The following is a 72,089-nucleotide window of genomic DNA, read 5'->3' as shown; positions in this document are numbered from 1 at the left end:
TTCTCATTCTCAACAACAAGAACCTTAGCATGCCATTCTCCATTGCAAGTGCTCGTAAGTCTTCATGTTGCTTGTTTATGATCTCTTCTAAATATAGCAAGTATGTCATAATTATGGTTTTTGATATTATTGGTTGAGTGGTTGTATTGCTATCTTCATACTTAGAAGATTTTGGATCATTTTCTACAATGGTTGTGGACCTTGTTAAAGAAGAAGAACCCTTGTGAGTGCCAAGAGACATTGTATGTGTAAAATAAGAGATGAGAGTCAACTTCTCCAAACCTATTCATTTCAAAATGATGCTACAAAAAAGGCTTCCTTACTCAATTTTTTGTTATTTTTTCATCAGTGCATAAAAGGGAATCTTTCTCTTTGATTGAGGCTATCAATCACCCAAATTGTGGATTTTCAATGAAGAAATTACAATCAAAAGAGTGAAGTACTATCTACAAGCTCCAAAACGGTTGCACTAGGGTTGAGAAGATGAGAGAGAGAGAGACACAGAGAGAGAGTGATAAAAGAGAGATATTTTTTTTATGTTTCCAATCCTACCCTCTATCTCTCTCTCTCTCTCTCCCCCTTGCCCTCTCCTCATCTCTCTTTAACTCTAAGGTGTGTGACTTTTGCCCAACCAATGATGCATCCTCTGTCGCAAGATCCATCTCTTATGTGTGCATCTTTCCACGCTCTTGCATGTCTCTAAGGCACGGGGCTTGCAAATCCAAAATAGACGGCAATTTGGTGGTGAAATCCTTGTTATCCTTAAATATCGTAACTATTTGGCCCATCTGGCTACACAGCAAAGCCAATGCCCCTGTGTCTCCTCCATACTTCACTATAACATCCTGCCATTTTTTGGGTATTGTTCAAGCAACTACCAAATAAAGAAATGCCCATGTACCATACATCTTGCAAAACCAAACAAAGTAAAACAAAGTTTTTTACATGTTGTTCTAATCATAACTCTCAAAGAATACCTCACAATGGAGTGTTGTCTTCTTCTTTTGTCCAATCATTTTCCTCAAGCGAGTCAAACCAAGTAGTGGTAGCTCTATGGCTTCTGCTAGTGAAGCAAGCTCTTTCCTCATTATAGAGACTAACAATGAGCACATAGTCTTGCTTTATTTCTTGCAAAATGATGTCTTGCAGACTACTACATATGTGTGGTCCTCATGCCATCCAGTAGCACTTGAGATGTCACGTACCATGGCATAATTGTTAGCCTGGCAGACAACCACAAACACCCCTTTGTCTTTGTCAGTTGCATACGTGAGTCGAGTGAGTTGATCAAACCGGCATACTTCCATTTTTTTTTACTATAGCACTTCAAATCTGGCAGCCCATGCACAGTAGTATTGGATGACAAAAATAAGATCAACACGTTCATTGCAGACTCAATGACCGACCCATTACAAAACAAAATAAGACATTTCTCTACAATGTGTGGCTTTACAATGCTCAACAATGCATCCTTCTTTACCTCTTCTGTCTTGTCAAAACTGAAATGTGAAATTTGAGTATGACCGCCTTTACTATCTGCAACAATACACAACACACTAGGTAGTTAGTCCATCAACCCTCACCCTGTGCCACACGATAGCCAAAAAACACTTTTCAGGTCCTCCATACTGCCTGATGAATAGGTAGCTATTGGCAAGTCCAACACATCCAATATTTATGTTTCAAGACTTGTTGCTAAGAAGATTATTTCCTTTGCAAACAATTTAAACCTCTTTTCTGAACAAAGTTACAAATGAGACAATCAAAAATTGAATATTCCTAAACTTTTTTTTTGAATGTGAACACAACCCACTTTTTTCTTTTGTGCGAGCAAGTTTTTGTGATCTTGTAGATTCTCTAGAATGCTCCAGTTGCTCAAAAAAATCAAATAGTTGTTAAATGTTAGTTCCTACTAGAAAAATGATAATCATATCTTCTTATAAAGTGACTGTTTGCATAGCTGAGACATAGTGGCTATCTCGTGTCTATGAGACACCTGCACAGTGGACTTTGTACTGATGGCATCACGGAAGCATGTTGTGATGCATGTTGTGTTGTACCATGAGCTTGAGTCTCTCTTTCCTTCATTGTGTCATTGTGTGCCTTTAACTCATTTGGAGGGAAGTATCCCTCATTGTACTCCAAAAGCCATGGCATATCCTTGTAAACAGTGCTCTTGAAATTTTGTGTAATCTACATTGGGTTGAAAATGCATTTGGCTTTTATTTCATCAAGCAATGTGTGCAGACTTGTCACACTTTTAATGTTGAAGTTGCGCTTATGCAACCATCTAGCACAACAAAGTACGTGATTAGCATCTGAAGGAATAGTTCAAGCTAAGAAAAACAATGAAATTTCCGTGCTTGCATAGCCATCTTTTCTTTGCATTTTCCAATGCCTTTATCACTTCAACCAATGGTCCTTTCTTCATTAAGCCTAGCTCGTAAGCAAAGGTCTTACCCCTATGTTGCTTTTTGGCATCCTCAAAAAATGAATCGAGGTTCCAACCAAAAATTTCTTTCAAATGAAGACTCCTGATATAACTATACACATTTTCAACCTCTCTCTTAACAGACAACCATAAAACCTTGATCTTTTGTAACCACTCTCAAAAGACAATCAATTCTCTTGTTACAATTATACATCATATCTTTCAGACGATCTCAAACTCCAATCACAGCTTAGGCAGCTACAGTAGTAAGTCAATTTACAAGATTGGGGGATGTCCAAAAATTTTACATCATCAAGATTTCTTGAAGCCATCACACAAAGGAAGTAGGTATTTTTCCTTGTAGGGAGGTCTAACATTGTTCTTCTTGAATCCACTTGGGTCAGATGTTCCACTTGATTGTGTGTAGTGTCCTACAAGACTATTTTAATATCCACACCCTAAGGCTATTTGTGACTGATAATAATGTGCTATGTGCTACTTACCTCCATCAATCATCTCCCAATGCCGGATCAACAATTCCAAAGCATGTTTTGTCATTCTCTTAGATGGCCTATCCATTTGAAAATGCATTTTTGTACAACAATTGGAACTCTCACGAGAGCATTGTTTTCTTCTTGGCCATAATTTTCTTCAGGGCAAGAGCATACTTTTCCTACAAATGATTTTCCAATGCAACTTCAATTCCCCACTAGTCACAAAAAGGTTTATGTCAATATCTACAAAAAGTTTTAAGTAACTCACTAGATGCAGAAGTTGTGATATGAGAGCAACAGGAACATTGTACGATAATTTATTTCGGACTCTTTTGTCAATATTGGCTTGCATCCAATTGTATAAAACACACAAAATATTAGCCATGATAGCATCTTTTGAATCTAATCCCATTGCTTGCACCATCCATAACATGTTTGTCTAAAAGTGGCCACATAACTAGTGTCATTCAATCTACATGGTTATAATAAACAAAGGTGTTTAGTTAAAATGCACTTGAAGTTGTGAAGTTTTTAAGCAAGATAGGGGAGTCCAAAGTCACCAGTTCAACTCCAATTGTGGGGTGCAGATTGATGTCTCTCTCATAGGCAACACCTAAAATCAAAGGAATGGACAAATCATAATCGAGTTGCACACATCAGAACACCCATCCATGCGGCTAGCCTATGATTACCAATCCATGTGAAGAGCATTTTACCAGACAAATCAACTGAGCAAGTGTCTTTATTTTTGCCTCAAACTCTTTGTTCAATTCTTGCCACAAGGGATCCCATGTCTGCAAGATTGACATTGATAATAGGATGCCTTGATGCATCCACAATGAGCATATAAAGCATCCCTTTGGCTCATAATATCCTTCAAGCAAGAATGTATTGGCCAAGGGTTGTAGTTTCTTGGGGTCCCAACTAACCTATATTGCTTTCTCCAACTTTGTCATCCACAAAGTGGAACCCAAGGCAATGGAGTCTCTCTCTCCACGTGCAGGCAAGGGTCAAAAATGTTAAAATCCCATACATTGCTACCAATAATGTGCCATTGTACTCAAGAATCTCATAAGTACCTTAAGGTTTTTAAGATGCTTGGACAACATATCTTGACACAATGTAACATTTTTGTTTATCAAAAGTTCACCTCCAAGATTTTCTCCAACAAAAATGTATCCTCCATTTCTTTGTCATTGATTTCCTCTTCAGAGTCTTCAACGTTAGCAAAAACTTTGGAAGAGGTGCTCTCCTTCACTTTTGCCTTTCCTTTTGCACCTTTCTTTGATGTTGCTTTTGATGCCGCAATGGGTGGCAGTGGCACAACACTTAGAGGTTTGCTTTTGGGAAGAGAGACACTAGCAGATGGAGATGTTTTTTATGGTTCTTTACATGTCTTTGAAACTCATTGCAAAACACTCAACACAATATTAGTCCTAAATTTGTTTATATGAAAATGCAAACCATATATAAACACAATAGAGACAGTGAGACATATCACCAGATCGCTTTTGGGCCATGCAATGATACTTTTCTTTGCCTTTTCTAGGGTGGTCATTTCCTTGCTTGTTGAAGGGACATGAGGAAATGGAGCATTCTTTCCATCAAATATCTCTATCACCACAACAAAATAGCATCCAATTGGCAATTTTCTTCCATGAATATGTGCCAAGTTTGATGCCTTATAAATCTGGCATAGACCAATTGCTTCTCCAATGTACATGAATTCAACATATACTCCAACATCAGATTTCTTCACAGATGCCACCTTTAGACTCTTAACAAATTGCTACACAAACACCTTACAATCACTTTTACGCACACATGTTCTCTCTCTCTCTCTCTCTCTCTCTCTCTCTCTCTCTCTCTCTCTCTCTCTCTCTCTCTCCCTCACCTGCTCCTTGCTCCTCCCTCTCTCTTCCACTGTTCTCCCGCTACCCTCTCTCTCTCGCTATCTCTCTCACTCCCTACCCCTGATCCCGCTCCCCGCCCCCTCTGTCCCGCTACCCCTGCCCCCATCCTCTGCTCCCTCTCTCTCTCACACACACTGTCCTCCCGCTTGCTACCATATACATGCGGTAGTGATGTGTGTGAACACAATAGGACCGCAGGGCATTTTTTCCCTCTTTAGGAGGTTTTTTCCCCCGTGCATGTATAAACGCCCATCACTCTAGGGCTATCTATCTTTCCATTGCACACTAAGTATATACCCTCAGTTGTGTGCCTTAAGCTTCCTTCATCTTCTCCAAGCTGTGTGCGTTTCCTTGCAACCCTAATTCCCAAAATTGGTATCAGAGCAGTTTGTATCCTCCCGGGCTCAGCCACCAGCAGCTCTAGCACACACGCTCGTGCAACTAACGTTGGTCGAAGCTAAGTGGTGGTCTATGCCATGCAAAGGGTTCCATCGAGTGCGGTGCAAAAGGCTAGGGTAGGTGTCGATGCCCTTGGCAGTCAAAGGATAGCGGGAAAGTGTGTTTGAAGCGGCTTTTTAGGCCAAAAGTTCTATGGAATGGTCCAGTTGGGATGGCAGGTCAAGGTGCCCGAAATGCCAAGTCAGTGCTCTAGAATGTAGAGTTCAACGTGCTCTAGAAGCAGGTCCAGACGGCCCGCCAAACGGAGTCCCGAGGCTCTAGAATATTGCAGTTTAAAGAAAGGGTGTGTAGCAGATCCCCGACGGGCAGGGCAGATAGGGACAGGTGGCCCGGTCTGATGTTAGTGCATATGTATGTAGTGCTCGAGCTATGGAGCATACCTGTCTTCTCGAAATGCAAATCGGAGCTCTGGTTAGCAAGTTATGGTCAGTTGAAGATTTTTCGAGGGCCGGATCCGAGCCCACTTGGCCGCATTTGGAAGATGTGCCACCTGGCGGTTTTTAAGCCTCGCTAAAGTTCTCAGTGATAAAGCGAGCCATGAGGAGCTAGTAGGAGTCGACGGCACGTGAAACGGAGTTCAGAATGCAGAGATATGTCCGCCCGAGGTCAGCAGTTCATGGCAAACGTGAGGGGTCAGATGTTTTCTCCTCTCTTTTGAGAGCTCTGTTCGAGATCACCGTGATGTTGGAATGCGAAGGTGAGATGCGAGCTTGGTGCCAGATGTGTCGGGTTTTAGCCGAGCTAGACGGCCGGAGCGTCGGATTACCGAGCACCAAACAGGTGGTCGATCAAGTGGGATCAAAAAAAGGTGGAATTTTTTGTGGAAAAAGATGGTTCTCTTGAGGCTCAAAGGCCATATGATGTGGTGCTGCCACGTGGCACGGAGTGAGCCCACATGCAAGGGGAGGGCCGGAATCCCTGCGGTATATGAGGTGGGACATGGACGCCCATTAGTATCAAGGAAGCGCATGGGGAGGCCCGTGAGCTCATGGCTATGGCGCCATTGGCACAGCCCGGGAGGCCGCTGTGAATGGTGGCGAGTGGTGGAGGTTTTGGCCAGTCAGGGGCGACACGCCCGCATGCGAGAGGGGAGGAAGATGGTGACGTGGTGCCCGCCCATGGGGGAGCCATTTCCCGCGGTCAAACCCGGTCCAAAGATTTTTTGAAGATAAAGTGCGCTCCTAGGAGCAACGACGGCGCCGTCGTTGCTCCCTGGAGAAAGCTCATGTGTGGAGTAAAGCGTGAGGCCTCGAATTGAGCACAAAGCTAGTCAAAGTGAGACCGAGCCTCCCAACGGAAGTGCCACATGTTGGCAAATCATGAAAATTGCTAAAAATCTAAAAAACGAGCCTGGAAACGGGCCAATTTTTTTTGTGAATGGGGGCTTTTGTTTTTTTGGACTGGACATTCAAGAGGAGCAAGCAAGAGTGTGAGAGAGAGCTCAATGGAACTGTGTAAGTTTTTTTGAAGCTATCAATGGGCAACCCTCTTGGTCTTTGGCTTGGTGTTGCTCCCCCCTTCCCCTTTTCTCTTCCCCTTCTCGTCTGTTGCCAGCCACGGTGCCGGTGAAGCGTGTGTACACCCGGATCGCTGGTGCTTTGCACAGAGAGAGAGAGAGAGAGAGAGAGAGAGAGAGAGAGAGAGAGAGAGAGAGAGAGAGAGAGAGAGAGAGAGAGAGAGAGAGAGAGAGAGAGAGAGAGAGAGAGAGAGAGAGAGAGAGAGCGAGAGAGAGTAAGTGTATGGCAGAGGGAGGCAAAGAAGGTGCAGTGAGGTGTTGACTCATTTTGCGGCCTTGGATAGCGCGTGTGCGCTTGGAAGCTGAGCAGGTGAAGCGGATTAGGTGTAAATTGTCCTTTTGAAGGTGTTTTTGAGTGGATTGGGGTGCAATGTGTGCCCTGGGCTATAAGAGGTAACCGTGTTGGCGCGCTGGGCGTGCTCCCCATTCCCCCTCTCCATCTTCTAGTGCCCCCACTGAGGAGCACACTGATTGCTCCTAGTTGATCGAAAAGAAGCAGTTTTCGCGTTGGAAGTCATGGCAGGTAGAAGCTATGGACCAATTTTCACAGGAGAAGAGAGCCCTGATGAGTGGATGTCAGATTTCGAGCTGTACATGCTGTCATTGCGTATGCCGAATGAGGACAGCAAGATGCAAACTTTTCCTTTGGTGATGCGTGGTAGAGCTAAAGCATGGTACGATGCATTGGAGGTGAGCCGAAGCAAGCATCGCAACTCTTGCATCTGCTCGGATAAATCTTGCACTGTAAAATTGGGTGCGCACAGTGCAAGATTTATCCGAGCAGATGCAAGAGTTGCGGCTTAGTGTCATGGATAGAGGACAACCAAGAGGAGCAAGGGGCAGGGCTCGGCCACTGCCTGGTAGGTGTTACAATTGTGGAGAAGAAGGGCATTATGCACCTGATTGTCCTCAACCGCAGAGAGAAAGAGGAGGTATGTACCCGCTTTTTGGTAGAGGTCGAGGTCAAGGGCAATACAATGGTCCAAGAGAGCAAGCGGTGGAGAATCATGTGCAACCGGCTCAGCAAAACGGGGGTGAGATTCCAAGAGTGAACATCATAGGGGTAGACAAGTAGGATGTCAAAGTTTTGGCCAATAAGAGGGCAAGAGTTGAGAGGGAAACAGAGGTAGAATGGGAAACTAGAGCTCGCAAGGGTAAAGAGAAGGTGTACGAAGGCAGAGAGAAGCCTGAGCCTAGCAAAAGAAGGAGGCGTCGCAAGATCAAGCAAGCGGATTTCCAGCTAGGAGGAGGCTATCTCGAGTACAATCTAGTGAGTGATGTTCAAAATCAAAAGGCAAATATTACATTTGGTCAGTTGTTAGCTTTAAATCCAAAGTTAAGAAGGCAGTGGTCTACAAGTGTTAGTACTAGGCTGCCAAGCGCTAAGGAAATGTCCAAGCAGTGCAAAACATGGCTTTGAGAGTGGGTATCCCCACTGATGTTCTTCCATTGGTGGATGCGATTATAGAGAAGAGGATGCAGGTACAAGCCTACATAGACGGTGGAGCACAGGTTTGTGTCATGACAAAAGCAGCCATGAAAGAGACGGGAGTCAAGGCAGTAGTCAGGTCAGATGTGTGCATGAGGATGGCTAACCATACTAAAGCCAGGTTTCTGGGTGTGGCGCAGGATGTGAAGGTCAAGGTGATGGGCATAGAGTGCCTGATTGACCTCTTTGTGATGAAAGCAGGGGATAATGCTTACCCTATCATTTTGGGTAGGCCATGGCTGTTGGCAATAGGTGCAAAGCAGGATTGGGAGAGCAAAGTGTTCACTTTGCCTGACAATGAGAGAGGCATACAAATTGTGCTTGATTTGAAGAACAAGGAGAGCAGTTCTCGTCCTATGGCAGTTAAAGATGAGGGCGACACAACGAGCTATCAGTACTAGACTGAGACGGGCTATGATGAAGGTTATACTAGCACAGAGGAAGAGGAGAGGGAGGATGACATGCTGAAGATAGATGCGGATTTGTTCGGAGTCACCATAGATGACTCTCCACCTAAAGAAGAAGTTATGCGGCCTCAAGCTCCTGGTTTAAGCATAGAGGAGGTTTCGAGCATGATAAGTGAAGACCTTACCAAAGGGGAAAAGGAGGGATATGTTCAGCTGTGTGAATCCTATCCCAATCTATTTGCTACGGAATACAAGCATTTGCGAGGTGCAAAAGGAGTGGAGCACAAGATTGTTCTTAAGGAGGGGTATAAGCCTAAAGCATAGAAGCTAAGAAGGCTAGGAGAAATTCAAAAAGAAGCCCTTTGGCAAGAGATCAATAAACTATTGGATGCAGGCATCATATATCCTGTGAAGGAGTCAGAGTGGGTCTCGTCAGTGGTCATAACCCCTAAGAAGAATGGAAATGGAGAGTGTGTGTCAACTACAAGCCATTGAATGCCGCGACCAAGAGGAATCACTACCCCTTGCCGTTTCAAGATGAAATCTTAAACCAGGTGGCTGGGCATGAGAGGTACTCGATTATGGATGGCTTTTTGGGGTACTTTCAAATAGGGATTGCACTTGAGGACCAGCTGAAGACCACATTCATATCTCCATGGGGCTATTTTGCTTACCGCAGGATGCCATTCGGCTTAGTAAATGCATATGCCACCTTCCAGGATTGGATGAACAGGGTGTTTGGTCCATACTTGGGCCATTTTATTAGGGTCTTCATGGATGATATCGGTTGCTACAGTTCAAGGTTGGAGCACCTATCGAAGCTCCAACTATGCTTTCAAAGGCTTGATGAAGAAAGAGGCCAGTTGAATCCCAAGAAGTGCAAGTTAGCACAGCCTCGAGCACAGTTGTTAGGTCATGTGGTGTCGCAAAACGGTATAGAGGCAGACCCTGAGAAGGTGAAGGCATTGGTGCTAATGGAGCCGCCATCAAATGCTCAAGGTTTGGCTTCGTTTGTTCATAAGTTAAAGTATTTGTCACGTTTCTTTTGGATGCTGTCACAATATGTGCATCCTCTTCAAAAAAGGGCTCAGCAAGTGCATGGCTATGAATGGGATGGGGAAGCTCATGAGGCTTTTGATAGAGTCAAGGAGATTCTATGTCAGTTGCCAGCGGTGTGTCCTCCCAATCTAGAGGACGACTTTTATGTATCTATGACCATGGGCAAAGTTGCTATTGGAGCAGTTCTATTGCAAAAGGTAGGAAGAAGATACAAGCCGATATACTTCGAGAGCAGGGTTATTAGCCCAGGAGAGGCTACCTACACCGAGGCGGAGCAGTGGGTGATGGCTCTAGTCTTCGCTTGCAGGAAGTTCAAAGTCCATTTGATTGTGTGTAAGTTTTTTGTGTTGACGGCTAACAATCTATTGCAAGAGGTAGTGCTACATTTGAAGCCAGGAAGGAGGATTATGAAGTGGGTGTTGTAGCTACAAGAGTTCGAGTTTGAGTTTAAGGTGGATCACACGAGTCGGTCTCATCTGGCAGACATTCTTGTCAGCAAGGCTATCGATTTACCGACTTATCCAAGAGTGGTGCGAGATGAAGCTAAGGAGGAACCCGACTTGGAAGATGCTTTCACTATGTGGTTCGATGGAGCATATCGAAGGGTAATGCAGAAAGCAGGAGGAGGGGTGGTGATACACGACCCACACGGAAAAACAATATTTTCGAAGGCATACGATTTAGAGGATGTCCACACCAATAACGAGGCAAGAGTACAATGTATTTGTCGCCACAAAGGTTAAACGAAGAGGGGGAATTTACTCTAGATAACTTAATAGCGTAGAAAAATATATACACATATGAGGAAGAGAACGTTGAGTAGGCTGAGAAATGTTGCAAAAAGATGGTTACCATTTTATGCCACTCATATTAACCCTCCCCAAGCCTAAAGATATTCATATCTTTAGGAGGACCGTGTTGCTTTTTTTCTTTCTTTTTTTCTCTTTTTTTTGTCATTTTTCCTTTTCTATTTTTGTTTTTTCAATAGGAGGAGTGTCATGCACTCTTTTACTCCATTAGACCTGCTTTTCATTACCTCAATCCCATAAATCGGAGATGGGAGGGTTGCCTTGTGTATGTTCAGATTCCAAGGCTGGTTCTTCTTTGCACATCAAAGCTTTAAAAATAGGTGGAGCATTTGCCAAGCCAAAGGGAGCCATGCCAATTTGGAGCTTAGACGATGTAGGCAGATGACTGCCTATCAACGGATTGATACGTTGAAAGTAGGGCTTTAATCTCCATCCATTGACTCTGGTCTTGTGGAGTTTTCCTGATAAATTTGCTAATCTGTAACTACCATTCCCAAACTTTGTTTTTATCATGAAAGGTCCCTCCCATCTTTGCAAAAACTTTTTGTCAAGTCGAGTATCAAGTCGGTTATCATAGCGAAGAACCAACATACCTTCCTTCAATCCTTTCCCCTTTAGCTTCTTGTTGATTTTATCCCTTTGGCTTGTCGCTTTGGTGATGTAGTGATCAATGGACTCTTCTCTATCTAGCTCAAGTCGTTGGAGATCTAAGATCCTTTCATGTAGAACCTCTTTTGGTTTTTTTGCCACTCTTGCAAGAACGCGCAAGCTTGAGAGCTCTACCTCAATGGGGAGAAGTGCCTCCTGTCCATAAACTAGATGAAAAGGGGTGAATTGGGTAGATACCTTGAAAGATGTCCTAGACGCCCAAAGAGCAGCCATCAAATGGCGATCACAATCATTAGGCCGGTCCACAACCTGCTTAGAAATGATCTTACATATCATTCCATTCACTTTTTCCACCAATCCATTGCATTGAGGATAGTAGGGTGTGGAATGCAAGTGTTTCACTTTTAACCTACTCAAGAGATCATTCAGAAGGTCAGTCCTAAAACCCGGGCCTCGATCTGATAAGATTTCTAGGGGTGTTCCAAACCTACTACAAATATGATCAAAAATAAACTTTGATACCTCTTCAGCTGTGATTCGGGTTGTGCTTGTTGCTTCCGCCCATCGTGTCATGTAGTCAACACCCATGATGATGAAAACCTTCCCTGTAGAAGTACGAGGTAGGGGACCTATTGCATCCACACCCCACTTTTCAAAAGGGCCATAAGATATTATTGGGACTCGAGGCTCATATGTTAGTCGTCTATCCCCAGCAATTTGGCATGGCTTACATGCCTTACACCAATATTGGACATCACGATGTAAGCTCGGCCAAATAAACCCTGCTTGTAAAATCTTCCTACTTGTAATATCTTGAGAAAAGTGACCACCACAGACATCATCATGACATGAAAGAAGAATTTTCTCTATCTCTTGCACACCTGGTACTCTCCTCAAGACCAAATCTTTCCCTTTGTGATATAAAATCCCCGATCAACCGGTAAGGTGTGGCCTTCTTAACTAGTCTATGTCTTTGCACCTTGTCTAAGTGTTTGGGACACTCACCTGCTTGACCTCGATATTTGGGTTCATATAGTTTCACACCTCCTACCGCCATTTGAAGCTTTTCATTTGCGAGTAAGTCTGCTTCCTTGTTATGAGTTCTCACAATGTGTTGTACCTGTGTTGCTTTAAAACCCTTCATCAAAGCTCTTACACTACTAAGCCACTCAAACAATGTACGATTCTTGCACCTCCAAGTCCCTTGGATTTGCCTGACCACTAGCAAAGAATCACCTTTTATAATAAGTCTTTGTATGCCTAATTCTTTGCATTCTTCTAACCCAAGGGTTAGAGCAGCATACTCAGCCTCATTGTTAGAGTGAACATTGGGTAGAGTGATACCTTTTCTAACCATTACCTCCTTTTGTGGGTTTAAAATGATGATCCCCCCTGCTGCTTTGTCTTGTTGGCGTTGATAAGCTCCGTCAAAGCATAAAGTATGGGCATTATCAATCTCCTTCACTTTGAACTGTTTTGAGCCTTCCTCTCTTTGTAGTCGTGATCCTTCCCTTTCTATCACTTTGTAGGTGAGAATGTCTGCAAGTCCTGCTCTTGTGCTATCTTCTACAAGGAAAGTGTATTCAAATTCTTGGAGTTCAAGCACCCACTTTGATATTCTAGATGAGAGGCTCATTTGTTGTACTACATATGGTAGATTGTGCTCTAAGGTGAGAAAAACAAATGGCACAGGGAGAAGATACGATCGAAACTTCCTTACCGCAAACAAGATTGCAAAGACCACTTTCTCCATTTCAGTGTATCCCTTCTCGGCCGGAGTCATCACCTTGCTTGCAAAACAGATCGGCCTCATGTATGATGTTTTAGGATGTTTTTGCATCAAAACAACACCAATTGCTTCGAAACCTACACTTGGAGTGACATAGTAGGTCTCCTTTGGATCTGGTGGCATTAGGATTGGGAGAGAGCTGAGAATGCCCTTCACTTCCTCAAAACATTTTGCATGTTCCCTCCCCCATTCAAATGTAGATTGGCTTGCCAACCTATGCAAAGGGGCGATGGCTTCTGCTAGGAGATGGATGAAGCAAGACATGTACCTCACTTTGTGGTTGAAGGTCATTAGCTCCTTAGTTGTTGTTGGTGGAGATAATGACAAAAGGGCCTCTACTTTAGAGGGATCCATTTGAATTCCTTGCAAAGAAACCACATGGCCTAGCAAAACCACCTGAGATTCACCGATAATAGCATTCACCTTCTCCCCATAAGAATACCCATAATACATCCAAACTGTTCCTCTCTCAAGCACTCATCAAAAAATCATGCGCACAAGACTTGCCTCTCAAACACACGAGAGAATCACTTACATCAAACTAACACACTTTGCATAGAGAGCTCATCTCCATCTATGCAATGCCGTGACACAAATAAAATCACCATGAGAGGTAGCCACATGCATATGTAATGAAGCAAACGAGAGTTGGAGTGAGAAATTTCTTTAGACCAATTGAATAAGTGTGGAGAAACAAACCAATGGTAAATTGAGAATAGAACACTTACTTGATTTCTCGCACACCTTTTAAGGGGAGGACAGACGTTGGCTAACCATCACGAAATGCAACACTTGAAAGTTTTGAAGATGATTTCATGATCATTAACATAACCATGAGAGAGATCATGATGTATTTACAAGTTATTGAGGTGCTACAAATGATTTATTGGGTTGATGGAGTAAGAGATTGTAGAATGGAAAGAGTGGAGAATAGAGTTGCACTTCCTCCAAGGAGGAGGGTTAGGAGGGAGGATGTGAAAGAGCGAGAGTTGGGGTTTTCTCTACTATTGATCAAGAAACAACATGAAGTTTAAAATATAGGTGTGTGTCCTTGAGTCTCTCCAAGGGGCTATTTATAGTTGTGTAGGAGTGGGATTATGCTACACTTAATTAGGGTGAGTGATTGGCCCTAATTAAGTGTCCTTTGACCACTCATTGAATATTGGACATAAAAGGGACTATTTTTTTACCAAAAATATCATTTTAGACCGTGAAGGCTCCATAGGGGTGCATAATGTAGGTGGGCCCCACCATGAGGCCCTACGGGTGGCTCCTGCGGGGTATCTCAACTTGTCTGTCTTGGCATTTAGAAAGCATCTTTAGGTTGGTCCCATCACATGCAAGTGATCTTGAACATCATTGCTCTTCTAGAAGATGAGTAGGGGAAAAATAAGATCTCACTCTCTTGATTTACTTGATTTACAGTTCCCTTTTGCTGCGAATCTGACAGATTTACACTATTTTGACCATAACTTTTTACCTGTAGCTCGGAATGGCATGCTTCAAAAGGAAAATTTGACCTTCTCAACATGTTTGATATGAATTTGGACTATTCTTCACGCCCATGCACCAAGGAATTTGTTTTGGAAGGTCCACACTAGGCTAGGGAACCTTTTGCTTCAAAGTCTTCTTGTATGGGCCCTTTGCTTGTATGCATCCAAGGGGAATCATGCTTTTTAAAAAGGCCATGATGCTTAAACAAATAGAGGAGGGCCCAATATTATTTCTTGTGAAAAGAATCTATACAATTGGAGTCTTTTTGAAAGGAGAAAAACAATATGTATAATTTCATAAAGGGATGAGGGGGGGGGGGGGGGGGGCCACTATTTAGGGGGCATAGAAAGACTTGTAGAATTGGAGATAAATGGTAATTTATCTATATGGGATGGAAGATGGATATATTATTTTTCTACTACTAATTCACAAGAGGTAAGAAAGTTTGGGGGTAGATAGTTGGTTATTGTATGCTTACTTTTATTTACAAAGCAAAAAGAAAAGGGTGGTAATATAAATATATGACTAAGGTGACATTTTTGGGAAGAGTACAATGTATGTGTCGCTACAAAGGTTAAACGAAGAGGAGGAATTTACTCTAGATAACTTAATAGCGTAGAAAAATATATACACATATGAGGAAGAGGACGTTGAGTAGGGTGAGAAATGTTGCAAAAAGATGGTTACCATTTTATGCCACTCACCATCTTCAACCCCGTGAAAAAGGATTTTCCTGCCCGCCATATTGCATATCAAAGCACCTTAATTTAGAATCCTTTCACAGAATTGGTGATCCGGACAGAGATAGCGGCGAGAGTAGACAAGTTCAACCTACCCACAAAGAAGCTGGAAAGAGGACATTTGACTACTAAAGACTCCAGAAAATTAGATTGAAGTCTAGATGTTGCTAAAGCCACAGACAAAGCTAAAGACAAAAAACAAGACAAAGTTTGCACAAGGGCGTGCATAGACTAAAAAGGGGCAAATGTTGGCAGATGGACCAAATGGGCGTCCTCCTAGTCAACCCCTTCTTCATGAGCCCTAAAACTTTGACATCCCATCATTATTTTTGCACAAAAACTTTGTAATTGTATGAGAGTCTTTGATTTTAGCAAGATGATCTCTGAGCTGGTTTATCTAAAAATCCGAGTTGTAGGTCGTATTTTGAGTGTGAGCCTTGTAAATTTGGCCCACTAGCCAAGAAAGCCCTAGGTATATAGCTCAATATTTGTAAATGAGAAAACACACATTATCATTATCAAAGTGGTTTTATGAGTTTTGGAGAGTACAACTGAGAGCGGCTACTCTCATGCGCTTTGTAATCAATCTATCTTGAGCTCTGGTAATCCAAATTCAATTCCAAAACTTGCATTGTGTTTCTTGTCTACTGCTCTTTAATTTCATTGTAATCACTGTCAATTCTATTATGGTTTTTGACTATGCATTATTAAGATAAATCGGTTGTTTTGAGTGCTTTAATGGTTGTTTTTTGACGTTTCGACCATATGAGAGTGTTCCTAGACCATAGGGAGACCCTTATAGTATGGTCTGTTGCAAAGAAGTTCAAGGAGAGGGAAGAGCATCTCTTTCCTTACCTATGATGGTACCATTGGTGCTACGGACAAAGTCTTGGCCTTTATCCAACAGTTCGATGCGGCGTTTGGAGATGAGGGCTTCACGGAGTCCTCTAAGCTACGCCATGTAGCTATGCACTTTCAAAAGTCCGCCAGGCAATGGTGGTCTAGCCTACGAGCCAACAATGAAGCTCCATGAACATGGAAAGCTTTGAGAGCTTCCATTATGAAGCAGTTTTTGGCCACCGATGCCAAAGACAAAGTACTCACCGAATGGCGAAGCTTGAATCTCTCTCCCAATGAATCCATCCACAAATATGTAGACAAGTTTTGGGACCTACAACTCAAAGCCACTGTCTTTCAAAAGTTGGATTTTGGAGAACAAAAGCAACAATTTTGTGCGGGCTTAACCGAAGAAATGGCGGAGTATGTCAACTCCCAAAGACCACGTACCATATCGGCAGTAATACACCATACTATGGTGGCCTCTCGAATCAATTTCCAAACGGGGGCTAAAAGAAATAATAAGCCCCCGGAAAACAAGGGTTCCAATGAGCCTAAGGGGAAGGACAATGTCCAAAAGTCTCCTAAGGGCAACTCCAACAAAGCTAAAGAGAAGGGAGTTTACAAAGGTAAGAACAAACTCTCTCCTGAAGAGCTTGAGCGTTATCGCAAGGATAACCGGTGTTTCAAGTGCGGCGAACAAGGGCATGCGTACCGCGCTTGTCCCCAAAAGAACAACCGCCAAGATCCTCCTAGAGCTTCCTTGGTTGAAATCCAAGAGGAGGAGACTCACCAAACTCACCACAAAGGATCTCCTCTATGCCATGCTTGGGGAAAGGTAAGAGAACATGATGCTTTTATTCTCTTTGACCCTGGTTCTACTCACAATTTTATATCTATAGAGTTGGCCACCAAGCTAGGCATACAATCTTACGAGATGGGAGATGTCCTACCCGCAGACAGTGCCTTCAAGGGGCAAGAAGCTTCAGTCACTCCCTTAATCGGGAAATTGAGGCTTCATGTCCAAGGCTATGTGGACAAAGAGGAATTCTTTATCTCTCCTCTCAAGCATGAGGATGTAATCCTAGGGGCACCATGGTTTGACCGCCTGGCTGTCGATGTTAAATTTCCTGAAAGGAAAATCTCCTTTAAGTTCAGGGAAAAAGACATGTATATATATGCTAAGGAAATGGGTAACACTATCCCCATTGTACATACACCAGCTTTCAACAAGTCAATAAAGAGCTCTATTTCCATGTACATGATTTTTGTTAAAGATTTTCAAAATGAACCTAATGCTTTAGCAAAAGAAAATAAAAGCAACCAAAAGGAATTAGAGTTATCCAATTTTCTCAAGGGGTTTCAAGATGTTTTTATTGATGACATCCCTTGTGAGCTACCTCCTAAACGAGGTAATGATGACCATGCAATTGAACTTCTTCGAGGAAGTTCACCGCCTAACAAACCTCCTTATAGAGTTTCTCAAGCTCAACAAGAGGAGATTATGCGGCAAGTGCATGAGCTAGTTGAGAAGGGCATGGTTAGGCCTAGCTCATCTCCATTTTGCTCACCGGTGCTATTAGTGCAAAAAAAAGACGGCACATATCGTATGTGTGTTAACTATAGAGCACTAAATAGGATCACTATCAAAAATAGGTTTCCTGTTCCACGGGTAGAAGACCTATTTGATAAGCTACAAGGATCAACCTACTTCAGTAGGATTGACCTAAAAAGTGGCTATCATCAAATAAGGATAGTTGATCAAGACATTGTAAAGACCGCATTTCGCACCACACTTGGTCTTTACGAATACATTGTCATGCCTTTTGGCTTGACCAATGCACCAGCCACATTCAACCGCTTGATGGAGAAGCTGTTCAGGCCTCATCGAACCTTCACTAGAGTGTTCTTTGATGATATTATCATCTACTCTAATTCATTAGACGAACACAAGCAACACCTCCAGGTAATATTTCAAGTTTTAAGAGAGAATAAACTTTATGTTAATCGAAAGAAAAGTGAATTTTTCTTGCAAGAGATTCAGTATTTAGGTCACATTATCTCTCAAGATGGCATCCAAATGGATCCATCAAAGTTAGAGGTAATAAAAGGATGGCCTAAACCAAGGAATCTTCATGAACTAAGAAGCTTTATAGGTATGTGTGCATACTATAGACGCTTCATAGAAAAGTTCTCACAAATTGCGGGACCATTACATGACCTAACAAAGAAAAGCGTTAGGTATACATGGTCTGCTAAGGAGAAAAATGCTTTCGAAAAGCTTATCTCTCAACCTGTGCTTACACTACTGGATCTCTCAAAACCATTTGAGGTCCAATGTGATGCTTGTGGTGATTGCCTTGGAGCTGTTTTGCTCCAAGAAGGGCACGCCATAGGCTATGAGAGTCGAAGGCTCGACCCTGTTGAGCAAGCTCTGGGCATATATGAAAAGGAACTCCTTGCAGTTCTACATGCCTTAGACTCATGGAAGCACTATTTATTGGGGACTCCTTTCATTCTGCGAACGGATCACCAAAGTCTTAAGTACTTCATGACGCACACCAAGCTCTCCGACAAACAAATGAGGTGGGCAAATTTCCTTTCGCAATTTCATTTTCATATTGCTCACATTGCTGGCAAGCATAATCAAGTAGCTGATGCACTCTCAAGACGGCCGAGAGTGAATGCGGTTTCCATAGCAACTCACAATGATCTATCTTCAATGATAGATAAGTACGCTATTGATCCCGACTTTAGAGATGATTTCAGCCCTTTCATTAGGGAAGAAAGAAGAACCATTTACTTTACATGAAAGGAGCCGCCAAGCTATAGGTCAGGACCCTGAAAGATGGGTTCCAAGAGATATAAGAGGACCCATAACCAAGAACCCTGCACGAAAAGGAACAGAGGATCCCAAGGATTTTCTTGAGTGCATGTATGCAAAGGCAGAAGCCTTAAAGTTGAAAGAAGCTCAAGAAGCTGAAAGAAAAGCAAAGGAAGAAGCGACCGAGCAACAAAGACAAGCCGAGACTACTAAACAGAGTGAATCACATCACGACTGGGGGAGATGTCTCCGAAACCCACTTTACCCACTACGGAGCAAGAAGACCAACCAATACCAAGCCCAAGCCCTTCACCAACAACTAAACCCAATGAAGGCAAAAAAGAGTCTGAAAAATAGGTAGAAGCAAGTTTTGAATAGCCAAAAGAAACAGAACAAACTAAGGCAGGACCTTGTACAACAACCCAGCCAGAAATAGCCAAGGCATCCATGAAGCCTCAAGAAGCAGCCAAGGCAACCGCAACGCCTCAAGGAAGAGAAGTAGAACCCCGCCACAACCACGAGCAAAAACCACATCACCACCTAAAGAACCACAAACAAAAACGGACAAAACCTCTAGACAGCCCCAGGTAGAGCTTGTTGAATGGGAAACAAATGACGAAGTCATCATGCAGGTCAATGAATATGCCAAGCAGATGCAGTTGATGACATATAAAATGCGAACAATTGCACTTAGCTGCAGTGCTAAGGCTAAGGAGATTGATCTAGTCATTGATGCTCTACAAGGAGAGCTACATGACAGTATGAACATCATTCTATATCTACAAAGACACATCAAAGAAATGAAAGATGAAGCAGAACAACACCACCTTGCAAAGGAGAAGCAGCAGAAAGAGATGGAAGAGCTGGGAGATCTTTTGACTAAATTATCCAATGCATGCAAGAGCAAAGATCAATAGCTAATAGAAGTAACTAATGAACAACACCAGCTTGCAAAGGAGAAGCAGCAGAAAGAGATGGAAGAGCTGGGAGAGCTTTTGACTAAATTATCCAATGCATGCAAGAGCAAAGATCAACAGCTAACAGAAGTAACCAATGAACTTCTAACCACTACTCTGTCAGTACAAAAGATCCAAGTGCAGCTCGATGTAGCTTCTTTTGCTGAGGTTCTTCTTGGTGTGCGGCTACTGTTTTCTTTTTCATTTCTTCAATTCTTGCCCGTCTTTCTTTGTTGTCCGAGCTTTCACTGCTATGAGCTTCATGGGAGCTTTCTGTAGATTCTTCGTCTGACTTATACACTCTCTTTCTTGAACAGGTGGTTCTTGGAGAAGGTTGAGTAGCCACAATCCAGGTGTTCTAATCTAGGGCTAGCGGTAAATTGTCGGCCATACCAGTAGCATGATATGCTATCCTTGTCAACACTTCAAGAGCACCCATATATGTGTATTTTTCCTTCTTTCTTTGTGCCTTTCAATGTTGTAAGTACATACTGTGCATGATCAATTTCCTGCCTGGTCAACACTTGAGTGAAGGTGGTCGCAGCCGCATGGTTTGGGGTGGTGTACCGTGGTGGTCAATTTCATAAATGAATTCGGCTTCCTTTAGATTTTCTATCTCCTCTTTGATATTTCTGGAAAATGTTTCACTATAAGTATATGGCTTCTGTCTGCTTGGTTTTTCATCATCTCTCATAGGTATGGTATGTTGATAGATTTCTGGATCAAGACCCTTGAGATCCTTATAAGACCAAGCAAAGATATCTCGGTATTCTTTCAGTAAACTTAACAAAAGCTCTTCTTCTTCTTCTTCTATCAAGTCGTTTGCAATGTAGGAAGGTCTAGGCTCTTCTCCTGGTTCGGCCAGATCTATCTTTTTTGCGTTTTTCAGGTTCTTCGTAGAACTCACCCTGTTTTCATAGTTCCCTGACAGGTTGTTTGACTATGATTTTTTGGTTATTTCTTGTAATGGATGGAACACTCATTACATCTTTACCTTCCTCCTTGGTGGTTTCCATTTTAGTGGTATATATCTCCTTTAGATATTTCTTCAACTCTTGATACTTCTTTCTCCATTCAACTCGTGTCATGGTTGAATTCTTGTCCTGGTATTTAGGTTTTGCTTGAGTTTTCTTTCTTGTTTTCTTCAATGTTTTTGATATTTTGCGCTTTTCATTTAAAGGATATCTACTAGTGATTTTTTTTTTGACACAATCATGTGCATCTATTTGCATCAGAAGCTGTGTTCTACTGGAGACTGATGGCATAGGTCTAGATTTGAAGTTTCTCCTATTTCTTTTCCACTTATACCATTTCTGTCTTCTCGGTTTTTTGTTTGGAAAGTCAAAAAACTTTTCCTCCTCTCCTTTCATGAGTAGTTTAGCTCTCACATGTTCTTTTTCTGACCCCAAATCATCTGAGGTAGCTGAATATTCTTCTAACTCATCTGTTGCATTATAGTGGAGGTCCGAAAAGACTTGTTTAGCTTTCATTAAGTCCTTGGATTCTTGAATTTTGTCTTCTATGTGAAGGGTTGAGATCATTTGTATGGAAATTATATCATAGCCGTTCTCATTGCAAAATTGAGTAGGCATAGACCTATTTACACACACATCCATTGTTGCCAAAATTTGAGTCCACTCAAATGGCTCAAACAAATGCTCTGGAAAGGGTTCAGGTACATAGGCTTCATCTGTGTAGTCCCTTTATAAGATAAATTCTTCTCGTTTTAAGCTCCCATTTTTTGAGGCTATGCACATCCAAATAGGTGTGTCTTTGTTCAACCAAGATGGAAGCTTAGTTTCAGCTGAAGAGAGTAAGTCAAATTCTTGTATGGGCATTTTCATGGAATCTCTGTAAGTGTGATCTTTTAGATTAACTCTTGTTATTGATCCCACTTGCTTCAAGTACAGATAATTGTTTTCCTAATCCTAGATAAGTTGTACTTGTCGCATGAAAGGTCTTCCCAAGATGATTTCATAATTGAGTTTCTTTCCAAAGTCCACTATTACAAAAGTGTGTTGATATGTTCCACAGGAACTAACTATCACTTTTTCAAGCAGTCCTAAGGGTTTTTTGATGTGTCCATTAGCCAATTGCAATTTCATTTGAGTTTGTCTAATGGTTGGCATTCCCCATGATTCCCATACTGCTTTTGTGGCTATGGCTATTCTGCCCCACTACCCAGTATTGAATGGTTTCTATATCATTATATCTCACCGGAAGGGTTGTTTTTCCTTCTTCCCCTTTGTATTATTCTCCAACTTTGTTCATTGGAACAGATCTAATCTCTTTGTTATCCAATTTGTGTTTCAACTTTTCCAAAATTTTCACGATTAATCCTGTTATCCCCACCTTCTCTAGAGTTTTCTATAGGACATTCCATAAATATGGTCTGATTTGTAACAGTTCTCCAAAAGTAGGAGTGTATTGAATGGTTGTAGACATGATTGAATGGATGTTGTCTACCTCTAGGGTCTGTTCTGCTCTTTTTATCTGAGTGGTTTTACACACTATGGATTCATCTTTGTTACCTCCCAAGTAAGAGGGTAGTACTGTTTTCAAAGTCATTGGTTTAGACATTCCTGAAGCTTCAGAGCCGCAATCCCCATGCAAGGATTGTACATCCATGTCCATATCAGGAGGTAGATTGTCTAACCAAACTTCCTCTATAGGAGCTGACTTCAGAGTTAGGCTCCCATCATTACTCTCTCTAAGTTTTTCCCACAAGTGTCCTGGCCAGTCTTCTTCTATGAACGGAATTCCATCTAAAGCATCTTCACTGTCAGGCACTATGAGTTCTGGCTCTTTAGTTTCAAGGTGGGATTCTACCACCACTTCAGATTTCTCTTTACATGTTCCTTCCACAAGCTCCTCAGGTTTTGCTATACTCTCGAGCTTGGGTTTTTGTTTTTCCAGCATCACTTGAGTAATTCTTACCAGATTTTGATAAGCTTTAAGCTTAGCTGCTTCCATATCGGGAGAAGGACAGTTTTTTCATTTGTTTTCCATGTTTTGGCCTGCTTTAAGTCCCGCTTGGTAAGCTTCCAATGCTGCATTGATTGGCTCAAAAATTTTGTCTACCAAAATTGATCCTCCAGATTTCACGGTGGTTTCCTTGATTTCTCTTCCAGTTTCTTTCACTTTTTCTTGGAATAGTTTCTTGGATTTCTCCTCGATTTCAGCCCTTTGTTTTTGTTTTCTCATCTCATATCTTTTGCTTTTACTTCTCTTGGTCTTTTGAGAGGAAATTTTAGTATTCTCCGAATCATCAGCGGAGTTATGTCTATTTTTCTTAGCATGAGCTCTGGTAATTACCTTAATTGGAACAATAGGTTCACTCTCAGATGAGCTACTAGGTATCACTTGGACTACGCTGATTACTGTTTTATCCTTGTTTAAAGGATTTTTTGGACAATCTTCAGGGAAGTGTCCTTCCTTTTTGCAACATTGCATACAAAAAGCTTCCATTGGCTTAATTTTCTTGTCAGGCTCTGGGCATTCATTTTTCTAGTTATCATCTGTACTAGAGTTATAACAGTACCCCGTTCTTGGCTTAATCATGGGTCTTACCATCGGAGATCTAACACCTTGATTAGCTACATAGTACATCGCTGCAAGTTTTGGTGTAGTATAAGTCACATGTTCTTCCATTGGTGGTCGATGTGAATTATACCAATCTCATTCTACCATTACTGTAGATGGACTAGGCTCAACATAGGGTGTAACAGGCACTAGTGCTTGTTCATCTATGACTCCCTATGAATGGATGTACTTTACGGGCACTGCATTATGTCCTGGATATGGAGGTTGTTGACCCAACACGGGCTAAGGTCTTTCCATACCCATCGGTGGTCTTTGAGCTGGGGCCATATAGGTTGATATCTGTACATGGGTTGTCCGTGTGGCCTCATAGGCACGTATTGAACACTCCCATCATACTTTGGTTGGTAATAGCACTCATTGGTCTCATGGTTGGTCCATTTACCCTCGATTGTACACCATTTCTACGGCCTGATTGGTTGTTTCCGTTGAGGTATCCCTTGTCCTGGTCCCCTCATAGGTTCTTTTCCATGTTATTCATCATTTCATTCATCCTTTTGAGCATGTCTTCTTTGGCTGTAAGCGGTGATGCAAGAGCTGTTCCCACTTGTGCTTGTTTGTTGGATGTTGTTTTCTCACTTTGATTATTCTTAGGGACATCTTCTTCATTGAAAATATCACAATTGTCTCCTAAGCAAATAGCATCTGACACACACTCTTCTAGGGTCATATGTTTCTTGCTATACAATATAGCATGAAGTTCTTTATCTAGCAGTCCCTCTAGAAACAATGTATTGTTTCATTCTAGTTGCACAATCCCTAATAGACTCACCTTGTTTCTCTTTGAAGCTATAGATTTGAGCTACAATATTATGTATGATCCCCGTTTTGAAACATGCAGCTACAAATCCTTGAGCCAATATATTTAAGTCCATGATTGACCTTGGTGGAATGTTTTGGAACAAACAAAATTTTTCCAATTTATACTCAAGTTCTCGTTTTTCAGTGGACAGTCTTTTTATGATCTATTTTAAGCCTCTGGGTCAATTCAAAACTTAATTGGCCTAAAATGTCAAGAAAAAGAAATAATTTGAGTTTTTGCAAACTCTTGAAATTTTATCTCGAATGCGTCCTTATGCTTACCCACTAGTTCATACAACTTTTAAAGCATAATCTCCAATCGGATTCAATGGTGGACAATCTTCTGGTGTTATTTCTAGCCATAGACTGAAATTCTACAACTTCACATAAACAACTTACAATTGATTCTTTTGGATAGAGCAATGTTCTGAGATCCACATCGGATTCTACTTACCCTACTCCTAGGTCCTACTACAATGGGGTTGTGGAAAGTGTCCAGAAACACTCGTTTTCTTGTTTTTTATGGTTTTTTGAGCATTGATCTTAAGACTTGTCTCGTCCATCAATCATTCTCAAAATCCTAATCCAATCCTACATTCCCACAATCCTAAAAGGTACTTAACAAGTACAACCTACTTTCAAGCTACCTCTACACAGCAAAAGACGACAATCTTAAGCTATGCGACTTTAAAAAGAAAGTTTTGACTCTAGGTGATCCTAGAGGAAGTTAAAGGATAACTTCACAAGACGCTTGTGTTTTTCCCTAGTTTAGGTCACTTCAATCCCCGAAAGCGGTGCCAAATGTGGGACGGTTGTCTAACCTCACTCCTATCTTATTGCAGACATAGCGAGAACCACGAATATAGTTGTCAATCCATGGGACGAAGCTGACTCGACTAGTGTATAGAGGCTACAAGAGGTTGTCAGCTTCATGGAAAACAAAAAACAACTTGCATCTAACTCAAGCTATACTCAAATGACAGAAATCACCAAAAGCTAGTCGTTGATTGGCAAACAAATCACATCCGTTACAGCATCAAATGACATCCAAATGTTGCGAAATTTCTAGGACGTGTTTATAAGACCTAAGCACACATTCTTATGGTTTCAAAACTCACTTTAGGTCAAGTGAAAAAATCACGATTATTAACGGTAGTGAGTTTTTGACCTAGTCGTTTTCGACCCAGAATGCATCTAAATGCTTAGCAATGATACCCCAATACCTCGCCTATACTTAGTTTATGATTTTGAAGCTTAAATTCCTACTTATGATGAAATAAGGCCACAGGTCGGCGATGAAAAAAGCTACAAATTATCATGAATTTCTTACATCAATGTGTAGAGCTCTTACCTGCGGTTGCAACACAACAGACGACATTGCAATCTGACAACCGAGAAGGGAGTAGGAAGCGTGAGAAGGAGAGAAGTGAGCATCGTTAGCTCACGCTGTGATTCTATTATCCAAAACTTATAAAATACTTACAAAAATTGGCTTTTATACCTTAGCCAAGGTTTTTGTGGTCAAAACTAATAATCTAGGAGCTCTAGCTAAAGATAGGTTGATACAATCTAGAAGCTTGTAGCCCCGGCCAATCATTTACACTGTTTATCTAGAAAGTAGGAGTAACAACATTCCCGATTCATCAAAATAATAAGAGTTTTTACAATAAAAGCTCCAAAAAATGTTATTCGAGCTAGCTTGCTGCTAACACCAACAAAAAAAAAACATGTCGACAGTCAACAAATCAGACGGGACCTAACGGGTTTTGGCAGTCGAGTAACGAGGGAAGGTTGGGGAGAGGCTGAGTACTAGGCACGATGGAATATGGTTTTGCAGTAGCGTGAGCACACGAACCGCAAAGGATTTTTTTTATGATGAGCACTCACAATGAGAGTCGACAAAAGAATCCAATGAATCACTAGGTGTAGATGATGCCGTACCTGGCTTTGGAGCAAGTCAAAGAGCTATTGCTCAATGTCTTGGATTCAAATCCGTGATGAGCAGAATCAAAACAAGGGAAGTGCAGCTACCAAAAGCAAAGTCCACCAGTAGGTAGAAGCAGCACCAAGCTTGCACGTCGTTAAGGTATTGAGCTTGGAGCTTGATGTCTTGTATAAAGCTTTGTAATGATGTGGATAGCACTGATAGGTGTAACTTAGCTGTGTTATACGAGAAGATAGCACAAAAATGGGCTTTTCCTGAGCTTTAATATGTTGGTGCAAGGATTTACAAAACAACTAGCAGATGTTGGTGGTTGCGGGGCCTGTAGGCCACATGCTGTAGTGAAAGCTTGGGGTTGATTTCTAGCAAAGGGTGTAGCATGCACAGAGGACGCGTAGCATCACTTTGTGTGTGTGGGATGAATGTTGTTGACAAATGGGCATTCACTTTTTGGTAGAGGTCAAAAGCCCTTTAAAATAAAGAGCTATAGCACAATATGTACATAGTGATAGAGTTATCCCACACAGTCACAATGGCTCTGAGCATTAAATGCTCTCAAGTACTTACACACACACACACACACACACACACACATACACTCAAACTTCAATCTGCAAGAAATCACAGAGAGAAAAATGCACTAATCTTGCAATGTAATTTGTTAATTAGTTGTCCATGCGAGGTCCGATTTGAGCAAGCAAATGGTCGTTCAGAAAGCTCTTGACAATAACTTCTCCCACACACGAGAAACGCTACAAGAACATGATGATGAAGAGATTAATTGAAGATAAAAATTATGTGTAAATACACTAAATGTGAAGACTAATTGACGATGAAAAACTATGCAAGGATTCAATGCTAATGAAAATTTTTCTTTTCCGAATCACCAAAGGGTAGTGGAGCATGCTCGTGCCCAAATGGTGATTAGGAAGTAGGATTATCGAGAGTGCTAATGCAATGGTAATTAATAGGCTTAGTTGTGAACCGACAGCTTTGATACCACATGTTGAGACTTGTGGCTATGGTGTAAATGATAGCAGTCCATTCAATTAGCAAATTAATTATAAGAGATTAGAGAGAGAGAGAGAGAGATTAACGCTAATGGAGATAGAAAATCATTAGTAGATTAATATATTGCAAAATGTATACAAAGTGGCTAGAATAGTGGGTATTGAGTGGATGCAAAGTCAGATACAAAACATGCAGCAAAGGCTTCTTTTATAAATTAGGGAGAGAGTCTTCTAATGATCTACACCATGATGTCAAATTGTTGATTTCCATTTTAGAGAGGGTTCTCACGTTGTCGGGGGATTTTTATGTGCACGAGTTGAGTCGGGTCAGCACCGGGCTGCTCGCTGTGGGAAACGGTGAGAGAAAGATGCACATTTCAAGAGAATATAGCACGAAAGAACACCTTGAATTGAATTACCTAAATGAACTAAAATCTAAATACAAAAAAAATAATAACTTGATCGCAATAGGCAACAAGTGCTCTTGGTCCCACCGAGACTGTGAGCGGAAGAGAAAATTCCAAAAGTGTATGGCCTCAATGCTCTTCCCTTGCTCTTCTCGACCACCTTCACTTGCACTCACTTTGTCGTCACTTGCTTGAGTTTTCTTTAAATTCAAACAAACCTCTGAAAACTGCTAAAGATCTGCTTCTCCATTGTCATAACTCTTTTCTCCATTGTCATAACTCTTTGTGAACTTCAACTTCTCGTCCTTGCTTTATTCTGAACACTAACGATCTTCTTCCTTTGATGCTTTTGGTATCGATGAAGTTTCTACCCTTCGTGCCTTCCCGAATCACAAGTTAAATTTCTCGGTCTGCTCCTTGTTGGACACTGACATATCATGCCCAACTTGTCGTCCAAATAATAATACTCCTCTCTCGCTCGTGTTGGCCGCCCTGTCCTTAGCTTGCAGCCTTCCTTTGGAAATTTGTGGCACTGCTTTCATGCACGCAAAGGACACAATCCTCCTTCTCTATTCATGAGTGCCAATTGCCACCCTCTTGCTCATGCACTCGACAACAGAGCTAGCAGAGCCTCCTCGTGCTCTCTCCACCAGCTCCTGCAGTTCTCGGCCTGCCTTGCTCGCGCGCGCACGCGTTCTCTTCCCTCTCAGGCCCGCCTCTGCTCGTTCGGCTTCCAAACCACCAGCAGCTCGATTCAACTCTTTCCTCTCCTGCTGTCTTCACCACAAGCAACCCCACTGTCAGCTCGTCCTCCTCTTCGTCATGGGCGGCCCCTGACAGTTATGCGCTCGTCAACCTGCTACTTTTCTTCTGGCGGCCTCGTCCCCTCTCTCTGACGGCTTTTTATCTTTCCCTGTGCTGTCTGCTTTTCGATGGCTCCGCCCTTGCGTGCCGTTTTTTTTTTTATAAAGCTCATCAACCTCTATTTTTACTGCAACCCCTTAACTCATAAAATATTTCCTTTAAAAAAAACCTTGCTTTTTATTACTTTAAGCGGCTGTTCACACTGGTCTTGCATGTGGGTTAAAATAATGCCGATCTTCACCTTCAAGGCATACGTATAGGTGAATGCATTGAAGAGAAGCCGTCCCTTTGCATCGAATATCTCCACTCTTTACTAAGCCATGCCGCCAAACTGATCTTGGTGGGCAACAAGCTCCTCAAACACATTTTAAGCTTCTTGAAGTACATCATATTGAAATACTTGAGAAATGGAACATCACATAGCACTTCTTATGGTTTACATATCAACCAAAGCATCTTCGAACACATAATATCGAACTGAAGTATCCTTGTCACCGCTATATTAGCCGCACCTACTGCTCTCTAAAGTACATTGCAGTAGTTATATGTATCAACAATGTCTTTGCCGAGTACAACAACACAAGCAATATACTCCAAGGGATGGCAATCAATAATCCGTCTGAGCAATAATAACGTCTAGAATCTTGTGTTATGTTAAAGCTTCACCTATGGACGTGGAGCGTCATGACATCCACTCCCTCTGAACCTGCACATCCTCCGGCATGTGCCAACCGTCTTCAGGTTGCTAATCATCATAAGCAAAAGTATCGCCAGAAGCTTCTTCTAGCGAATACATCTCATCATCTTCTTGGCATTCTCCAGAATCTATATCACCTAGAACCACCTGTCCTTCTCGCTTCTTGAATAATTTGATCCTCTTTCCTGCAATGGGTACTTTAAGCTTGGTGCCATCAAGTTCTCTAAGCTTGTAAGTTCCATTATCATAAACGTGCAGCACAACATAAGGTCCAAACCATCTCTTAACCATTTTACGCATGGCCGAATATTGATTTTCCAAACTGCTATCATAAACAAGTACCCAATCTCCATCTTTGATAGTATATGGTCTCAATCTATGCTTCTTGTCAAATGCAGCTTTATTCTTCAATCGTGCCTCCTTGAGCTTATCTATTGCCTGGTCAATGTCTTCTTGGCGTCTTTCAAGCTGCCGAATGCGCATAGCAAGCAAGTCTTCAGTTGACATTTCTGATTTCCATGGCAGTATGGTCCAAGAAACAATCGTCTCTTCTATAGGCATGATTGGCTTTTGCCCATACATAAGTTCAAATGGCATAAATCCTGTAACTAAGCTATGAGTAGCTCTGTCAGCCCATAAAGCAAAAGGTAAAAGTTTAGGCCAATCACCAATTCTTCCTCTACAAGTCTTGGCCAAAGCTTTAACAATAGGCGGATGTCCTCTTTCACTTTTCCATTACCTTCCAGATTATATGCTGTAGTAAGAGCCAAATTGATTCCCAACCGATCGAAGAACTCATAAGCTTCATCTGCATCTAATTCTCCTCTATCTGCAGTAATCTTCCCAATGCAACCATATTGGCAAATCACATTCTCAAGCAAAAACTTACATACTGAACTTGTAGCTTTGGTACGCAAAGCTCTTCCTTCCACCTGGTTAGTGAGATCCTCTCTGGCAAGAACAATATACCTCATTTTCCAAATACCGACTGGCATAGTAATCAAATCTACAACCCACTTATAATGCATAGCCAATGGATAAGTAGGATGTAACTCATCTCGATGTCGCACATTTGAATACTGTTGACAAACCATGCAAGTCTCCACAAATCGAGCAATATCTATGTACATACCTTTCCACCAGTAGTGGTCTTTAATCTTGGCAAATGTTGCCCACACTCCTCTATGTCCTACCCATAAATTCTCATGAAACTCTTTAATTACCTGTTGTTGTTTTACTTTGTCACATACCACTGGTTGTGGTGATCCTCGTGGACGTTTTGGTTGCTTCCACAAGTGCCCATCTTTAAGGAAATAACCATAATCTTTCTTCCTGATCCTCCTGTATTCTTGATCACTCCATTCCTCTTGCTTGGTGAGAGTGCTGAGATAACGGCCTATCAAAATCCACTCTCCATCGTACATCTCATCTAAAAAAGCTTCAAAAACACGAGCAAGAACACTACAACTTGCATGCAAATGAGAAGAAGTATAAAACTTTAAGCCCACATTATCACTCTCTGTAAGCATCTCTTCCTCATCTTCATACCTGGCTCTTGATAACATATCTGCTACCGGATTGTCCCTTCCTGCAATATGACAAAATTCAGGATTAAGAGACTTAATGAAAGCTATCCATCGTAACATAGCAATATCCGGAGTGGAGCAATTCGTAATCATTCCTATCAATGGTAAGCAATCAGTCTCCACTACAACTGAAGCTCCAATAAAACACTCCTTGTCAGACTTTAGAGCAGTAGCAACGCCCCAAAGCTCTCTCTTAACGTGTGAGTAACTTCGTTGACGAGTGTTAAGAACCTTTGCACCAAACCGAATAGCATATCTATGACCATCCTCATCATCTTGACCAATAGCCCAACCAATGCCTGTAGGACTAGTGTCAACCGTCAAAATCACTGGCCTTCCACATTTATAATCAACCTTCCTTAAGGTAGGAGCATCCAACAGCATCTTCTTCAATTTCATGATGGACTTTGTATGGACATCTTCCCACACAAATCTTTTCCCTTTTCTTAATAATTGGTAAAGTACTTCTGCAACATGAGCAAAGTGAGGTAACCAAATACGATAAAACACGCAAGCACCCAAAAAACGACGGACTTCAGTAACTGATGTGCATGAATTCTTCATCCTTTGTATTGCTTCCACCTTAGCTGGACTTGGGCGTCGTCCATGTGGCCCACACATATGTCCAACAATCAATATTTCTTTGGCACCAAAAATTGATTTTTGACCTGAAAGTGTTAGATTTACCTCTTCAAGTTTAGATAGAATAGCTTCACAATCTGCAATATGTTGAGCAACAAAGCTTCGGCACCCCCTCTGATCTTTTACCTCGTCTTTCAAACCTTCTTCACAACCCTTGATTAGCAAATCATCAATAAAAGGCATAGTAATGTGAGGAATGAATTCTCTTAATACCTTGTTCATGCCATTCATCATGTGAGCAACAGAATTTGTGGCACCTTGCTGTAAAGTACACATCCTTACCAACCCAAGTGGAGTACACATAGTAGTGAGATCTCTACTCTTAAAAGCAACCTAAAACTGATCATAGCCTGAGTAAAGATCACCCATGGAATATATAGCCCTACCTGCAAAATCTTCTGCAAACTCGTCCACAATTGGTCATGTGCCAACATTACGAATTGTTACCTTATTTACTAGCTGCATGTCTTGAATAAATCGCAGGGCTCCATTCTTCTTTGGGACGGTGAACCATCGATTAGAATAAGGTGCACAAGATGGCTCCAAAATACCCATACGTATCTTTTCATTTAACAAGTCAATAAGTTGTGGTAGATGGGCTTTAGGAACAGGAATAGGACGCAAATTCCATGGCATATGTGGAACGGTAAAGATAATCATAGGTGCTACAACATTTGGATCTACACATCCAATTTCACTGGGCTCAAAAGCAAAGGCTTTACCATGTTTTGCAAGCATCTCTTGAAAGCACTTGACCTCCTCATCAGTAAGAAACCCTTCTTCACCAATGACTATTTGCTTCAAGGTCTCTTTAATAAATTTGTGGCCAATGTTCTTGGGATCCCTTAGCTTTGGTTGGTGTGAAGCTTTTTCGATAACCTCCTCACTCTCCCCTGGGAGTGGGGTAGCTACAGGCCTGACCTTCTTTGCAACAGTTTTGTACTTTGTATCCACCTGCACTTCAAAAGCACCACCCAATTCTTTACTTACCTCCATTAGAATGTAATACATGTCCATCGAATGCACTCGCACAAATTTAGTCCCACTTTGCAACCTACACTTCTTGATAACTTCGAGTTCTGACATCGTATCAACATAAGAAACTTCTTCAAAGACTCCTGAGATAACATCATCATGTTCAAGTACATCACATCCCTGCAAATCACTTTGAACACTTACCACATATTGCTTCTCCCACTTAGATAGCTCCATGAACTTCCTATATGAAACTAACCTTCAGATGTTAGTCCCAGAAACCCCGAAGAAAAAGTCTCTTCTTGCGAGAACTTCTTCTTCCCTATACCACTATCGTCCCGCTCTATAGTGGCACCCCAAGAAAATCCTGAGCAAACCTGTACTCTTTAAACTCTTTCCGAACCCTTGGCAAAGGCTCAGTATCTTAAGCTATCTTTATTCCTGACATGATCAACACAAACAGTCAAAAATTGAACCGCTCTCTTACCATCTTTACTTCGAATCCTTGCAAATGCTGAACCATCATCCAAAACCTTTGTTTCCATACACACAGTTGTGATGTAAGGTTGCCCTAGGATAAGTGGATGTTCCTGTATAAAAAAGTTATGTTCATCACAAATATCTCCAGTTGTAACCTTGACATTTGCACATGCACCATATAAATCGCCAGGCTGGGTGTTGGTAGCTCGAATCCGCCAACCATGATCCATATCAATAGGCCATTTCCCTCTCTGGTACAAGCTTTTTGACATCAAATTAATTTTTGAACCATGATCCACAAGTGCTAGAATAGGCTCATCAATATCACCAATCTTAACAATTGTCTCTGTAGTGGCTCTCGCCCAATGTGTTCTGAAAAAATGACTCCTAGGTACTGCTTCCTCACCATCATCATTATTGAAGTGAACATGTCTTACCTCGGGTGTAACTTGATTGGAGATCACTGTAGACTGTAAACTTTCTTCTTCAATCTCTAACTCATAAGCATCCAGAATCGATTCTACATGCTGAATCACTTGGCTCTTGACCGCATCAGGTTCTTGCTTGACTAGTACTTGCCGCTTTCTCTTTATAATATCAATGATCTCCTCATGAAATTCACGTTTAGCAATGCCCAAGACATCGCCCAAAGTAAGTTCCACCTTGCTATTGAGAATGCGTTCCTCAAATACCTTCTTCAGATTTGTAGCCAATTCAATATCAGATTTTAACTTGTAAGAAGGCCCTTTTGGCTTACCTTGCTTTTTATCTTTTGGTGCCTCTTCCATAACCACTTCAGGTGTAAGAACTTCTGTAGAACTTGCCCCTTCTTCCTTCTTGCCGCTAGTCCTCGTAGCTCGTTTTGATGAGCCCACAATGTCTTCATCTCTCTTGCGCTTCTCTTCCACCATAGCTTCATTAGCCTGAGATTTTGCAAGAAAGGCATACACAGAAAGAGAATCTACAGGATCTGACCACCCCGTAGTTTGTCGAATGTAATTCCCAGCTTGACTTAATGTGTCACGAGTTATTTTACCTTTGTCAGCTGTCCTCAAAGCATATGGGCATAGATTTCTTTTAGCCTTGGTACTTTCTTCATCCTCCGCACTGCATACGTGTAATCCATAAGTTGTTGCATCAACCCTAGAGACATTGTGCTGCATCTCCTCAACCAGCTTCTTCATACCGCCCTTCCCATAGTTAAAACGTAGACGTTCACCAGTTTCCTTAAGATGCAGCTTGCCGTCCTTCCAAAAAACTGTGTTCTTCTTATAAGCTTCATTAAAATCATCACAATTTTTGCGTATATGATCTAAGCTATCACACCACATGCATCCTTTATCCCATTCTTGTTGTGGAGGACGTTGTCTGGGTTCTGAAGAAGATCCACTTGCACTCAAACCATCAAGTTTAACAGCTTTCAAATTCAAATTCAACTCTTGTATACCTTTTACCAGCTCATCAAGGACTGGCTCCTCCAGCTTGGGCTTCGGCTTCTCCACTAGGTCCTCTTCGAGCACTTCCATAGGATCAGCCACTATGAACTTGTCCACCCTCTTTTGTCGCTTTACAATCATATTAACAGCTTCTGTAACCAGTTTCCAATCAGAAGTTAAGCCCAACTCACCAGATGGATCCTCGAGCAGGTGTACCAAGCTCTTCTGAAGGCGCGAATCTGCTGCTTGAATAAATAGCTCAACCTTTTCCGGTTGCATTGTTTTCTGCTCAGCAGTAGATAACTGTTCAAACTTCTTTTCAAAAGCTCGTAGCAATTCTCTCGCAGATAAACCTTTATCCTTCTGTTGTATCCATTTCATAAAGCTTTGCTTGGTAACTCGTTGAGAATCTTCGAGAAAATACTCTTCTTGTAAAGCCTTCTTAAACTCCTGCCAATTTGCACCATGTGTTATCGGAATTTCTTCAATTCGAGCCCTAAGCTCAGGAGCCGCAATTAAGTGAAAACCTTCCACTGAGTCATGATCATTAACTCCATAATCCTCCATAGATTGTTCATAAACAGTACAAAATTTTGAAATATCACGACCTTCAAATCTTTGCAGCTTTTTCAGTTACTGTATACCTTGCTTGACGAATACGTTCACTTTGTTGGTACTACTGTTGAGAAGCCTGTTGCTGCTCCATATAGGCTGCGAACAGCTGCATCATCTGTTGCATTGCTACTTCCTGTGGTGTCGACATCTTATGCTACCAAGTCCCACCCCGGCTCGCTTTCACGTCGGGTTCACCAAAGATGTCGGGGGATTTTTATGTGCACGAGTTGAGCCGGGTCAGCACCGGGCTGCTCGCTGTGGGAAACGGTGAGAGGAAGATGCACATTTCAAGAGAATATAGCACGAAAGAACACCTTGAATTGAATTACCTAAATGAACTAAAATCTAAATACAAAAAAAATAATAACTTGATCGCAATAGGCAACAAGTGCTCTTGGTCCCACCGAGACTGTGAGCGGAAGAGAAAATGCCAAAATTGTATGGCCTCAATGCTCTTCCCTTGCTCTTCTCGACCACCTTCACTTGCACTCACTTTGTCGTCACTTGCTTGAGTTTTCTTTAAATTCAAACAAACCTCTGAAAATTGCTAAAGATCTGCTTCTCCATTGTCATTACTCTTTGTGAACTTCAACTTCTCGTCCTTGCTTTATTCTGAACACTAACGATCTTCTTCCTTTGATGTTTTTGGTCTCGATGAAGTTTCTACCCTTCGTGCCTTCCCGAATCACAAGTTAAATTTCTCGGTCTGCTCCTTGTTGGACACTGACATATCATGCCCAACTTGTCGTCCAAATAATAATACTCCTCTCTCGCTTGTGTTGGCCGCCCTGTCCTCAGCTTGCAGCCTTCCTTTGGAAGTTTGTGGCACTGCTTTCATGCACGCAAAGGACACAATCCTCCTTCTCTATTCATGAGTGCCAATTGCCACCCTCTTGCTCATGCACTCGACAACAGAGCTAGCAGAGCCTCCTCGTGCTCTCTCCACCAGCTCCTGCAGTTCTCGGCCTGCCTTGCTCGCGCGCGCACGCGTTCTCTTCCCTCTCAGGCCCGCCTCTGCTCCTTCAGCTTCCAAACCACCACCAGCTCGATTCAACTCTTTCCTCTCCTGCTGTCTTCACCACAAGCAACCCCACTGTCAGCTCGTCCTCCTCTTCGTCATGGGCGGCCCCTGACAGTTATGCGCTCGTCAACCTGCTACTTTTCTTCTGGCGGCCTCGTCCCCTCTCTCTGACGGCTTTTCATCTTCCCCTGTGCTGTCTGCTTTTCGATGGCTCCGCCCTTGCGTGCCGTTTTTTTTTTTATAAAGCTCATCAACCTCTATTTTTACTGCAACCCCTTAACTCATGAAATATTTCCTTTAAAAAAAACCTTGCTTCTTATTACTTTAAGCGGCTGTTCACACTGGTCTTGCATGTGGGTTAAAATAATGCCGATCTTCACCTTCAAGGCATACGTATAGGTGAATGCATTGAAGAGAAGCCATCCCTTTGCATCGAATATCTCCACTCTTTACTAAGCCATGCCGCCAAACCGATCTCGGTGGGCAACAAGCTCCTCAAACACATTTTAAGCTTCTTGAAGTACATCATATTGAAATACTTGAGAAATGGAACATCACATAGCACTTCTTTTGGTTTACATATCAACCAAAGCATCTTCGAACACATATCGAACTGAAGTATCCTTGTCACCGCTATATTAGCCGCACTTACTGCTCTCTAAAGTACATTGTAGTAGTTATATGTATCAACAATGGCTTTGGCGAGTACAACAACACAAGCAATATACTCCAAGGGATGGCAATCAATAATCCGTTTGAGCAATAATAACGTCTAGAATCTTGTGTTATATTAAAGCTTCACCTATGGACGTGGAGCGTCACGACAACGTGTGGTGGTGCGGATGTGTCACACACCCCAATAGAGAATACAGAGAGAATGAGATGGTGGTTATGGAGTTTAGGATTCTTACTCTAAACAAGAAGTGATAATTGATGATTGAAAGGCTTATTGCTTTCCTGCAAGAGAGCAGTGATGAGAGCTACATATAGAATTATGTGACGAAGTTGATGTAGAGCATGTACACTATAAAAATAGAAGAGAATATAGTAAGATGAAAGATGGTTCTTCTTCTTCTTCTTTCCACAAATGAGAGAAGGATAGTTATAAAGATGGTGTTGCACCACCTCTGTATAATACGTACGTAGACTTTCGATGTATTCTATGTAACTACTAGCCCCCAAAATTGAGCTCTACCGCTCTTTATATGCTTCTCTTGCAGCTTGGAGTGTCCTCCAAGGCAAAATAGGGCACCCCCTTTCTAGCTTGGAATAGCTCCTTCTTGTGGGATTTTTGCTAAAAACATGGCCTTCCTTTTGCAAGTCAACTCTAGCCAAAGGATTTAATTTTCCTCCTGTAACCCAATCAGTAATATGATATCTAAGTAACTAATGAAATTGTACGTAATCTTAACTGCACCGCGAGCCTCGATATAATCACCACACTTACCGTACCGCTCCCACAAATTTATGGTGCCATTTTTTATGAAAATAATTCTCGTAGAATTTTGTTGAATCTCGCTTCTTCACCATATGTTTTTTTTTCACTTATACGATAAATAAATATTTTTGGGGTTGGATAATGTTAACAAACGCATTGCTTTTTAGGAATGCCAAAAAGCGTGAAAAGCATATTTTTTTTTTGAAATTGAACCATGGTTTCACCTAGCCTACCTAAACTAGGAAACGGACTTGCTTTTCACTAAAAAGTAGAAAAAACACCCAAAAAGAAGATTTTTATGAAATTGAACCCTAACTTCCCTAGACCTCGTAAGTTAAGGATCCGGACCTGCTTTTCACAAAAAAAAAAAGCAAGAAAAAGCAAAAATGTTCAAAATTGAACAAATCAGGTCTCCCCAATCTCGAAAAAATAAAAAGTCTTTCAAAACATATTAAGTGCATAAGTAAAGAGTGAGTTTAGGAAATAAAAAGACAGATGAATGTGGAAAGTCAAAAGACATATGAAGGTGGAAAGTCAAAAGGCACATGAACGTGGAAAGTCAAAAGACCTTTTGTGTCCATATAAAGAGGTGGTTGACTTCACATTGTATATTTGTGTTTTGCTTCTAATTTTCACAAAAAAAGCAAGAAAAAGCAAAAATGTTCAAAATTGAACAAATTAGGTCTCCCCAATCTCCGAAAAATAAAAAGTCTTTCAAAACATATTAAGTGCATAAGTAAAGAGGTGAGTTTAGGAAATAAAAAGACAATGAATGTGGAAAGTCAAAAGACATATGAAGATAGAAAGTCAAAAGACACATGATTGTGGAAAGTCAAAAGACCTTTTGTGTCCATATAAAGAGGTGGTGGACTTCACATTGTATATTTGTGTTTTGCTTCTAATTTTCACAAAAAAAGCAAGAAAAAGCAAAAATGTTCAAAATTGAACAAATTAGGTCTCCCCAATCTCCGAAAAATAAAAAGTCTTTCAAAACATATTAAGTGCATAAGTAAAGAGGTGAGTTTAGGAAATAAAAAGACAATGAATGTGGAAAGTCAAAAGACATATGAAGATAGAAAGTCAAAAGACACATGATTGTGGAAAGTCAAAAGACCTTTTGTGTCCATATAAAGAGGTGGTGGACTTCACATTGTATATTTGTGTTTTGCTTCTACTTTATATTTCGTTCATTGTTTTCTTCTCTTTAAACTATCCTTGCAATCTCTCTCTCTCTCTCTCTCTCTCTCTCTCTCTCTCTCTCTCAATGTTGTATTCATCATTCTCACGTCCTGCTAATATTGTTGCAAATCTACATAACACATTGTTTTTATTGTTATTGAGGGAATCTTTGAATTAGGAATACCTTTTAATTTTTTTGAAACCATTAAGAATACCTTTTAATTTTTTAGTAGCCAAGAAACAATAAAGGAGCACCTCCCTAGAGCGAGCGAAATGAGCTTCTCTATAGCCAATTTGGTGAAGGTCATCTATTTGCTCGTGTGTGTGTGTGTGTGTGTGTGTGAAGGTGATACTTCCCGTGCCCTCTCCTCTCCTCGACCAAGCTTCTTGGCCACCCAAGTTTCCTCATGGTCATGCCTCAAATGGATGCATTATTGCATGCAAGCCCAAACAAGCCACACCAACTTAATTAAGCAAGAATTAAGTTGTATATTGTGATTTAATTTCATTGCAAGTCCAAATCGACACGCATGAATGAGAATTAAGCATAACTATGCAACAATCAAGCATAAATTGATAAGAAAACTCAATTTTTTCCTCAAAATTTAGTGCCAATCAATCATTGCTATCATATATGCCAAGAAAAATGACACTCCAATCATTGACTTGTAGGCACATGATCAAACTCCATGCCTCCTCTTCCCTTTGCATGCTTCATGTATCTTTCTAGGCCGCTCTTCCATCCCCTCCTTCCTCAAGGTGCAAGAGAGAGAGATACCTAAGGTTTGATATTAGTGAAATGGCACAGATACTACTACATGCCCTTCTACACCCAACCTCTCTCCTTTTATAGTCTCTTAGGCTTTATTTTAAGAGACCCTTGAACCTGCATGCATAGCTTAGGGCTATGCCCCCTTGGTCCTACTCTTGCTGTGACAATCGACGTGATTTGTGTGTAGATTGTCTCTAGGGGTAGGTTCCCACCAACTATAGGGTGGATGCCCCTTTATGGTTTCATTTATATGTTCTTCAAATGCCATGGTGAAGGTGACAATATGAGTCTTTGAAGGTCACAAAGGTCATACAAACTACACATCAAAGGTGATGTGAGGCTTTAGGGTTTCCATCCCAAAACTACATGCCTCTTTCTTCAAGCATATGTGCTTGGCTCCACAACCTCTATGATTGGGCTTAGAATCAGATGCTTGGGTGTATCTGTCAGGGAATGTGCTCCCTTTTCTCTTATTTTATTGAGGCATAGGTTTTGAGTTATTTACATGTCCTCCCATTCCTCTTGCTTGAGCAACATCGCATATTTTCATGCTTGCACATCCCCTTTGTGTATAGGTCTATATTTGTCTGTTATTATCTGTATGTGTTGATTTGTGTATTTGTCTATAACAAGAAGACTAAGAAGTGATACGGACATTGAAAGAGCAAAACAAAGTGCTACATTGTCAACCCCACAAACCCAATGTGTTAGACAAGAGGAAAGGGATTGAACTTTCATTCTAGTTATCCAAGATGATTTAATGCTCCACATGTGATTTCACTTCTCAAGGAATTGGGCATGGGCTGGTCCTTCTGATCCTTGGGTTTCTTGCATGCAGCCTACCAAAAAAAACCAAGAAATATAAAAACAAAGTCTCAAAAATATGCCGATGATATCAAACCTCACTAGCCTTGCCAGTAATATTCACATGCAATTTTGGAACAATGTCATCTACAACCTATGAACTTGGCTAAGGGGCATCGTTGGATTTTCCTTGGACACCCTACACCCGAGACAAAGAACTTGCTTAAAAAATTGGGCCCAATAATATAAACCAAGGTAAGCAGATAGGACTCCACCTGCCCCATGCTTGTCATTTTGGGCCTTTCTACTTTTTTCACTTGACACTGTGTCATAATAATCAATATCTAATTCTCCTAAATGATTTTCTCATATTAAACTGATCATTTAATGTGGGGAAGTGCTAGGGGAGAAAAAGCTAGAATATTGGTTAAGCTAGCAGACCGGCCACAGTAGGGATCCAAAGGAGGGAAAATAGGGATCCAAAGGGGGGGGCATCTGCAAAAGAGCCATGTGCAACAATGGGCTAAAAAGACCCTAAGGTTCAGCCCATTAAGACTTCCAAAATGCTAAGGTTCCAAAATTCAAAGGTTGTGTCCGAAGGTCAACCCTAGGGGAAATTGGATGCTTTGTGTGTAACTAAAAAGTCTTTGCATATCCCTACTTGGGAGGGGGCGAGCCCTTCTTCTAGGGGATGAGAGAGAAAGTCACACACACACACACAGAGGCTTCCTTTACACAAAGGAAATTAGGGACACATGTCAGCTCCCTAGCCCAGATGCCCACAAGGTGTGCCCAATTCCTATTGGATGGCCTTGGAGGTGGACCAATGAGAATTAGGCTAGAGTAAATCTAGTTTAATTAATTTAAAAACAGTTAATAAAAGAACCAATGAGAATTAAGTCTCCTAGAAGACTATTGGACAGTCTCCCAAGGGGTCCAATGAGCATTCAGGAGCCCCATGGCTTGCCTGATTCCTATTGGCCAGGAGGCAAAGGGGTCCAATGAGAGTTTAGTTTAATTATTAAATTACCTAAAGCTCTCACAAAAGGGGAAAGGGGGACACATGTCAGAAGGCTATCACTTATGCTGCTTAATAGCCATTGGCTTGACTTGGGGAGGTCCAATGAGGAGCCTGCAAGAGCAATTAGCAAGAGGGCTCGCCCAAGAGAGAGAGTGGGGGCTGATTTTTGCAAGGCATTATCACACGCACACTCACAAAATCTCATGTGTGAAGAAAGAGAAGACTATCTCTTCCCACGCTTTAATGGAGAACTCATCACCTACTCCAAGCTTGTGAGATAGAAGCCTACATCGACATACTCTTGGCATGTGGATGCAAATCCAACCAAGAGCCAAGCTTCAATGCATGCTCATCTCCTCTACCAAGCTAATTACTAAGCTAATCTATGCTAGTATGAGTGATTATGTGAGGAGATGTACATCTTTCTCGTAAGATACTCCTTCTTCCTCTCAATCTACTCTCATACCCTGCTGGCTCTCACCATCTTCGAAGGTGTGTGAGGTCTTGAGTCTGAGAACGGGGATAATTAAAGTTGTGTTTGCTAAGTTTTTTGCTTGGTGCATGAAGCTTTCATCTTCATTGCACTAGCTAGTCTTGAAGGAAGACAAAGAATTGTATTGTACAATGTCTCTCTTGATGGGAGAAACCATAATACAAAGCCTTTTGGAGGGGGGACCGGCTCCATGAAAATCCGATCCTCAACTGTTGTCAATAGCTTAATTTCTCTCTCTTTTGAAAGTATTGTTGATGCTATCTAACTAGGTGTTATGCTTTTTGTTGCTCTCTCCACCCAAGCACTCTTGTAATTCTCATTAGGAATCTATTCTAATGAAATGCCCACTATGTTCATGTTAATTTCCGCTACACACAAGTTATTAGGCCATTAAATGTTACATTGGTATGAGAGCACAAGGTTTCTCTTTTCTTGCTCAAGAAGGGAGGTCCTCAAGCTAGCTATAAATGGTTGGTATTATTAATTGCCTGTGAGTAAGTAGAATAGGGATTTTTCAGCCTTGCAGTGCGCCTGCCTTCGTGCAGTTAACGGGGCATCACCATCGAGAGCTATGGTCTTAATAGTGGAGTCCTATGGGGCTTGCCTATGGCTTAACCACTATTGAGCTATTAGAAGCTTGACAAGAGCCGGTGCTATTTTGGTGTTGAAAGACCCTCTCTTCTATTCCTTGCAATTAATGATATTCGAGCTGCGGGTATAGCAGCTTGAGTGCTTTTTCTAAAGGGGTAAAGAGGAGTAGCAACTAGGGCTTGAAGTGCCAAAGTACACCTAAAAGTTGTTAGAATGGCTGACAATAGTAAAGAGAGTGAAATTAATGTTGATAACTTTGATTTTGCTCATGAGCAAGCTACTACTAATGCTTCAATGCTTGTTAACTATCTTGTTTCTAGGCTTCAACAAGCCATGGGCAATCCATGTTCACGGATTCTCCAAGCTCATCACCATGATGAGAGAACACCTAGGAAGCCTCCTTGTGAGACTACCAAAAGAGGTCTCTCTCCGATTCGGGAAGAAGAAGAGAATCCGTACGAAGGGCTCAAGAATTTACTTCTTGATGATGCATCTCCTTCTCAAAGGAGAACTCAAGAGCCTCCACCGAAGGAACGAGAAAGAAGTGAGTCTCCCACCACCTCGACGGGGATGGCTCCATGAAGACGGCGGGCTAAACGCTCTCCATCACCACCAAAGCGGAGAATACCATCACACTCTTCTCCACGCCATAATTCAAAGAGGGATGATAAAAATGAAGAGAAGACAAAGGAGAGAAAGAGGACACCCTCTTCCTCTTATGAAAGTGATGGTGAAGACAACGAAGATCAAGACAAGAAAAAGGCGAGAAAGAGGTCACCCTCTTCTCCACCTTCTTCAAATTCTTCACCTTCTGAATAAAGTGATGGTGCAACCTTTGAACCATCAAAAAGAAGAGGCCATAGGAAATCCTATGCCGCATGGAAGAGGTCATCCAAGCTAAAGAAGTTCAAGGAGGGAGGGAAGAGCATCTCTTTCCTTACCTATGATGGTACCATTGGTGCTACGGACAAAGTCTTGGCCTTTATCCAACAGTTCGATGCGGCGTTTGGAGATGAGGGCTTCACGGAGTCCTCTAAGCTACGCCATGTAGCTATGCACTTTCAAAAGTCCGCCAGGCAATGGTGGTCTAGCCTACGAGCCAACAATGAAGCTCCATGAACATGGAAAGCTTTGAGAGCTTCCATTATGAAGCAGTTTTTGGCCACCGATGCCAAAGACAAAGTACTCACCGAATGGCGAAGCTTGAATCTCTCTCCCAATGAATCCATCCACAAATATGTAGACAAGTTTTGGGACCTACAACTCAAAGCCACTGTCTTTCAAAAGTTGGATTTTGGAGAACAAAAGCAACAATTTTGTGCGGGCTTAACCGAAGAAATGGCGGAGTATGTCAACTCCCAAAGACCACGTACCATATCGGCAGTAATACACCATACTATGGTGGCCTCTCGAATCAATTTCCAAACGGGGGCTAAAAGAAATAATAAGCCCCCGGAAAACAAGGGTTCCAATGAGCCTAAGGGGAAGGACAATGTCCAAAAGTCTCCTAAGGGCAACTCCAACAAAGCTAAAGAGAAGGGAGTTTACAAAGGTAAGAACAAACTCTCTCCTGAAGAGCTTGAGCGTTATCGCAAGGATAACCGGTGTTTCAAGTGCGGCGAACAAGGGCATGCGTACCGCGCTTGTCCCCAAAAGAACAACCGCCAAGATCCTCCTAGAGCTTCCTTGGTTGAAATCCAAGAGGAGGAGACTCACCAAACTCACCACAAAGGATCTCCTCTATGCCATGCTTGGGGAAAGGTAAGAGAACATGATGCTTTTATTCTCTTTGACCCTGGTTCTACTCACAATTTTATATCTATAGAGTTGGCCACCAAGCTAGGCATACAATCTTACGAGATGGGAGATGTCCTACCCGCAGACAGTGCCTTCAAGGGGCAAGAAGCTTCAGTCACTCCCTTAATCGGGAAATTGAGGCTTCATGTCCAAGGCTATGTGGACAAAGAGGAATTCTTTATCTCTCCTCTCAAGCATGAGGATGTAATCCTAGGGGCACCATGGTTTGACCGCCTGGCTGTCGATGTTAAATTTCCTGAAAGGAAAATCTCCTTTAAGTTCAGGGAAAAAGACATGTATATATATGCTAAGGAAATGGGTAACACTATCCCCATTGTACATACACCAGCTTTCAACAAGTCAATAAAGAGCTCTATTTCCATGTACATGATTTTTGTTAAAGATTTTCAAAATGAACCTAATGCTTTAGCAAAAGAAAATAAAAGCAACCAAAAGGAATTAGAGTTATCCAATTTTCTCAAGGGGTTTCAAGATGTTTTTATTGATGACATCCCTTGTGAGCTACCTCCTAAACGAGGTAATGATGACCATGCAATTGAACTTCTTCGAGGAAGTTCACCGCCTAACAAACCTCCTTATAGAGTTTCTCAAGCTCAACAAGAGGAGATTATGCGGCAAGTGCATGAGCTAGTTGAGAAGGGCATGGTTAGGCCTAGCTCATCTCCATTTTGCTCACCGGTGCTATTAGTGCAAAAAAAAGACGGCACATATCGTATGTGTGTTAACTATAGAGCACTAAATAGGATCACTATCAAAAATAGGTTTCCTGTTCCACGGGTAGAAGACCTATTTGATAAGCTACAAGGATCAACCTACTTCAGTAGGATTGACCTAAAAAGTGGCTATCATCAAATAAGGATAGTTGATCAAGACATTGTAAAGACCGCATTTCGCACCACACTTGGTCTTTACGAATACATTGTCATGCCTTTTGGCTTGACCAATGCACCAGCCACATTCAACCGCTTGATGGAGAAGCTGTTCAGGCCTCATCGAACCTTCACTAGAGTGTTCTTTGATGATATTATCATCTACTCTAATTCATTAGACGAACACAAGCAACACCTCCAGGTAATATTTCAAGTTTTAAGAGAGAATAAACTTTATGTTAATCGAAAGAAAAGTGAATTTTTCTTGCAAGAGATTCAGTATTTAGGTCACATTATCTCTCAAGATGGCATCCAAATGGATCCATCAAAGTTAGAGGTAATAAAAGGATGGCCTAAACCAAGGAATCTTCATGAACTAAGAAGCTTTATAGGTATGTGTGCATACTATAGACGCTTCATAGAAAAGTTCTCACAAATTGCGGGACCATTACATGACCTAACAAAGAAAAGCGTTAGGTATACATGGTCTGCTAAGGAGAAAAATGCTTTCGAAAAGCTTAAAGAAAAGCTTATCTCTCAACCTGTGCTTACACTACTGGATCTCTCAAAACCATTTGAGGTCCAATGTGATGCTTGTGGTGATTGCCTTGGAGCTGTTTTGCTCCAAGAAGGGCACGCCATAGGCTATGAGAGTCGAAGGCTCGACCCTGTTGAGCAAGCTCTGGGCATATATGAAAAGGAACTCCTTGCAGTTCTACATGCCTTAGACTCATGGAAGCACTATTTATTGGGGACTCCTTTCATTCTGCGAACGGATCACCAAAGTCTTAAGTACTTCATGACGCACACCAAGCTCTCCGACAAACAAATGAGGTGGGCAAATTTCCTTTCGCAATTTCATTTTCATATTGCTCACATTGCTGGCAAGCATAATCAAGTAGCTGATGCACTCTCAAGACGGCCGAGAGTGAATGCGGTTTCCATAGCAACTCACAATGATCTATCTTCAATGATAGATGAGTACGCTATTGATCCCGACTTTAGAGATGTGATTTCAGCCCTTTCATTAGGGAAGAAAGAAGAACCATTTACTTTACATGAAAGGAGCCGCCAAGCTATAGGTCAGGACCCTGAAAGATGGGTTCCAAGAGATATAAGAGGACCCATAACCAAGAACCCTGCACGAAAAGGAACAGAGGATCCCAAGGATTTTCTTGAGTGCATGTATGCAAAGGCAGAAGCCTTAAAGTTGAAAGAAGCTCAAGAAGCTGAAAGAAAAGCAAAGGAAGAAGCGACCGAGCAACAAAGACAAGCCGAGACTACTAAACAGAGTGAATCACATCACGACTGGGGGAGATGTCTCCGAAACCCACTTTACCCACTACGGAGCAAGAAGACCAACCAATACCAAGCCCAAGCCCTTCACCAACAACTAAACCCAATGAAGGCAAAAAAGAGTCTGAAAAATAGGTAGAAGCAAGTTTTGAATAGCCAAAAGAAACAGAACAAACTAAGGCAGGACCTTGTACAACAACCCAGCCAGAAATAGCCAAGGCATCCATGAAGCCTCAAGAAGCAGCCAAGGCAACCGCAACGCCTCAAGGAAGAGAAGTAGAACCCCGCCACAACCACGAGCAAAAACCACATCACCACCTAAAGAACCACAAACAAAAACGGACAAAACCTCTAGACAGCCCCAAGTAGAGCTTGTTGAATGGGAAACAAATGACGAAGTCATCATGCAGGTCAATGAATATGCCAAGCAGATGCAGTTGATGACATATAAAATGCGAACAATTGCACTTAGCTGCAGTGCTAAGGCTAAGGAGATTGATCTAGTCATTGATGCTCTACAAGGAGAGCTACATGACAGTATGAACATCATTCTATATCTACAAAGACACATCAAAGAAATGAAAGATGAAGCAGAACAACACCACCTTGCAAAGGAGAAGCAGCAGAAAGAGATGGAAGAGCTGGGAGATCTTTTGACTAAATTATCCAATGCATGCAAGAGCAAAGATCAATAGCTAATAGAAGTAACTAATGAACAACACCAGCTTGCAAAGGAGAAGCAGCAGAAAGAGATGGAAGAGCTGGGAGAGCTTTTGACTAAATTATCCAATGCATGCAAGAGCAAAGATCAACAGCTAACAGAAGTAACCAATGAACTTCTAACCACTACTCTGTCAGTACAAAAGATCCAAGTGCAGCTCGATGTAGCTTCTTTTGCTGAGGTTCTTCTTGGTGTGCGGCTACTGTTTTCTTTTTCATTTCTTCAATTCTTGCCCGTCTTTCTTTGTTGTCCGAGCTTTCACTGCTATGAGCTTCATGGGAGCTTTCTGTAGATTCTTCGTCTGACTTATACACTCTCTTTCTTGAACAGGTGGTTCTTGGAGAAGGTTGAGTAGCCACAATCCAGGTGTTCTAATCTAGGGCTAGCGGTAAATTGTCGGCCATACCAGTAGCATGATATGCTATCCTTGTCAACACTTCAAGAGCACCCATATATGTGTATTTTTCCTTCTTTCTTTGTGCCTTTCAATGTTGTAAGTACATACTGTGCATGATCAATTTCCTGCCTGGTCAACACTTGAGTGAAGGTGGTCGCAGCCGCATGGTTTGGGGTGGTGTACCGTGGTGGTCAATTTCATAAATGAATTCGGCTTCCTTTAGATTTTCTATCTCCTCTTTGATATTTCTGGAAAATGTTTCACTATAAGTATATGGCTTCTGTCTGCTTGGTTTTTCATCATCTCTCATAGGTATGGTATGTTGATAGATTTCTGGATCAAGACCCTTGAGATCCTTATAAGACCAAGCAAAGATATCTCGGTATTCTTTCAGTAAACTTAACAAAAGCTCTTCTTCTTCTTCTTCTATCAAGTCGTTTGCAATGTAGGAAGGTCTAGGCTCTTCTCCTGGTTCGGCCAGATCTATCTTTTTTGCGTTTTTCAGGTTCTTCGTAGAACTCACCCTGTTTTCATAGTTCCCTGACAGGTTGTTTGACTATGATTTTTTGGTTATTTCTTGTAATGGATGGAACACTCATTACATCTTTACCTTCCTCCTTGGTGGTTTCCATTTTAGTGGTATATATCTCCTTTAGATATTTCTTCAACTCTTGATACTTCTTTCTCCATTCAACTCGTGTCATGGTTGAATTCTTGTCCTGGTATTTAGGTTTTGCTTGAGTTTTCTTTCTTGTTTTCTTCAATGTTTTTGATATTTTGCGCTTTTCATTTAAAGGATATCTACTAGTGATTTTTTTTTTGACACAATCATGTGCATCTATTTGCATCAGAAGCTGTGTTCTACTGGAGACTGATGGCATAGGTCTAGATTTGAAGTTTCTCCTATTTCTTTTCCACTTATACCATTTCTGTCTTCTCGGTTTTTTGTTTGGAAAGTCAAAAAACTTTTCCTCCTCTCCTTTCATGAGTAGTTTAGCTCTCACATGTTCTTTTTCTGACCCCAAATCATCTGAGGTAGCTGAATATTCTTCTAACTCATCTGTTGCATTATAGTGGAGGTCCGAAAAGACTTGTTTAGCTTTCATTAAGTCCTTGGATTCTTGAATTTTGTCTTCTATGTGAAGGGTTGAGATCATTTGTATGGAAATTATATCATAGCCGTTCTCATTGCAAAATTGAGTAGGCATAGACCTATTTACACACACATCCATTGTTGCCAAAATTTGAGTCCACTCAAATGGCTCAAACAAATGCTCTGGAAAGGGTTCAGGTACATAGGCTTCATCTGTGTAGTCCCTTTATAAGATAAATTCTTCTCGTTTTAAGCTCCCATTTTTTGAGGCTATGCACATCCAAATAGGTGTGTCTTTGTTCAACCAAGATGGAAGCTTAGTTTCAGCTGAAGAGAGTAAGTCAAATTCTTGTATGGGCATTTTCATGGAATCTCTGTAAGTGTGATCTTTTAGATTAACTCTTGTTATTGATCCCACTTGCTTCAAGTACAGATAATTGTTTTCCTAATCCTAGATAAGTTGTACTTGTCGCATGAAAGGTCTTCCCAAGATGATTTCATAATTGAGTTTCTTTCCAAAGTCCACTATTACAAAAGTGTGTTGATATGTTCCACAGGAACTAACTATCACTTTTTCAAGCAGTCCTAAGGGTTTTTTGATGTGTCCATTAGCCAATTGCAATTTCATTTGAGTTTGTCTAATGGTTGGCATTCCCCATGATTCCCATACTGCTTTTGTGGCTATGGCTATTCTGCCCCACTACCCAGTATTGAATGGTTTCTATATCATTATATCTCACCGGAAGGGTTGTTTTTCCTTCTTCCCCTTTGTATTATTCTCCAACTTTGTTCATTGGAACAGATCTAATCTCTTTGTTATCCAATTTGTGTTTCAACTTTTCCAAAATTTTCACGATTAATCCTGTTATCCCCACCTTCTCTAGAGTTTTCTATAGGACATTCCATAAATATGGTCTGATTTGTAACAGTTCTCCAAAAGTAGGAGTGTATTGAATGGTTGTAGACATGATTGAATGGATGTTGTCTACCTCTAGGGTCTGTTCTGCTCTTTTTATCTGAGTGGTTTTACACACTATGGATTCATCTTTGTTACCTCCCAAGTAAGAGGGTAGTACTGTTTTCAAAGTCATTGGTTTAGACATTCCTGAAGCTTCAGAGCCGCAATCCCCATGCAAGGATTGTACATCCATGTCCATATCAGGAGGTAGATTGTCTAACCAAACTTCCTCTATAGGAGCTGACTTCAGAGTTAGGCTCCCATCATTACTCTCTCTAAGTTTTTCCCACAAGTGTCCTGGCCAGTCTTCTTCTATGAACGGAATTCCATCTAAAGCATCTTCACTGTCAGGCACTATGAGTTCTGGCTCTTTAGTTTCAAGGTGGGATTCTACCACCACTTCAGATTTCTCTTTACATGTTCCTTCCACAAGCTCCTCAGGTTTTGCTATACTCTCGAGCTTGGGTTTTTGTTTTTCCAGCATCACTTGAGTAATTCTTACCAGATTTTGATAAGCTTTAAGCTTAGCTGCTTCCATATCGGGAGAAGGACAGTTTTTTCATTTGTTTTCCATGTTTTGGCCTGCTTTAAGTCCCGCTTGGTAAGCTTCCAATGCTGCATTGATTGGCTCAAAAATTTTGTCTACCAAAATTGATCCTCCAGATTTCACGGTGGTTTCCTTGATTTCTCTTCCAGTTTCTTTCACTTTTTCTTGGAATAGTTTCTTGGATTTCTCCTCGATTTCAGCCCTTTGTTTTTGTTTTCTCATCTCATATCTTTTGCTTTTACTTCTCTTGGTCTTTTGAGAGGAAATTTTAGTATTCTCCGAATCATCAGCGGAGTTATGTCTATTTTTCTTAGCATGAGCTCTGGTAATTACCTTAATTGGAACAATAGGTTCACTCTCAGATGAGCTACTAGGTATCACTTGGACTACGCTGATTACTGTTTTATCCTTGTTTAAAGGATTTTTTGGACAATCTTCAGGGAAGTGTCCTTCCTTTTTGCAACATTGCATACAAAAAGATTCCATTGGCTTAATTTTCTTGTCAGGCTCTGGGCATTCATTTTTCTAGTTATCATCTGTACTAGAGTTATAACAGTACCCCGTTCTTGGCTTAATCATGGGTCTTACCATCGGAGATCTAACACCTTGATTAGCTACATAGTACATCGCTGCAAGTTTTGGTGTAGTATAAGTCACATGTTCTTCCATTGGTGGTCGATGTGAATTATACCAATCTCATTCTACCATTACTGTAGATGGACTAGGCTCAACATAGGGTGTAACAGGCACTAGTGCTTGTTCATCTATGACTCCCTATGAATGGATGTACTTTACGGGCACTGCATTATGTCCTGGATATGGAGGTTGTTGACCCAACACGGGCTAAGGTCTTTCCATACCCATCGGTGGTCTTTGAGCTGGGGCCATATAGGTTGATATCTGTACATGGGTTGTCCGTGTGGCCTCATAGGCACGTATTGAACACTCCCATCATACTTTGGTTGGTAATAGCACTCATTGGTCTCATGGTTGGTCCATTTACCCTCGATTGTACACCATTTCTACGGCCTGATTGGTTGTTTCCGTTGAGGTATCCCTTGTCCTGGTCCCCTCATAGGTTCTTTTCCATGTTATTCATCATTTCATTCATCCTTTTGAGCATGTCTTCTTTGGCTGTAAGCGGTGATGCAAGAGCTGTTCCCACTTGTGCTTGTTTGTTGGATGTTGTTTTCTCACTTTGATTATTCTTAGGGACATCTTCTTCATTGAAAATATCACAATTGTCTCCTAAGCAAATAGCATCTGACACACACTCTTCTAGGGTCATATGTTTCTTGCTATACAATATAGCATGAAGTTCTTTATCTAGCAGTCCCTCTAGAAACAATGTATTGTTTCATTCTAGTTGCACAATCCCTAATAGACTCACCTTGTTTCTCTTTGAAGCTATAGATTTGAGCTACAATATTATGTATGATCCCCGTTTTGAAACATGCAGCTACAAATCCTTGAGCCAATATATTTAAGTCCATGATTGACCTTGGTGGAATGTTTTGGAACAAACAAAATTTTTCCAATTTATACTCAAGTTCTCGTTTTTCAGTGGACAGTCTTTTTATGATCTATTTTAAGCCTCTGGGTCAATTCAAAACTTAATTGGCCTAAAATGTCAAGAAAAAGAAATAATTTGAGTTTTTGCAAACTCTTGAAATTTTATCTCGAATGCGTCCTTATGCTTACCCACTAGTTCATACAACTTTTAAAGCATAATCTCCAATCGGATTCAATGGTGGACAATCTTCTGGTGTTATTTCTAGCCATAGACTGAAATTCTACAACTTCACATAAACAACTTACAATTGATTCTTTTGGATAGAGCAATGTTCTGAGATCCACATCGGATTCTACTTACCCTACTCCTAGGTCCTACTACAATGGGGTTGTGGAAAGTGTCCAGAAACACTCGTTTTCTTGTTTTTTATGGTTTTTTGAGCATTGATCTTAAGACTTGTCTCGTCCATCAATCATTCTCAAAATCCTAATCCAATCCTACATTCCCACAATCCTAAAAGGTACTTAACAAGTACAACCTACTTTCAAGCTACCTCTACACAGCAAAAGACGACAATCTTAAGCTATGCGACTTTAAAAAGAAAGTTTTGACTCTAGGTGATCCTAGAGGAAGTTAAAGGATAACTTCACAAGACGCTTGTGTTTTTCCCTAGTTTAGGTCACTTCAATCCCCGAAAGCGGTGCCAAATGTGGGACGGTTGTCTAACCTCACTCCTATCTTATTGCAGACATAGCGAGAACCACGAATATAGTTGTCAATCCATGGGACGAAGCTGACTCGACTAGTGTATAGAGGCTACAAGAGGTTGTCAGCTTCATGGAAAACAAAAAACAACTTGCATCTAACTCAAGCTATACTCAAATGACAGAAATCACCAAAAGCTAGTCGTTGATTGGCAAACAAATCACATCCGTTACAGCATCAAATGACATCCAAATGTTGCGAAATTTCTAGGACGTGTTTATAAGACCTAAGCACACATTCTTATGGTTTCAAAACTCACTTTAGGTCAAGTGAAAAAATCACGATTATTAACGGTAGTGAGTTTTTGACCTAGTCGTTTTCGACCCAGAATGCATCTAAATGCTTAGCAATGATACCCCAATACCTCGCCTATACTTAGTTTATGATTTTGAAGCTTAAATTCCTACTTATGATGAAATAAGGCCACAGGTCGGCGATGAAAAAAGCTACAAATTATCATGAATTTCTTACATCAATGTGTAGAGCTCTTACCTGCGGTTGCAACACAACAGACGACATTGCAATCTGACAACCGAGAAGGGAGTAGGAAGCGTGAGAAGGAGAGAAGTGAGCATCGTTAGCTCACGCTGTGATTCTATTATCCAAAACTTATAAAATACTTACAAAAATTGGCTTTTATACCTTAGCCAAGGTTTTTGTGGTCAAAACTAATAATCTAGGAGCTCTAGCTAAAGATAGGTTGATACAATCTAGAAGCTTGTAGCCCCGGCCAATCATTTACACTGTTTATCTAGAAAGTAGGAGTAACAACATTCCCGATTCATCAAAATAATAAGAGTTTTTACAATAAAAGCTCCAAAAAATGTTATTCGAGCTAGCTTGCTGCTAACACCAACAAAAAAAAAACATGTCGACAGTCAACAAATCAGACGGGACCTAACGGGTTTTGGCAGTCGAGTAACGAGGGAAGGTTGGGGAGAGGCTGAGTACTAGGCACGATGGAATATGGTTTTGCAGTAGCGTGAGCACACGAACCGCAAAGGATTTTTTTTATGATGAGCACTCACAATGAGAGTCGACAAAAGAATCCAATGAATCACTAGGTGTAGATGATGCCGTACCTGGCTTTGGAGCAAGTCAAAGAGCTATTGCTCAATGTCTTGGATTCAAATCCGTGATGAGCAGAATCAAAACAAGGGAAGTGCAGCTACCAAAAGCAAAGTCCACCAGTAGGTAGAAGCAGCACCAAGCTTGCACGTCGTTAAGGTATTGAGCTTGGAGCTTGATGTCTTGTATAAAGCTTTGTAATGATGTGGATAGCACTGATAGGTGTAACTTAGCTGTGTTATACGAGAAGATAGCACAAAAATGGGCTTTTCCTGAGCTTTAATATGTTGGTGCAAGGATTTACAAAACAACTAGCAGATGTTGGTGGTTGCGGGGCCTGTAGGCCACATGCTGTAGTGAAAGCTTGGGGTTGATTTCTAGCAAAGGGTGTAGCATGCACAGAGGACGCGTAGCATCACTTTGTGTGTGTGGGATGAATGTTGTTGACAAATGGGCATTCACTTTTTGGTAGAGGTCAAAAGCCCTTTAAAATAAAGAGCTATAGCACAATATGTACATAGTGATAGAGTTATCCCACACAGTCACAATGGCTCTGAGCATTAAATGCTCTCAAGTACTTACACACACACACACACACACACACACACACATACACTCAAACTTCAATCTGCAAGAAATCACAGAGAGAAAAATGCACTAATCTTGCAATGTAATTTGTTAATTAGTTGTCCATGCGAGGTCCGATTTGAGCAAGCAAATGGTCGTTCAGAAAGCTCTTGACAATAACTTCTCCCACACACGAGAAACGCTACAAGAACATGATGATGAAGAGATTAATTGAAGATAAAAATTATGTGTAAATACACTAAATGTGAAGACTAATTGACGATGAAAAACTATGCAAGGATTCAATGCTAATGAAAATTTTTCTTTTCCGAATCACCAAAGGGTAGTGGAGCATGCTCGTGCCCAAATGGTGATTAGGAAGTAGGATTATCGAGAGTGCTAATGCAATGGTAATTAATAGGCTTAGTTGTGAACCGACAGCTTTGATACCACATGTTGAGACTTGTGGCTATGGTGTAAATGATAGCAGTCCATTCAATTAGCAAATTAATTATAAGAGATTAGAGAGAGAGAGAGAGAGATTAACGCTAATGGAGATAGAAAATCATTAGTAGATTAATATATTGCAAAATGTATACAAAGTGGCTAGAATAGTGGGTATTGAGTGGATGCAAAGTCAGATACAAAACATGCAGCAAAGGCTTCTTTTATAAATTAGGGAGAGAGTCTTCTAATGATCTACACCATGATGTCAAATTGTTGATTTCCATTTTAGAGAGGGTTCTCACGTTGTCGGGGGATTTTTATGTGCACGAGTTGAGTCGGGTCAGCACCGGGCTGCTCGCTGTGGGAAACGGTGAGAGAAAGATGCACATTTCAAGAGAATATAGCACGAAAGAACACCTTGAATTGAATTACCTAAATGAACTAAAATCTAAATACAAAAAAAATAATAACTTGATCGCAATAGGCAACAAGTGCTCTTGGTCCCACCGAGACTGTGAGCGGAAGAGAAAATTCCAAAAGTGTATGGCCTCAATGCTCTTCCCTTGCTCTTCTCGACCACCTTCACTTGCACTCACTTTGTCGTCACTTGCTTGAGTTTTCTTTAAATTCAAACAAACCTCTGAAAACTGCTAAAGATCTGCTTCTCCATTGTCATAACTCTTTTCTCCATTGTCATAACTCTTTGTGAACTTCAACTTCTCGTCCTTGCTTTATTCTGAACACTAACGATCTTCTTCCTTTGATGCTTTTGGTATCGATGAAGTTTCTACCCTTCGTGCCTTCCCGAATCACAAGTTAAATTTCTCGGTCTGCTCCTTGTTGGACACTGACATATCATGCCCAACTTGTCGTCCAAATAATAATACTCCTCTCTCGCTCGTGTTGGCCGCCCTGTCCTTAGCTTGCAGCCTTCCTTTGGAAATTTGTGGCACTGCTTTCATGCACGCAAAGGACACAATCCTCCTTCTCTATTCATGAGTGCCAATTGCCACCCTCTTGCTCATGCACTCGACAACAGAGCTAGCAGAGCCTCCTCGTGCTCTCTCCACCAGCTCCTGCAGTTCTCGGCCTGCCTTGCTCGCGCGCGCACGCGTTCTCTTCCCTCTCAGGCCCGCCTCTGCTCGTTCGGCTTCCAAACCACCAGCAGCTCGATTCAACTCTTTCCTCTCCTGCTGTCTTCACCACAAGCAACCCCACTGTCAGCTCGTCCTCCTCTTCGTCATGGGCGGCCCCTGACAGTTATGCGCTCGTCAACCTGCTACTTTTCTTCTGGCGGCCTCGTCCCCTCTCTCTGACGGCTTTTTATCTTTCCCTGTGCTGTCTGCTTTTCGATGGCTCCGCCCTTGCGTGCCGTTTTTTTTTTTATAAAGCTCATCAACCTCTATTTTTACTGCAACCCCTTAACTCATAAAATATTTCCTTTAAAAAAAACCTTGCTTTTTATTACTTTAAGCGGCTGTTCACACTGGTCTTGCATGTGGGTTAAAATAATGCCGATCTTCACCTTCAAGGCATACGTATAGGTGAATGCATTGAAGAGAAGCCGTCCCTTTGCATCGAATATCTCCACTCTTTACTAAGCCATGCCGCCAAACTGATCTTGGTGGGCAACAAGCTCCTCAAACACATTTTAAGCTTCTTGAAGTACATCATATTGAAATACTTGAGAAATGGAACATCACATAGCACTTCTTATGGTTTACATATCAACCAAAGCATCTTCGAACACATAATATCGAACTGAAGTATCCTTGTCACCGCTATATTAGCCGCACCTACTGCTCTCTAAAGTACATTGCAGTAGTTATATGTATCAACAATGTCTTTGCCGAGTACAACAACACAAGCAATATACTCCAAGGGATGGCAATCAATAATCCGTCTGAGCAATAATAACGTCTAGAATCTTGTGTTATGTTAAAGCTTCACCTATGGACGTGGAGCGTCATGACATCCACTCCCTCTGAACCTGCACATCCTCCGGCATGTGCCAACCGTCTTCAGGTTGCTAATCATCATAAGCAAAAGTATCGCCAGAAGCTTCTTCTAGCGAATACATCTCATCATCTTCTTGGCATTCTCCAGAATCTATATCACCTAGAACCACCTGTCCTTCTCGCTTCTTGAATAATTTGATCCTCTTTCCTGCAATGGGTACTTTAAGCTTGGTGCCATCAAGTTCTCTAAGCTTGTAAGTTCCATTATCATAAACGTGCAGCACAACATAAGGTCCAAACCATCTCTTAACCATTTTACGCATGGCCGAATATTGATTTTCCAAACTGCTATCATAAACAAGTACCCAATCTCCATCTTTGATAGTATATGGTCTCAATCTATGCTTCTTGTCAAATGCAGCTTTATTCTTCAATCGTGCCTCCTTGAGCTTATCTATTGCCTGGTCAATGTCTTCTTGGCGTCTTTCAAGCTGCCGAATGCGCATAGCAAGCAAGTCTTCAGTTGACATTTCTGATTTCCATGGCAGTATGGTCCAAGAAACAATCGTCTCTTCTATAGGCATGATTGGCTTTTGCCCATACATAAGTTCAAATGGCATAAATCCTGTAACTAAGCTATGAGTAGCTCTGTCAGCCCATAAAGCAAAAGGTAAAAGTTTAGGCCAATCACCAATTCTTCCTCTACAAGTCTTGGCCAAAGCTTTAACAATAGGCGGATGTCCTCTTTCACTTTTCCATTACCTTCCAGATTATATGCTGTAGTAAGAGCCAAATTGATTCCCAACCGATCGAAGAACTCATAAGCTTCATCTGCATCTAATTCTCCTCTATCTGCAGTAATCTTCCCAATGCAACCATATTGGCAAATCACATTCTCAAGCAAAAACTTACATACTGAACTTGTAGCTTTGGTACGCAAAGCTCTTCCTTCCACCTGGTTAGTGAGATCCTCTCTGGCAAGAACAATATACCTCATTTTCCAAATACCGACTGGCATAGTAATCAAATCTACAACCCACTTATAATGCATAGCCAATGGATAAGTAGGATGTAACTCATCTCGATGTCGCACATTTGAATACTGTTGACAAACCATGCAAGTCTCCACAAATCGAGCAATATCTATGTACATACCTTTCCACCAGTAGTGGTCTTTAATCTTGGCAAATGTTGCCCACACTCCTCTATGTCCTACCCATAAATTCTCATGAAACTCTTTAATTACCTGTTGTTGTTTTACTTTGTCACATACCACTGGTTGTGGTGATCCTCGTGGACGTTTTGGTTGCTTCCACAAGTGCCCATCTTTAAGGAAATAACCATAATCTTTCTTCCTGATCCTCCTGTATTCTTGATCACTCCATTCCTCTTGCTTGGTGAGAGTGCTGAGATAACGGCCTATCAAAATCCACTCTCCATCGTACATCTCATCTAAAAAAGCTTCAAAAACACGAGCAAGAACACTACAACTTGCATGCAAATGAGAAGAAGTATAAAACTTTAAGCCCACATTATCACTCTCTGTAAGCATCTCTTCCTCATCTTCATACCTGGCTCTTGATAACATATCTGCTACCGGATTGTCCCTTCCTGCAATATGACAAAATTCAGGATTAAGAGACTTAATGAAAGCTATCCATCGTAACATAGCAATATCCGGAGTGGAGCAATTCGTAATCATTCCTATCAATGGTAAGCAATCAGTCTCCACTACAACTGAAGCTCCAATAAAACACTCCTTGTCAGACTTTAGAGCAGTAGCAACGCCCCAAAGCTCTCTCTTAACGTGTGAGTAACTTCGTTGACGAGTGTTAAGAACCTTTGCACCAAACCGAATAGCATATCTATGACCATCCTCATCATCTTGACCAATAGCCCAACCAATGCCTGTAGGACTAGTGTCAACCGTCAAAATCACTGGCCTTCCACATTTATAATCAACCTTCCTTAAGGTAGGAGCATCCAACAGCATCTTCTTCAATTTCATGATGGACTTTGTATGGACATCTTCCCACACAAATCTTTTCCCTTTTCTTAATAATTGGTAAAGTACTTCTGCAACATGAGCAAAGTGAGGTAACCAAATACGATAAAACACGCAAGCACCCAAAAAACGACGGACTTCAGTAACTGATGTGCATGAATTCTTCATCCTTTGTATTGCTTCCACCTTAGCTGGACTTGGGCGTCGTCCATGTGGCCCACACATATGTCCAACAATCAATATTTCTTTGGCACCAAAAATTGATTTTTGACCTGAAAGTGTTAGATTTACCTCTTCAAGTTTAGATAGAATAGCTTCACAATCTGCAATATGTTGAGCAACAAAGCTTCGGCACCCCCTCTGATCTTTTACCTCGTCTTTCAAACCTTCTTCACAACCCTTGATTAGCAAATCATCAATAAAAGGCATAGTAATGTGAGGAATGAATTCTCTTAATACCTTGTTCATGCCATTCATCATGTGAGCAACAGAATTTGTGGCACCTTGCTGTAAAGTACACATCCTTACCAACCCAAGTGGAGTACACATAGTAGTGAGATCTCTACTCTTAAAAGCAACCTAAAACTGATCATAGCCTGAGTAAAGATCACCCATGGAATATATAGCCCTACCTGCAAAATCTTCTGCAAACTCGTCCACAATTGGTCATGTGCCAACATTACGAATTGTTACCTTATTTACTAGCTGCATGTCTTGAATAAATCGCAGGGCTCCATTCTTCTTTGGGACGGTGAACCATCGATTAGAATAAGGTGCACAAGATGGCTCCAAAATACCCATACGTATCTTTTCATTTAACAAGTCAATAAGTTGTGGTAGATGGGCTTTAGGAACAGGAATAGGACGCAAATTCCATGGCATATGTGGAACGGTAAAGATAATCATAGGTGCTACAACATTTGGATCTACACATCCAATTTCACTGGGCTCAAAAGCAAAGGCTTTACCATGTTTTGCAAGCATCTCTTGAAAGCACTTGACCTCCTCATCAGTAAGAAACCCTTCTTCACCAATGACTATTTGCTTCAAGGTCTCTTTAATAAATTTGTGGCCAATGTTCTTGGGATCCCTTAGCTTTGGTTGGTGTGAAGCTTTTTCGATAACCTCCTCACTCTCCCCTGGGAGTGGGGTAGCTACAGGCCTGACCTTCTTTGCAACAGTTTTGTACTTTGTATCCACCTGCACTTCAAAAGCACCACCCAATTCTTTACTTACCTCCATTAGAATGTAATACATGTCCATCGAATGCACTCGCACAAATTTAGTCCCACTTTGCAACCTACACTTCTTGATAACTTCGAGTTCTGACATCGTATCAACATAAGAAACTTCTTCAAAGACTCCTGAGATAACATCATCATGTTCAAGTACATCACATCCCTGCAAATCACTTTGAACACTTACCACATATTGCTTCTCCCACTTAGATAGCTCCATGAACTTCCTATATGAAACTAACCTTCAGATGTTAGTCCCAGAAACCCCGAAGAAAAAGTCTCTTCTTGCGAGAACTTCTTCTTCCCTATACCACTATCGTCCCGCTCTATAGTGGCACCCCAAGAAAATCCTGAGCAAACCTGTACTCTTTAAACTCTTTCCGAACCCTTGGCAAAGGCTCAGTATCTTAAGCTATCTTTATTCCTGACATGATCAACACAAACAGTCAAAAATTGAACCGCTCTCTTACCATCTTTACTTCGAATCCTTGCAAATGCTGAACCATCATCCAAAACCTTTGTTTCCATACACACAGTTGTGATGTAAGGTTGCCCTAGGATAAGTGGATGTTCCTGTATAAAAAAGTTATGTTCATCACAAATATCTCCAGTTGTAACCTTGACATTTGCACATGCACCATATAAATCGCCAGGCTGGGTGTTGGTAGCTCGAATCCGCCAACCATGATCCATATCAATAGGCCATTTCCCTCTCTGGTACAAGCTTTTTGACATCAAATTAATTTTTGAACCATGATCCACAAGTGCTAGAATAGGCTCATCAATATCACCAATCTTAACAATTGTCTCTGTAGTGGCTCTCGCCCAATGTGTTCTGAAAAAATGACTCCTAGGTACTGCTTCCTCACCATCATCATTATTGAAGTGAACATGTCTTACCTCGGGTGTAACTTGATTGGAGATCACTGTAGACTGTAAACTTTCTTCTTCAATCTCTAACTCATAAGCATCCAGAATCGATTCTACATGCTGAATCACTTGGCTCTTGACCGCATCAGGTTCTTGCTTGACTAGTACTTGCCGCTTTCTCTTTATAATATCAATGATCTCCTCATGAAATTCACGTTTAGCAATGCCCAAGACATCGCCCAAAGTAAGTTCCACCTTGCTATTGAGAATGCGTTCCTCAAATACCTTCTTCAGATTTGTAGCCAATTCAATATCAGATTTTAACTTGTAAGAAGGCCCTTTTGGCTTACCTTGCTTTTTATCTTTTGGTGCCTCTTCCATAACCACTTCAGGTGTAAGAACTTCTGTAGAACTTGCCCCTTCTTCCTTCTTGCCGCTAGTCCTCGTAGCTCGTTTTGATGAGCCCACAATGTCTTCATCTCTCTTGCGCTTCTCTTCCACCATAGCTTCATTAGCCTGAGATTTTGCAAGAAAGGCATACACAGAAAGAGAATCTACAGGATCTGACCACCCCGTAGTTTGTCGAATGTAATTCCCAGCTTGACTTAATGTGTCACGAGTTATTTTACCTTTGTCAGCTGTCCTCAAAGCATATGGGCATAGATTTCTTTTAGCCTTGGTACTTTCTTCATCCTCCGCACTGCATACGTGTAATCCATAAGTTGTTGCATCAACCCTAGAGACATTGTGCTGCATCTCCTCAACCAGCTTCTTCATACCGCCCTTCCCATAGTTAAAACGTAGACGTTCACCAGTTTCCTTAAGATGCAGCTTGCCGTCCTTCCAAAAAACTGTGTTCTTCTTATAAGCTTCATTAAAATCATCACAATTTTTGCGTATATGATCTAAGCTATCACACCACATGCATCCTTTATCCCATTCTTGTTGTGGAGGACGTTGTCTGGGTTCTGAAGAAGATCCACTTGCACTCAAACCATCAAGTTTAACAGCTTTCAAATTCAAATTCAACTCTTGTATACCTTTTACCAGCTCATCAAGGACTGGCTCCTCCAGCTTGGGCTTCGGCTTCTCCACTAGGTCCTCTTCGAGCACTTCCATAGGATCAGCCACTATGAACTTGTCCACCCTCTTTTGTCGCTTTACAATCATATTAACAGCTTCTGTAACCAGTTTCCAATCAGAAGTTAAGCCCAACTCACCAGATGGATCCTCGAGCAGGTGTACCAAGCTCTTCTGAAGGCGCGAATCTGCTGCTTGAATAAATAGCTCAACCTTTTCCGGTTGCATTGTTTTCTGCTCAGCAGTAGATAACTGTTCAAACTTCTTTTCAAAAGCTCGTAGCAATTCTCTCGCAGATAAACCTTTATCCTTCTGTTGTATCCATTTCATAAAGCTTTGCTTGGTAACTCGTTGAGAATCTTCGAGAAAATACTCTTCTTGTAAAGCCTTCTTAAACTCCTGCCAATTTGCACCATGTGTTATCGGAATTTCTTCAATTCGAGCCCTAAGCTCAGGAGCCGCAATTAAGTGAAAACCTTCCACTGAGTCATGATCATTAACTCCATAATCCTCCATAGATTGTTCATAAACAGTACAAAATTTTGAAATATCACGACCTTCAAATCTTTGCAGCTTTTTCAGTTACTGTATACCTTGCTTGACGAATACGTTCACTTTGTTGGTACTACTGTTGAGAAGCCTGTTGCTGCTCCATATAGGCTGCGAACAGCTGCATCATCTGTTGCATTGCTACTTCCTGTGGTGTCGACATCTTATGCTACCAAGTCCCACCCCGGCTCGCTTTCACGTCGGGTTCACCAAAGATGTCGGGGGATTTTTATGTGCACGAGTTGAGCCGGGTCAGCACCGGGCTGCTCGCTGTGGGAAACGGTGAGAGGAAGATGCACATTTCAAGAGAATATAGCACGAAAGAACACCTTGAATTGAATTACCTAAATGAACTAAAATCTAAATACAAAAAAAATAATAACTTGATCGCAATAGGCAACAAGTGCTCTTGGTCCCACCGAGACTGTGAGCGGAAGAGAAAATGCCAAAATTGTATGGCCTCAATGCTCTTCCCTTGCTCTTCTCGACCACCTTCACTTGCACTCACTTTGTCGTCACTTGCTTGAGTTTTCTTTAAATTCAAACAAACCTCTGAAAATTGCTAAAGATCTGCTTCTCCATTGTCATTACTCTTTGTGAACTTCAACTTCTCGTCCTTGCTTTATTCTGAACACTAACGATCTTCTTCCTTTGATGTTTTTGGTCTCGATGAAGTTTCTACCCTTCGTGCCTTCCCGAATCACAAGTTAAATTTCTCGGTCTGCTCCTTGTTGGACACTGACATATCATGCCCAACTTGTCGTCCAAATAATAATACTCCTCTCTCGCTTGTGTTGGCCGCCCTGTCCTCAGCTTGCAGCCTTCCTTTGGAAGTTTGTGGCACTGCTTTCATGCACGCAAAGGACACAATCCTCCTTCTCTATTCATGAGTGCCAATTGCCACCCTCTTGCTCATGCACTCGACAACAGAGCTAGCAGAGCCTCCTCGTGCTCTCTCCACCAGCTCCTGCAGTTCTCGGCCTGCCTTGCTCGCGCGCGCACGCGTTCTCTTCCCTCTCAGGCCCGCCTCTGCTCCTTCAGCTTCCAAACCACCACCAGCTCGATTCAACTCTTTCCTCTCCTGCTGTCTTCACCACAAGCAACCCCACTGTCAGCTCGTCCTCCTCTTCGTCATGGGCGGCCCCTGACAGTTATGCGCTCGTCAACCTGCTACTTTTCTTCTGGCGGCCTCGTCCCCTCTCTCTGACGGCTTTTCATCTTCCCCTGTGCTGTCTGCTTTTCGATGGCTCCGCCCTTGCGTGCCGTTTTTTTTTTTATAAAGCTCATCAACCTCTATTTTTACTGCAACCCCTTAACTCATGAAATATTTCCTTTAAAAAAAACCTTGCTTCTTATTACTTTAAGCGGCTGTTCACACTGGTCTTGCATGTGGGTTAAAATAATGCCGATCTTCACCTTCAAGGCATACGTATAGGTGAATGCATTGAAGAGAAGCCATCCCTTTGCATCGAATATCTCCACTCTTTACTAAGCCATGCCGCCAAACCGATCTCGGTGGGCAACAAGCTCCTCAAACACATTTTAAGCTTCTTGAAGTACATCATATTGAAATACTTGAGAAATGGAACATCACATAGCACTTCTTTTGGTTTACATATCAACCAAAGCATCTTCGAACACATATCGAACTGAAGTATCCTTGTCACCGCTATATTAGCCGCACTTACTGCTCTCTAAAGTACATTGTAGTAGTTATATGTATCAACAATGGCTTTGGCGAGTACAACAACACAAGCAATATACTCCAAGGGATGGCAATCAATAATCCGTTTGAGCAATAATAACGTCTAGAATCTTGTGTTATATTAAAGCTTCACCTATGGACGTGGAGCGTCACGACAACGTGTGGTGGTGCGGATGTGTCACACACCCCAATAGAGAATACAGAGAGAATGAGATGGTGGTTATGGAGTTTAGGATTCTTACTCTAAACAAGAAGTGATAATTGATGATTGAAAGGCTTATTGCTTTCCTGCAAGAGAGCAGTGATGAGAGCTACATATAGAATTATGTGACGAAGTTGATGTAGAGCATGTACACTATAAAAATAGAAGAGAATATAGTAAGATGAAAGATGGTTCTTCTTCTTCTTCTTTCCACAAATGAGAGAAGGATAGTTATAAAGATGGTGTTGCACCACCTCTGTATAATACGTACGTAGACTTTCGATGTATTCTATGTAACTACTAGCCCCCAAAATTGAGCTCTACCGCTCTTTATATGCTTCTCTTGCAGCTTGGAGTGTCCTCCAAGGCAAAATAGGGCACCCCCTTTCTAGCTTGGAATAGCTCCTTCTTGTGGGATTTTTGCTAAAAACATGGCCTTCCTTTTGCAAGTCAACTCTAGCCAAAGGATTTAATTTTCCTCCTGTAACCCAATCAGTAATATGATATCTAAGTAACTAATGAAATTGTACGTAATCTTAACTGCACCGCGAGCCTCGATATAATCACCACACTTACCGTACCGCTCCCACAAATTTATGGTGCCATTTTTTATGAAAATAATTCTCGTAGAATTTTGTTGAATCTCGCTTCTTCACCATATGTTTTTTTTTCACTTATACGATAAATAAATATTTTTGGGGTTGGATAATGTTAACAAACGCATTGCTTTTTAGGAATGCCAAAAAGCGTGAAAAGCATATTTTTTTTTTGAAATTGAACCATGGTTTCACCTAGCCTACCTAAACTAGGAAACGGACTTGCTTTTCACTAAAAAGTAGAAAAAACACCCAAAAAGAAGATTTTTATGAAATTGAACCCTAACTTCCCTAGACCTCGTAAGTTAAGGATCCGGACCTGCTTTTCACAAAAAAAAAAAGCAAGAAAAAGCAAAAATGTTCAAAATTGAACAAATCAGGTCTCCCCAATCTCGAAAAAATAAAAAGTCTTTCAAAACATATTAAGTGCATAAGTAAAGAGTGAGTTTAGGAAATAAAAAGACAGATGAATGTGGAAAGTCAAAAGACATATGAAGGTGGAAAGTCAAAAGGCACATGAACGTGGAAAGTCAAAAGACCTTTTGTGTCCATATAAAGAGGTGGTTGACTTCACATTGTATATTTGTGTTTTGCTTCTAATTTTCACAAAAAAAGCAAGAAAAAGCAAAAATGTTCAAAATTGAACAAATTAGGTCTCCCCAATCTCCGAAAAATAAAAAGTCTTTCAAAACATATTAAGTGCATAAGTAAAGAGGTGAGTTTAGGAAATAAAAAGACAATGAATGTGGAAAGTCAAAAGACATATGAAGATAGAAAGTCAAAAGACACATGATTGTGGAAAGTCAAAAGACCTTTTGTGTCCATATAAAGAGGTGGTGGACTTCACATTGTATATTTGTGTTTTGCTTCTAATTTTCACAAAAAAAGCAAGAAAAAGCAAAAATGTTCAAAATTGAACAAATTAGGTCTCCCCAATCTCCGAAAAATAAAAAGTCTTTCAAAACATATTAAGTGCATAAGTAAAGAGGTGAGTTTAGGAAATAAAAAGACAATGAATGTGGAAAGTCAAAAGACATATGAAGATAGAAAGTCAAAAGACACATGATTGTGGAAAGTCAAAAGACCTTTTGTGTCCATATAAAGAGGTGGTGGACTTCACATTGTATATTTGTGTTTTGCTTCTACTTTATATTTCGTTCATTGTTTTCTTCTCTTTAAACTATCCTTGCAATCTCTCTCTCTCTCTCTCTCTCTCTCTCTCTCTCTCTCTCTCTCAATGTTGTATTCATCATTCTCACGTCCTGCTAATATTGTTGCAAATCTACATAACACATTGTTTTTATTGTTATTGAGGGAATCTTTGAATTAGGAATACCTTTTAATTTTTTTGAAACCATTAAGAATACCTTTTAATTTTTTAGTAGCCAAGAAACAATAAAGGAGCACCTCCCTAGAGCGAGCGAAATGAGCTTCTCTATAGCCAATTTGGTGAAGGTCATCTATTTGCTCGTGTGTGTGTGTGTGTGTGTGTGAAGGTGATACTTCCCGTGCCCTCTCCTCTCCTCGACCAAGCTTCTTGGCCACCCAAGTTTCCTCATGGTCATGCCTCAAATGGATGCATTATTGCATGCAAGCCCAAACAAGCCACACCAACTTAATTAAGCAAGAATTAAGTTGTATATTGTGATTTAATTTCATTGCAAGTCCAAATCGACACGCATGAATGAGAATTAAGCATAACTATGCAACAATCAAGCATAAATTGATAAGAAAACTCAATTTTTTCCTCAAAATTTAGTGCCAATCAATCATTGCTATCATATATGCCAAGAAAAATGACACTCCAATCATTGACTTGTAGGCACATGATCAAACTCCATGCCTCCTCTTCCCTTTGCATGCTTCATGTATCTTTCTAGGCCGCTCTTCCATCCCCTCCTTCCTCAAGGTGCAAGAGAGAGAGATACCTAAGGTTTGATATTAGTGAAATGGCACAGATACTACTACATGCCCTTCTACACCCAACCTCTCTCCTTTTATAGTCTCTTAGGCTTTATTTTAAGAGACCCTTGAACCTGCATGCATAGCTTAGGGCTATGCCCCCTTGGTCCTACTCTTGCTGTGACAATCGACGTGATTTGTGTGTAGATTGTCTCTAGGGGTAGGTTCCCACCAACTATAGGGTGGATGCCCCTTTATGGTTTCATTTATATGTTCTTCAAATGCCATGGTGAAGGTGACAATATGAGTCTTTGAAGGTCACAAAGGTCATACAAACTACACATCAAAGGTGATGTGAGGCTTTAGGGTTTCCATCCCAAAACTACATGCCTCTTTCTTCAAGCATATGTGCTTGGCTCCACAACCTCTATGATTGGGCTTAGAATCAGATGCTTGGGTGTATCTGTCAGGGAATGTGCTCCCTTTTCTCTTATTTTATTGAGGCATAGGTTTTGAGTTATTTACATGTCCTCCCATTCCTCTTGCTTGAGCAACATCGCATATTTTCATGCTTGCACATCCCCTTTGTGTATAGGTCTATATTTGTCTGTTATTATCTGTATGTGTTGATTTGTGTATTTGTCTATAACAAGAAGACTAAGAAGTGATACGGACATTGAAAGAGCAAAACAAAGTGCTACATTGTCAACCCCACAAACCCAATGTGTTAGACAAGAGGAAAGGGATTGAACTTTCATTCTAGTTATCCAAGATGATTTAATGCTCCACATGTGATTTCACTTCTCAAGGAATTGGGCATGGGCTGGTCCTTCTGATCCTTGGGTTTCTTGCATGCAGCCTACCAAAAAAAACCAAGAAATATAAAAACAAAGTCTCAAAAATATGCCGATGATATCAAACCTCACTAGCCTTGCCAGTAATATTCACATGCAATTTTGGAACAATGTCATCTACAACCTATGAACTTGGCTAAGGGGCATCGTTGGATTTTCCTTGGACACCCTACACCCGAGACAAAGAACTTGCTTAAAAAATTGGGCCCAATAATATAAACCAAGGTAAGCAGATAGGACTCCACCTGCCCCATGCTTGTCATTTTGGGCCTTTCTACTTTTTTCACTTGACACTGTGTCATAATAATCAATATCTAATTCTCCTAAATGATTTTCTCATATTAAACTGATCATTTAATGTGGGGAAGTGCTAGGGGAGAAAAAGCTAGAATATTGGTTAAGCTAGCAGACCGGCCACAGTAGGGATCCAAAGGAGGGAAAATAGGGATCCAAAGGGGGGGGCATCTGCAAAAGAGCCATGTGCAACAATGGGCTAAAAAGACCCTAAGGTTCAGCCCATTAAGACTTCCAAAATGCTAAGGTTCCAAAATTCAAAGGTTGTGTCCGAAGGTCAACCCTAGGGGAAATTGGATGCTTTGTGTGTAACTAAAAAGTCTTTGCATATCCCTACTTGGGAGGGGGCGAGCCCTTCTTCTAGGGGATGAGAGAGAAAGTCACACACACACACACAGAGGCTTCCTTTACACAAAGGAAATTAGGGACACATGTCAGCTCCCTAGCCCAGATGCCCACAAGGTGTGCCCAATTCCTATTGGATGGCCTTGGAGGTGGACCAATGAGAATTAGGCTAGAGTAAATCTAGTTTAATTAATTTAAAAACAGTTAATAAAAGAACCAATGAGAATTAAGTCTCCTAGAAGACTATTGGACAGTCTCCCAAGGGGTCCAATGAGCATTCAGGAGCCCCATGGCTTGCCTGATTCCTATTGGCCAGGAGGCAAAGGGGTCCAATGAGAGTTTAGTTTAATTATTAAATTACCTAAAGCTCTCACAAAAGGGGAAAGGGGGACACATGTCAGAAGGCTATCACTTATGCTGCTTAATAGCCATTGGCTTGACTTGGGGAGGTCCAATGAGGAGCCTGCAAGAGCAATTAGCAAGAGGGCTCGCCCAAGAGAGAGAGTGGGGGCTGATTTTTGCAAGGCATTATCACACGCACACTCACAAAATCTCATGTGTGAAGAAAGAGAAGACTATCTCTTCCCACGCTTTAATGGAGAACTCATCACCTACTCCAAGCTTGTGAGATAGAAGCCTACATCGACATACTCTTGGCATGTGGATGCAAATCCAACCAAGAGCCAAGCTTCAATGCATGCTCATCTCCTCTACCAAGCTAATTACTAAGCTAATCTATGCTAGTATGAGTGATTATGTGAGGAGATGTACATCTTTCTCGTAAGATACTCCTTCTTCCTCTCAATCTACTCTCATACCCTGCTGGCTCTCACCATCTTCGAAGGTGTGTGAGGTCTTGAGTCTGAGAACGGGGATAATTAAAGTTGTGTTTGCTAAGTTTTTTGCTTGGTGCATGAAGCTTTCATCTTCATTGCACTAGCTAGTCTTGAAGGAAGACAAAGAATTGTATTGTACAATGTCTCTCTTGATGGGAGAAACCATAATACAAAGCCTTTTGGAGGGGGGACCGGCTCCATGAAAATCCGATCCTCAACTGTTGTCAATAGCTTAATTTCTCTCTCTTTTGAAAGTATTGTTGATGCTATCTAACTAGGTGTTATGCTTTTTGTTGCTCTCTCCACCCAAGCACTCTTGTAATTCTCATTAGGAATCTATTCTAATGAAATGCCCACTATGTTCATGTTAATTTCCGCTACACACAAGTTATTAGGCCATTAAATGTTACATTGGTATGAGAGCACAAGGTTTCTCTTTTCTTGCTCAAGAAGGGAGGTCCTCAAGCTAGCTATAAATGGTTGGTATTATTAATTGCCTGTGAGTAAGTAGAATAGGGATTTTTCAGCCTTGCAGTGCGCCTGCCTTCGTGCAGTTAACGGGGCATCACCATCGAGAGCTATGGTCTTAATAGTGGAGTCCTATGGGGCTTGCCTATGGCTTAACCACTATTGAGCTATTAGAAGCTTGACAAGAGCCGGTGCTATTTTGGTGTTGAAAGACCCTCTCTTCTATTCCTTGCAATTAATGATATTCGAGCTGCGGGTATAGCAGCTTGAGTGCTTTTTCTAAAGGGGTAAAGAGGAGTAGCAACTAGGGCTTGAAGTGCCAAAGTACACCTAAAAGTTGTTAGAATGGCTGACAATAGTAAAGAGAGTGAAATTAATGTTGATAACTTTGATTTTGCTCATGAGCAAGCTACTACTAATGCTTCAATGCTTGTTAACTATCTTGTTTCTAGGCTTCAACAAGCCATGGGCAATCCATGTTCACGGATTCTCCAAGCTCATCACCATGATGAGAGAACACCTAGGAAGCCTCCTTGTGAGACTACCAAAAGAGGTCTCTCTCCGATTCGGGAAGAAGAAGAGAATCCGTACGAAGGGCTCAAGAATTTACTTCTTGATGATGCATCTCCTTCTCAAAGGAGAACTCAAGAGCCTCCACCGAAGGAACGAGAAAGAAGTGAGTCTCCCACCACCTCGACGGGGATGGCTCCATGAAGACGGCGGGCTAAACGCTCTCCATCACCACCAAAGCGGAGAATACCATCACACTCTTCTCCACGCCATAATTCAAAGAGGGATGATAAAAATGAAGAGAAGACAAAGGAGAGAAAGAGGACACCCTCTTCCTCTTATGAAAGTGATGGTGAAGACAACGAAGATCAAGACAAGAAAAAGGCGAGAAAGAGGTCACCCTCTTCTCCACCTTCTTCAAATTCTTCACCTTCTGAATAAAGTGATGGTGCAACCTTTGAACCATCAAAAAGAAGAGGCCATAGGAAATCCTATGCCGCATGGAAGAGGTCATCCAAGCTAAAGAAGTTCAAGGAGGGAGGGAAGAGCATCTCTTTCCTTACCTATGATGGTACCATTGGTGCTACGGACAAAGTCTTGGCCTTTATCCAACAGTTCGATGCGGCGTTTGGAGATGAGGGCTTCACGGAGTCCTCTAAGCTACGCCATGTAGCTATGCACTTTCAAAAGTCCGCCAGGCAATGGTGGTCTAGCCTACGAGCCAACAATGAAGCTCCATGAACATGGAAAGCTTTGAGAGCTTCCATTATGAAGCAGTTTTTGGCCACCGATGCCAAAGACAAAGTACTCACCGAATGGCGAAGCTTGAATCTCTCTCCCAATGAATCCATCCACAAATATGTAGACAAGTTTTGGGACCTACAACTCAAAGCCACTGTCTTTCAAAAGTTGGATTTTGGAGAACAAAAGCAACAATTTTGTGCGGGCTTAACCGAAGAAATGGCGGAGTATGTCAACTCCCAAAGACCACGTACCATATCGGCAGTAATACACCATACTATGGTGGCCTCTCGAATCAATTTCCAAACGGGGGCTAAAAGAAATAATAAGCCCCCGGAAAACAAGGGTTCCAATGAGCCTAAGGGGAAGGACAATGTCCAAAAGTCTCCTAAGGGCAACTCCAACAAAGCTAAAGAGAAGGGAGTTTACAAAGGTAAGAACAAACTCTCTCCTGAAGAGCTTGAGCGTTATCGCAAGGATAACCGGTGTTTCAAGTGCGGCGAACAAGGGCATGCGTACCGCGCTTGTCCCCAAAAGAACAACCGCCAAGATCCTCCTAGAGCTTCCTTGGTTGAAATCCAAGAGGAGGAGACTCACCAAACTCACCACAAAGGATCTCCTCTATGCCATGCTTGGGGAAAGGTAAGAGAACATGATGCTTTTATTCTCTTTGACCCTGGTTCTACTCACAATTTTATATCTATAGAGTTGGCCACCAAGCTAGGCATACAATCTTACGAGATGGGAGATGTCCTACCCGCAGACAGTGCCTTCAAGGGGCAAGAAGCTTCAGTCACTCCCTTAATCGGGAAATTGAGGCTTCATGTCCAAGGCTATGTGGACAAAGAGGAATTCTTTATCTCTCCTCTCAAGCATGAGGATGTAATCCTAGGGGCACCATGGTTTGACCGCCTGGCTGTCGATGTTAAATTTCCTGAAAGGAAAATCTCCTTTAAGTTCAGGGAAAAAGACATGTATATATATGCTAAGGAAATGGGTAACACTATCCCCATTGTACATACACCAGCTTTCAACAAGTCAATAAAGAGCTCTATTTCCATGTACATGATTTTTGTTAAAGATTTTCAAAATGAACCTAATGCTTTAGCAAAAGAAAATAAAAGCAACCAAAAGGAATTAGAGTTATCCAATTTTCTCAAGGGGTTTCAAGATGTTTTTATTGATGACATCCCTTGTGAGCTACCTCCTAAACGAGGTAATGATGACCATGCAATTGAACTTCTTCGAGGAAGTTCACCGCCTAACAAACCTCCTTATAGAGTTTCTCAAGCTCAACAAGAGGAGATTATGCGGCAAGTGCATGAGCTAGTTGAGAAGGGCATGGTTAGGCCTAGCTCATCTCCATTTTGCTCACCGGTGCTATTAGTGCAAAAAAAAGACGGCACATATCGTATGTGTGTTAACTATAGAGCACTAAATAGGATCACTATCAAAAATAGGTTTCCTGTTCCACGGGTAGAAGACCTATTTGATAAGCTACAAGGATCAACCTACTTCAGTAGGATTGACCTAAAAAGTGGCTATCATCAAATAAGGATAGTTGATCAAGACATTGTAAAGACCGCATTTCGCACCACACTTGGTCTTTACGAATACATTGTCATGCCTTTTGGCTTGACCAATGCACCAGCCACATTCAACCGCTTGATGGAGAAG

At 41.4% G+C, this 72,089-nt stretch overlaps 3 protein-coding genes and 2 pseudogenes across 3 annotated transcripts; all 5 read right to left on the bottom strand.

The window, feature by feature from the left end:
• Nucleotides 1-27,288: 27,288 nt before the first annotated feature.
• On the bottom strand, nucleotides 27,289-29,744 carry LOC147417084 (uncharacterized). The gene has a single exon (XM_086507841.1). The coding sequence runs from the start codon at nucleotides 29,742-29,744 to the stop codon at nucleotides 29,196-29,198; it is 549 nt and encodes a 182-aa protein (XP_086363967.1). The 3' UTR covers nucleotides 27,289-29,195.
• A 2,051-nt stretch (nucleotides 29,745-31,795) lies between these two features.
• LOC147417083 (uncharacterized) lies at nucleotides 31,796-32,587 on the bottom strand. Its single transcript, XM_086507799.1, has one exon. It carries the CDS (start codon nucleotides 32,585-32,587, stop codon nucleotides 31,796-31,798), a length of 792 nt encoding a protein of 263 aa, XP_086363925.1.
• A 175-nt stretch (nucleotides 32,588-32,762) lies between these two features.
• On the bottom strand, nucleotides 32,763-36,103 carry LOC147417082 (uncharacterized; annotated as a pseudogene).
• An 18,278-nt stretch (nucleotides 36,104-54,381) lies between these two features.
• On the bottom strand, nucleotides 54,382-58,611 carry LOC147417081 (uncharacterized). The gene has a single exon (XM_086507838.1). The coding sequence runs from the start codon at nucleotides 56,835-56,837 to the stop codon at nucleotides 56,289-56,291; it is 549 nt and encodes a 182-aa protein (XP_086363964.1). The 5' UTR covers nucleotides 56,838-58,611; the 3' UTR covers nucleotides 54,382-56,288.
• Nucleotides 58,612-59,855: 1,244 nt separating this feature from the next.
• LOC147417080 (uncharacterized) lies at nucleotides 59,856-63,202 on the bottom strand (annotated as a pseudogene).
• Between the last annotated feature and the right edge of the window lie 8,887 nt (nucleotides 63,203-72,089).

The sequence above is a fragment of the Adiantum capillus-veneris genome, unplaced genomic scaffold (genome assembly GCF_014529385.1).
Source record: "Adiantum capillus-veneris isolate H3 unplaced genomic scaffold, ASM1452938v2 Hic_scaffold_325, whole genome shotgun sequence".
NCBI lineage: Eukaryota > Viridiplantae > Streptophyta > Polypodiopsida > Polypodiales > Pteridaceae > Adiantum > Adiantum capillus-veneris.
This window is presented reverse-complemented; position numbering and strand designations above follow the sequence as displayed.

Bases quoted from the DNA above. Each gene is read 5' to 3' on its own strand.
- LOC147417084 (XM_086507841.1), bottom strand. From the start codon at position 29,744: ATGCCATTTGAACTTATGTATGGGCAAAAGCCAATCATGCCTATAGAA.
- LOC147417083 (XM_086507799.1), bottom strand. From the start codon at position 32,587: ATGGAGCTATCTAAGTGGGAGAAGCAATATGTGGTAAGTGTTCAAAGT.
- LOC147417081 (XM_086507838.1), bottom strand. From the start codon at position 56,837: ATGCCATTTGAACTTATGTATGGGCAAAAGCCAATCATGCCTATAGAA.